Below are 72,089 nucleotides of genomic sequence, written 5' to 3' on the forward strand. Positions count from 1 at the left end.
CTTCTGTCAAATCGGTCCTGGGGATCAACGAATCCACCCTCAAGTCTTGGGGCTAACATTGATGGGGTACACACCCCCATTCAACCTTCCGATTCCCATGCTGCACCTACCAATCACTTCTCAAGCCCTTCACTGCAGTTTAAAGGAAATGAAGCTAGCAGCAGTTTGCACGAGATGCCTGATTTGGGTTTGGGTCAAATTTCACAGGCTGCTGACAATCAGTACCGTGGTGAGCTACGGATGGGTCATCAGAGTGGACGACAAAACATGGAATTGGACCACTCTAACGGTTATCATCCTTCTGTTCAGAATGTGCACTGGACGCTTTGAGTGTCCTCTCATTCGTTTATGATCACGGTTGTAAGAGAACATGTTGATGAAGTAGTTTGATGTTTGTGAGGCTGTCTGTTGACGAATGATCACTAATATTATGCAACTTATGGGGATTCTTGTTGGGCTAGTCCCAAGATGACCTATGTTTTGTTCTTGAACTGTTTGATAACTTGCTTTGCTATCATTCGCTTTGGCGTATCTTTTCAACCTGCTTATTCTGTTTTCTTCGTTTTATCACTCTTGGTATATGGTATTCAGGTGAAAAATCAATCTTCCCAGCTCAAAATCACAGGACAGGACAATATTCAACCTGTTAAGCGCATAGACAGTGCCCTTGTAATGATGTTAATGCGCGGGTAGATGAAGTATAAACCTGTAACAACAAAGATGCTTCATTATGATTTCATTTTTCTCTTTTGCTGTTTTTACCTTTCTGCACTCGTTTTAAATTTTCTGTTGGGCTCTAAATACATAAATCTCTAGCTTCTTCATCCAGCGCTCTTCTCGTACGTGCTATAAAGCCTCTATCTCCAAGAAATGCTATTTGGGGTTATAGGGAGATGCACCAATAATTCATCCTTGAAAACTTCATAGTCTATGGAGCCACATTATGATGAAAAGAATTCGTTTAAATTTGTTTGTTGCTAACGTGCATGATTGAAATGCCAATTCGTTCTTGGGACCTATTCTCTGCCACCTCTCTCCATCCAAAACTCCCTTACTTTAGATTGTATGGTCAACGAAAGTGGTCGGTAAAATGTCTCGTGATTCTGTCGAAGCTGCATGACAACTCCATATTCCCACCACCGACACTCTACCTTGTTTTCGCTTGGTTAATTACTCCCAATTTTAGGTTGCCTACTTGGAAATTTGCGAATTGGATATAACCCCACGAGTCACTTCTCTTGGTACATGTAGCTTCAATTAAGCATTAGAATTTGACATAAATTTTAACATGTGGATCAATGGAGACATAAAGGACTTGGAGTGTTATATATCCATCTAGAATGGAATCAGCTCTCAGCGACAAAATCACCTTATGTAGTTTAAGATACTCAAAATTGGGAACACCTGTCGGTACATAACTCGCAAAGTACACTATCTGTTTTCCATCTCCGTCGATGTAGCACCAACAGTAGAAACTCGACGATGATGCTTTAAAAATGAAACTCGAAATTTCTCCATCCAAATCATTCAGTTTCCATCAATATTCAAGTTTTTCAATTTAAACAAATATGAATTAGTGCACGTGAGTAGATTTGGAATTTATTCTCTCCTTTTCTTTCTTTTATAAATCGAGTAAGAAAAGAATAATGTATGGTATGTGAAGTTACTGAATCTAGTTCAGCTCCAAACTCCTTCCATGGAGGAATTGAGCTTCGACAGTAATGGCAGTAGAAGAGAACGAACAAGGATGGTTGTGTAGTGAGAGAATGTTCGAGAAGATGAAAATAATTTCTTTAATTATGTAAAGTGCTTACAATGTATATATTTCCTTTCCAAAGAGATGCTGCAATCTCTTACCATCATTCATTGGTCCCTTCTCCACAGTTCATGATAGAGGGAGGTTGCAGAATCATGAAGAAGTGGACTATGAAGTGTATGACTCCTAATCACCAAGCACTCCAATACTCCCCCTTAAACTGGAGGGTGTAAAATGTTAATAACTCCCAACTTGCTAAGTAAAAACAATGTTGCACCTTTCCCAATCCTTTTGTAAGCATATTAGCTTGTTGATCTTTGGTCCCAATGTGGTGTGTAACTATCTTTCTTTCTTTGATCTTGTCTCTTACAAAGTGACAATCAATCTCTATATGTTTAGTCCTCTCGTAGAATATGGGATTTGCTGCAATCTGTAATGCAGCCTTGCTATAACAAAACAAATCCATAGGTTGCTTGACTGATACTTTCAACTCTGAAAACAGTCCTAACATCCAAGTTACTTTTGTTGTGGCTGCTGGCAAACTTCTATATTCTGCTTCAGCAGAACTTCTTGAAATTGTTTGTTGTTTGTTTGACTTCCAGGATATTAGAAACTCTCCAGACTTTACTAGAAATCCAGTGGTCTTCTTGTGTTTGGGCATGTTGCCCAATCAGCATCACAATAACAGGTCAGGCTGTCAGACTGCAAACTGCTCATGAGTATTCCCATTCCTTTTTGATATATTTTACTACTCTAACTACTGCATCCCAATGAAATCTTTTGGGTGCTTGCATGAATTGGCTTAGGGTCTGCACCACATAGCTGATGTCTGGTCTAGTTATTGTTAAGTAGAGTAACCTACCAATGAGTCTCTAGTAAGCTGATGCATCAGCTAAAGCCTCATCCTATGTTGTACCAGTGTGCTTATCATACTCTTGTGAAGTAGATCTTTGATTCAAATCAACAGGTGTTGCCGCTGGTTTTGTTTCTCCTAATCCTAAATCTGACACCAATTGCAATGCATATTTTCTTTGAATCAATAGGATTCCCTTACTTGATCTCATAATTTTAATTCCTAAAAAGTACCTCAATTCTCCAAGATCTTTCACTTTGAACTTATGATGTAGCACATCCTTTTTCTCCTGTATAAGCTTGTCATCATCCCTTATGATCAACAAATCATCCACATATATCAAAACTACCACAAAGCTATCTTCCTTTCTTTTGGTGAACATAGAGTAATCATATAAGCTCTGCTTGTAGCCTGATTCTATCAATGCCTCAGTGAGTTTTATATTCCATTACTTTAAGGCTTGTTTAAACCCATACAATGATTTCTTTAGTTTGCAGACCTTTAACTCCCTTTGTCTTCTGAATCCCAGAGGAAGGTCCATATGCACCTCTTCATACAAATCTCTTTGCAAAAATGCATTATATACTTTCATTTGATACATATTCCAACCTCTTGATACTGCTAATGCAATCAGTATTCTAACCGTCACCATTTTGGCAAGTGGTGAAAATTTCTCATGGTAATCCAATCCTTCATTTTGGTTATACCCTTTTGCAACCAATCTAACCTTGTACCTTTCCACGTCTCTGTTTGGCTTGTACTTTATTTTATAAACCCATTTAAATTCAATTGCATTCTCGCCTTTTTGGTAGGTCTACCACCTCCTAAGTATTGTTATCCTCTAGTGCTTTGATCTTCATTTTCATTGCATCAATCCATTTCTCATCATGGGATGCTTCCTTGAAGATTTGAGGTTCTGTGAGAACTGATTGCTTAGCCAAATAGCTCTTATACTTCTCTGACACATTGTCATAAGAGATACAATTTGCTAAAGTATGCAGTGTTGCCCCATTTGCCTTCTTGTTAGCTACATAGTCTTGAAGCCACAATGATGCTTTAGCAGTTCCTGATTTTCTCAAGGCTGGTTCTGTATGATCAGAAACAACATCATCTGAATCTTCTTGACTTGCATTTGATTCAGGAATGCCTTCAGGTATAGAAGTATAATAAGAAGGGCTTCCTTCTACTATAGAAGTAGAATGCTTACATGCAACAATGTCAGCACCCTCAAATTCTGCATGAGTATCATCAGTGACAATATCAACATCCTCTGATCCTACTTGAGTGCCATCATAGTATTTTTTCTCATACACTTCATAGTCCACTTCTTCATGATTCTGCAACCTCCCTCTATCATGAACTGTGGAGAAGGGACCAATGAATGATGGTAAGAGATTGCAGCATCTCTTTGGAAAGGAAATATATACATTGTAAGCACTTTACATAATTAAAGAAATTATTTTCATCTTCTCGAACATTCTCTCACTACACAACCATCCTTGTTCGTTCTCTTCTACTGCCGTTACTGCCCAAGCTTAATTCCTCCATGGAATAAGTTTGGAGCTGAACTAGATTCAGTAAATTCACATGGTATCAGAGCGTATGAGACTGGACATTTATGCGAAATTGTAGAATCCTACAACTACTTTTTCTCCTTTCGAAGATCAGTTCAAATTCAACAATGACGATTGAAAAAATTGATCATACTCATCCCTTATTTGTGCATCCTTCTGATACTCCTAGCTCAATTCTAACTCTAGTCAAGCTAAATGGATCTGAGAACTATGGATTATGACGTCGATCGATGTGAATTGTGTTGCAAGCTAAGTGAAAATTAGGGTTCGTCACTAGCACTTGTAAAAAAGAGTCATTCAAAACTGAACTCCATTAGGATTGGAATACATGCAATGCCACTGTGCTCTCCTGGCTAATGAACACAGTGTCACCATATCTCCTTAGCGGCATCGTCTATGCATCAAATGCGCATCTAGTTTGGAAGGATTTGCGTGAAAGGTTTGACAAGGTGAACAGAGTAAGGATAAATCAATTACATCGGGAAATTGCAACTATTTCTCAAGGAACAGACTCTGTCTCAACTTACTTTACAAAATTGAAGGAACTATGGACTGAATATGACGCCATGGTGCCTTCACCAGGATGTGATTGTCCAAAATTGAAGGATTACATAGAGCATCTCCATAGACAGAGGTAACTTCAATTCTTAAGTAGTCTCGGTGAGTCCTATGAGCAATCGAGATGGCAATGAAGACTGTAGAGCCTACCTTGAACCAAGCTTATGCAATGATAATTGAAGATGAAAGTCAGAGGTCGGGTTTCACTTTGATAGGAAAGGTTGATCCAATGGTAATGCAGGTTGGAAGAGGGCAACCGTACAAAGGAAGAAAAAAAACTTACATGCACTATAATATTGCAATATGAAAGGGAACTTGAAAGAGAATTGCTACAAATTAGTTGGTTACCCACATGACTTTAAAGGAAGAAAGAAGTTTGTGGCCAACAATGTGATTGGGAATTCAGATTTGAATAAGAAGGCTTCACCAGTGGATAATAAATCCAGCTGTGGCAACACAAGTGACAGACCCTTCTTCACTAAGGAGCAATATGATCAAATATTCAATATGTTGAACAAAGGAAATACAGAGCCACAAGTGAACATGGCAGGTATAACCACTTCCTTTATGGAAAACCTAGATTGGAAAGAATCGATAATTGATTCAGGAGCTTCACATCAAATTACTGCTAGCTTAGATACATTGCAAAGTAAAACTGAGTTGAAATCATAAAGTAAAGAACAAGTTAACTTGCCTAATGGAGAGAAGTCCACTACAACACATAAAAGAATTGTATCGTTCCCGGAGAATATGAGAGTGCACAATGTACTTTATGTCCCACATTTGAAACTGACAAAGGACCTTTCTTGCTCTGTCACTTTTTTCTGACTTATGTATATTTCAGGACCTTTACAGTGGTAGGGTGAGGGGGATTGATAGAGAAAGAGGAGGACTGTACAGTGTTAAGAATTTTTTTAATAAGAGAATGAACTTGTCAGTGATGAATGTAGCTATACCACAACATCAGGAAGATAACATCTTATGGTATAAGAGGCTAGGACATGCTTCAATAAGCACTATGAGGAATGTGAAGTCTTTATATAATAAATTGAGTAATATCAATGTAAATAGTGATTGTTCTATATTTCCTCATGCCAAGCAAAGCAGAATATCTTTTCCTAATAGTCAATCTAGAAGTCAGTCTATCTGAGAGCTTATTCATATGGATGTTTGGGATCCTTAAAAGATTCCTACACATAAGAAGAAGCAATTTTTCCAGACTATTGTTGATGATATGTCTAGGTTCACTTGGATATACTTGCTGCAGTTCAAAAGTGATGTATTTATTGTTTTGAAAATCTTTCTTGCTATGATAAAAACTCAGTTTAGTGCAGTTATAAAAATTATTCGAACAGATAATGGTACTGAATTTTTTAATCATTAGTGCAATACCTTACTAGAATCATATGAAATTATACATCAAAGTAGTTGTATATACACAACTAACTTAGCTAACTACTCTAACTTCAATATGGCATCTATCTGTCTATGTACAGTGTAATTAACTAACTTTAACAACCAACTAACCACTACAGTTAACTCCCTTAACTACAATTGACTGCGAATCACTAAGCACTCCAACATGGTACAACAACATACAGACTAAAAATAAATTTCATATAATGAATTATACATTATATAACTTATTTACATCTTATCTACAACTTTTATACATCATTCTTACCAGTTAAATACAACAACAATATTATACAAATTAAATATAATTTTTATATAAATTTTATACAATATATCTTTTGTATATATTTTATATATGAGTTGTATATATTTTGTATGTGGTGTGTTCTTCTTCCTTTCTGAATTTTCAATCAAAACTTCCCCTCTCAATACAATTTTGATACATATCAACAACTTTATGTAAATAAAAATAGCATTTAAAATGTAAATATAAAATTTCATACAACGATTCATATATTATACAACTAATTTTCAACTTTCATACAACCTTCAAATAAAATAATAATATTACTATAATAGAATACAACTTAAATATAATTTACATATAACTATAATACAATTTAACTCTACACTTTTGATTATTAATCTCATTTATTATGAATAATTAAATATTTTTTATATTGTAGGTGTATAAAAATTAAACTCATTGTTGTTAATATTCTTAGGTGTGGGGAATATCCAAGTAGAGAAATTTAGCCACTGGCTGCCGGAGACAAAATTCAAAGAGTGGTCTAAAGAAGGTCATATGGTTATAGTGAAGAAGGGCAGAGGAATGGATCCATTATCACCGAGTTTCGAACCTTGTGCCACTAGCCCTCGGGAATTATTTGGTTATTAAAAAGGGTCATACAATGCAAATAATCCAGACGGGTTGGACAATAACAATGGGCCTATGAAGCCCATTAAAAGCTTTGTTATTGGGCCGGAGTCTGAAACATTGATCTGTTGGACCATTATATTACCACATTGCACAAGCATCTTCTTCGCTCCCTTCTCTCTCACATCGCTAATCAGATCAGTGCCATTTTCAGCTTGGTAAGTTCTCTGAGCTCACTCTTTCTATCGATAAATCTTATGCTGATTTTGTCATGGATAAGTGCACATTAATTATTTGTATTCAATTCTATATTTTCCTCGCTTTTTATTAGAGAAATGCAGAAATGTAATCCGATTCTAGGGTTTATAGAAGTGGTAGACTTTTTTCAGTTTAATGGAATATGAGCTTCATTTTGTTATGTGACTTTTGTATAGGTCCGTATAATTGATCGCTGTTTTCCAGTTCATTTGAATTGCAATTGTTTTCCTTTTACTTTCGGCCTTGTTTGAGGAGCTGAATTTTTATGGGTATAAAATCTAGCATGTGGGTGATACTAACTTGTTAAGTTTAAGGTTTAGCTGTTGCTATATAAGGTCCGTTGTTTCCACCTAGAGGTCTCGGTTTCGAGCCTGGGAATGAAAATTCTTGTTTAGGAGCGCTTTCTCCTTAAATGGGCCCAACGCAATGTGATTCTGGATTAGTCGGACTAGTGGGCTCCATATATCGGATGATTATACCCAAAAAAAAGTCCGTTGTTTGCCAATAGCCCTTTTATTCTGGTCAGAAACTTGTATATCAATGTAGGCATAACTCATAACTGTGAGGTTTACAGAACCTTTAGCTTTAGAGTACCCCTAATTTGCCTTGAAAGACATTTATTAGTATTGGAATAAATTGAACCCAAATAAAGCGTAATGGACACATAGGATTGCCCCGGGGCTTAGTTCAAGTGGAAAAGGTTGAGGGACTTGTGACCTAGGACACGGATTGCCCCCGGGGCTTAGTTCAAGTGGAAAAGTTTGAGGGACTTGTTCGTCTTTATAGTTTCCGATGTAACGGACAGCCTATCCTTTAGTTGAGACGATGTATTTTAGAAAAAATAATGTGTTAATTTCATTTTCGCTGTTTAGATAAATGTTTTTAGAATGGAATCTGAACTAGCTAGGTGCTTCTACAGATAAGTCTCTGTCATATCTGAAATGTGTTACAATTTGAGAATAAAAGAGGCATTGCTTTTGCTTGAGCATGTACTTATAAGGCGTATTCATTTTCTTTTGTTTATCTCTAACCTTCATACGCTCTACATCACGCTTGGTTAGAGCATATTTCTTAACTTGGTGACCAATTGAAAGCATGTCTTTCGAAAATCAAATATGCAGTTGAGTTTCAAGCGCAAGGTGTGAAAATATGAGGGAGAGTCAATTGTTCTAGCGTTACTTAAACCTTTGATGTTTTTCTGAATGTGATGTTCACACTACTGTTGACAAACTTCTAATGCTTCTTTCATCACATTTTTGTTGAACCTACTTGATTTGCTTAGAAATTATTAACTTTGAATTGTGTATTACATCAGAGTTTTCTTGAGATATAAAAATAGTTGAAATGAATGCAAGCAGGTTGGTTATTACAAAGATGTTTGATCAGTTATTTAAAAAATAAAACTATGTAAGATCAGTTCCAACTACTATTAAGTAGTAGTATCTTGTATCCATTTTGAATATTCAGAGGAAGAACTTTGTAGTTCACGTAATAGGTTAGAAAATTGAGGCAGAATAAAAACGGCAGAGGAAGTGTTATAGACCTATGTCAGCAGACTCAATCTTATGAAATTCTATGTGATGGCTTATGACTTTTCAGCTCCTAATCACTCTATTAAGGCTAGATGTCTCTTGTATCTACTTAGCTGGCATAACATGTCCCCTGTTGACTCTTCCGGCAGTTTTTTGCTCTTTATTAGCTCCCTGGTCCTAGATTAGCCAATCATATGTTGGAGCTAATTTATGTTTTTTGTAACCTATTTTGTACTTTCTTGCATCTTCTTGATGGCATTGGAAATTTTTTACTTCATTAAAAAAAGAAAAATAATTTGTATGTATGTGCATGCACATAGGGTCTTGACAGAACTAAATATATGTAAGCATTTAGGTTTCTCATCATTTGCTTCTTGTAGGCTAAGATGTTTTGTTGCTTCACACATTCTGTTCGCGATGCATTATTTCTCACTGTCTCTTACCTTTGGTATCTGGTTATTAGTTCAAGCTTAACTTGCTTTAATCATGTTTTTAATTTTTTAACATTTTTTACTGGTGTTTTGGTAAAGGATTGAGTACAATCATGGATGATGCTGCAGAGCTAAGGTATTATGAAGATGAGGATACACCAGGGATGAAAACATTTAAAGGTGCAACCACAGGTCTAGTTGCTGGTACTCTTTGGGGTGCCATTATTGCCACTTGGCATGATGTACCCCGTGTTGAGAGAAGTGTTGCTCTTCCTGGTTTGATTCGGACATTGAAAATGATGGGAAACCACGGGGCTACCTTTGCTGCTATTGGTGGAGTCTATATAGGGGTAGAACAGCTGGTTCAGAACTTTAGGATGAAAAGAGATTTTGTTAATGGAGCAGTTGGTGGATTCGTTGCTGGTGCTTCTGTGCTGGGTTACAAAGGTAATCACCTTCCCCTCCACCCAACAACACCTTTTCAACTGAGATTTGTGTTTGTAGAGTGATTTCTTAATAAAAGAAAAGTGTTTGTGGAATGATTGATACAAATCTGTTGTTGCACTTGCTTTACATTTAATTATATGTAAGGGAAAAATTAGAATTGGCGAAGGAAGGAGAGGAAAGCTATTATTACATGTTGCAGATTGGTTTGTTCTTAGTGCACATCCAGTGCTAGTGCTAATTTTCAGTGTTGACCATTCAATGGGCATTGTGACTGGTGCAGCCAGACAATTCTTATCATTTCCACGCCCTGGCGTTCTTGGTTTGTAGTGAAGGCTTTTGCTTAATTCCTTTATCCTCTCTATTTAGACGCCTATTTAGATTTTTAATTCCAAGAACATAGAAATTTCTCCATAGATCTGATTGGCAGAGAATTTGTATGTGCTGTCTGCACAAAGATGTCTTAAACATGACCACGACCATTTCGTGATAGCATGTCATTTAGTTTCTAAAAGAAACAGGGGTTGAGTCTTTTCTAAGAGCGGTCACAGAATAATTAAGTTGCTCTTGCTAACCGAGAGCAGTAACCCCTCGACTCAGCCATTGCTATGCACATTTTAGAACAGATCAATAGAAATCCCTATGCAGAATGAACTTTTCATGAACTAAAAGCTTAGAATTTAGTGAGTGCATAATCTCATGAGTTGCAAAAGGCAATTCAGCGGATTACGTACATTATTCATCGATGGTGTTCTATACCCTTGCCTCTGGTAACATACTGGGATACCAAGGGAAATATTTTGGCTGATTTGATTGTTACCCTTGTAGGAAGGAGTATTTCAACTGCTCTTTCTGCTGGAGCAGCACTTGCAGTCACTTCTGGTGTAATTGATGGATTAGGTGCAACGACGAGAACTGACAATGGCAAGGAGTACTATCCTTACACTACGAAGAAAAGGGCTGCTGTTGAATGACTGTAGTTGGACAGAATTAGCGCGACTCAGCGGAAGTTCACTATGAATGATGTGATCGCACCCTCTTGTTTTGTGCTATTCTACTTTTTTCCCCTTTAACCTGAAAGGATGATGCAAATAAGAATGCTATGTACTATACTTCTATCATTGCAGGTGATTTTTCATTGAGTTTGATACCTGACTGGATATTTTAATGGGTTATATCTGTCATTCCAAATTATGACACTCTTTCGCTTCTCTATTTCTGATTATGAATTGTGATGATTTGCTATAAACAATTGTTGTTTGCAAAGATGAAGCCTGTCCTTCACTGTATAAAACCAGTGTTAGTTTTGTGTTGCTGTATACTAGGCAAATAGTAGCTTGAACCAATGCTTGGATTTGCCTGCAAGTAAACCTTGTGGCTGAAGTAACCCTTTATGGCATCGATTGAATGCTTTTTTAGTAGCTGTAAACCATTGTTGGAGTAACTTTTGAGTTATGGGTTCAAGAAATCAATGTGGATTTTTTTCGTAGAAAGAGACATTTGACATCTTCGCGACCGGGCCAGGAAAAGCTTTTGGGCTTCACCTGTTCGCAGACATCCGCTAGTCCCAATGGAGGATCAAACTATGGGTTTGTAGGTTGATAAAGTTCAGTGTTTGGAAGTCAAACTTTAGGTGTGTGTGCAGAAAAACAAGTATAGATGAAGTTAATGTACATTTGAAAATTCACTTTGTCAAACGCAGAATTCACATCGTTTTAATTCTGAATCTGTTGTTGACCCTATCTTTTTGCTATGTTGCTAAACAATGAACCTAACTACTTAGACACTCAGTGGAACATCATACTTTGATCTCCGAATTACACTGACCATAATCATCATTCATTTAGTCCTTTACATTTATGCATTGTCCAAGACAACATTCGATGTAGGGACAAAGGTTGAAACTTTACTTTCTTTTTCTTTTTCTTCCTGGTAATGTCCTTGCTTTCACAAACTCATCAGCTCCTTAGTTCCTCTTCATCTTATTATTTATTTGTTGTCCTTACAAAATCATCAATTTACCTGTGTTAGAAAATACGCAGTTCCGGAAAAAATGTCTTATGTTTGTTAATGTGTCCTCCAAACTCCCAAGGAATAAAAATATCTATATCTCAGTAAGACATGATTGGGCACAAACTCTCAAATTCAGTAGAGAATCAAAAGTAGCCTTGCAGCGTTCTAGTGTTGAACGCAATGGAACGTTTACGTTAGTACATTTTCAGTACATTATGTTTTTCTTTTAAAAAATATAAGGATGAAAGGAGATACTAATTTTATAAATTATTCAAATGAGTGAAAAACAGGAGACAACACAACAATTAGCTTCTTATACAAATTTTGTGATACATATTAAAAGTGTAGCTATTTCATTAGAATCTATAACATCTCCTATAGATTAGCTTGGCACGTGTGAAGTCCCGACATACTCCTCGCACGCGCGACCCGGTTCCTCTGGTCAAGCAACACAAGACAAATAGTACCTTAATAAAGTGAACATAACGCAAAAGTAAAAAAGCAAAAAGCCACAAACAGAAACACAAATATTCACTTAACACACACAGAGAGAGAAAGTCTGTGCTTTCGGTGTAATCTCAGCAGATTCAACCCACCCCACCCCACTACACCCCACCCACCTTAAGAATCAAACAAAGAACACAGAGCATTACCGCCCTACTTTGTTTTTTTTTTTTTTATTTCTCTTTCAAAATATAAACTGTTTTGTTCTTTCTTTCTTCACTTTTTAGCTAGCTAGACCTCACTGTACTGTTCTACTTCGCTTTGTTACAAGAAAGCTCTAAAACCCTTTTTCTTTTTTCCCCCTTAAGGCACCAGTACTGTTCCCAAACTTATCAGTAAAATTCCCTGTCTTTCTTCTTCAGTTCCCATGAACCCACAAGGTACATTCACTTCTGTGTTTTTGTGTTGTTTTTAGATGTGCATTTTGTAAGAAAAATTGCTTTCTTTTTGCTACATTTTGGGTTCTGTTGAATCTTGGCTGGTGTTTTCTTGAAACTTGATGTTTGTATATCTGTAATGTGGTTAGAGTTTTTTGCATTCTGCTTTTTTTGTTTTATTTTTTTCTAATTTTTAATTTTTGCCTTTTGCTTTTGTTTGCTTTCCCTTTTTTGTAGTTGAGAGAGGAGAGGAGTGTTTCCTTTTTGTAGAGTTTAATTCTAGCATTGATTAACGATTTGACTTTTTTGTTGCTCCAGCATTTTTAGCTCAGTTTTGTATGGTAAAAGAACTGACTTTTTCTTTAATTTTATGTTGTGAAGGTTTGAAGCATTCCGATCTGAGGCTTTGAATGGTTTTGGCATTCTAGAGGTTCATGTTCATTTTTTTGGCTACATTTGCTTAACACTCTGTTTGTATTGAATATGTTGGAGCATTAAAGTTATTCTGAGTTGTCTCTTTGTTATTAACTGCTTTTCTCTGCTAAGGAGGAGATTTGATTTGTTTGTAGATTATTGGCTCACATTCTGGTGGAGGATATAGGGGATTTGTTTTAGTGTAAATTGTGGGAAGAAGTTATATAAAAAATGCAGAGACCCCCACAAGAAGATTTCTCACTCAAGGAGACCAAACCCCACCTCGGTGGAGGGAAGGTCAGTGGTGATAAGCTCACTAGCACATATGACCTTGTTGAGCAAATGCAGTATCTTTATGTCCGAGTAGTGAAAGCTAGGGATTTACCTGGTAAGGATGTTACGGGTAGTCTTGATCCTTATGTTGAGGTTAGGCTCGGCAACTATAAGGGTACGACTCGTCATTTTGAGAAGAAGTCGAATCCGGAGTGGAGTCAGGTGTTTGCTTTCTCAAAGGATAGGATTCAGGCTTCTGTACTTGAAGTGACTGTGAAAGATAAGGATGTTGTTAAGGATGACTTTGTGGGTCGTGTTCTCTTTGATTTGAATGAGATCCCTAAAAGGGTTCCCCCGGATAGTCCTCTCGCTCCGCAGTGGTATAGGTTGGAGGAGAGGAATGGTAGTAAAGTCAAAGGAGAGTTAATGTTGGCGGTTTGGATGGGAAATCAAGCTGATGAAGCCTTTCCTGAAGCTTGGCATTCAGATGCTGCAGCTGTTAGTGGTGCTGATGGTCTTGCAAATATAAGGTCTAAGGTGTACCTCTCACCAAAATTGTGGTACCTTAGAGTTAATGTGATTGAGGCTCAAGACTTGATTCCGAGTGACAAAAGCAGGTTTCCAGAAGTTTTTGTCAAGGCCATCCTTGGGAATCAAGCGTTGAGGACCAGAGTTTCCATGAGCAAGACCATTAATCCCATGTGGAACGAGGATCTGATGTTTGTAGCAGCTGAACCGTTTGAGGAGCCATTGATTTTGAGTGTGGAAGATAGGGTTGCACCAAACAAAGGATGAGGTCATCGGAAGATGTGCTATTCCTTTGCAGTATGTGGATAGGAGGTTGGACCATAAACCTGTGAACACTAGGTGGTTTAATCTTGAGAAGCATATTATTGTTGAGGGAGAAAAGAAGGAAATCAAGTTTGCTAGCCGGATTCACTTGAGAGTATGTTTGGAAGGAGGCTACCATGTTCTGGATGAGTCAACCCATTACAGTAGTGATCTTAGGCCAACTGCAAAACAGCTGTGGAAGTCTAGCATCGGTGTCCTTGAAGTAGGTGTTCTGAGCGCTCAGGGCCTATCACCAATGAAAACAAAGGATGGCCGGGCAACGACAGATGCCTATTGTGTAGCCAAATATGGGCAGAAGTGGGTGCGGACAAGGACTATTATAGATAGCTTTGCTCCCAAGTGGAACGAGCAATACACCTGGGAAGTATTTGATCCTTGCACTGTTATAACAATTGGTGTATTTGATAATTGCCATCTGCAAGGAGGAGATAAATCTGGAGGGGCAAGGGACTCAAGGATTGGAAAGGTCAGGATCCGTCTTTCAACTCTTGAAACTGATCGTGTCTACACACATTCATATCCACTGCTGGTCTTGCATCCTACTGGGGTGAAGAAGATGGGCGAGATTCACTTGGCTGTGAGATTCACTTGCTCATCATTGGTGAATATGATGCATATGTACTCTCAGCCATTGTTACCCAAAATGCACTATCTTCATCCATTAACTGTTAGTCAGCTGGACAACTTGAGGCACCAAGCCACTCAGATTGTCTCATTGAGGCTGAGTCGTGCTGAGCCACCTTTGAGGAAAGAGATAGTAGAGTATATGTTGGATGTTGGTTCTCATATGTGGAGCATGAGGAGAAGTAAGGCTAACTTTTTCAGGATTATGGGTGTTTTAGGTGTGGTAATTTCTGTTGGAAAATGGTTTGATCAGATATGCAATTGGAAAAACCCCATTACGACTGTCCTGATCCATATCTTGTTCTTGATACTGATACTATATCCGGAGCTTATTCTACCTACCATTTTCCTCTATCTCTTCCTAATTGGCATTTGGTACTACAGATGGAGGCCAAGGCATCCTCCTCACATGGACACTCGCCTTTCTTGTGCTGATGCTGCTCATCCCGATGAGTTGGATGAGGAATTTGATACTTTCCCTACTTCACGTCCTCCTGATATTATTAGGATGAGGTATGACCGCATAAGAAGTATTGCAGGAAGGATTCAGACCGTCGTTGGCGACTTGGCTACTCAAGGGGAGAGGCTGCAATCTTTGCTGAGCTGGAGGGACCCTAGAGCGACAGCGCTGTTTGTGATTTTCTGCTTGGTTGCTGCCATTGTGCTCTATGTTACGCCATTCCAAGCTGTGGCACTCTTGACCGGATTTTATGTATTAAGACATCCTAGGTTCCGCTACAAACTTCCATCTGTGCCGCTTAATTTCTTCAGAAGGTTACCTGCTAGAACAGACTGCATGCTGTGAGGTGTGCCTTTGGCAGCTATCATCTCTATCCTACCTTATATGTTTTCCCTCTTGAATCGACGAAAATGATATAGAAATTTGTGGGGCTGTCCTTTTCCTTTTCCCCTTCACCTAGTGGTGAATATTATGTCCTAGTTTTTGGACAAGATGTTCATGAGAAACTTTTGAGTTTGCTTTCCATTTGTTCTAAGTTTGTCAAAAGTTGGCTGTCTGATGCAAATTTATATCTGTAATCATGTAGCCTGTAAGTTCTTTTATTCAAATGGAATTTATTTTTGTTCTTTCATTGACATGGTCATGTTTGTATATTGCTATTCAAATGTGAATTTTTGTGTCTCATAAATCCAAAATTTTGTTTTTTTTATGTTGAAGTGTGATAAGGCGTATAAATGAAAAATGTTGCCTGATGTAAAAGAAACTGACAAGCATTCTAAGTTATTTTGAAGGATTAAGCTTTCTTGTGGAGATACTAAACTATATATTCTTTTTTTTCTTCTTAAATACTAGATCTCTTGTGAATGTTATGAGTATGAAGGTTTAGAAATATTATATTATTCTGCAATTAACCGCATTTACAGCCACTAGCTAGCTTCTTCCTATCGAGAATGGAAAAGGATATATTTGATTTTTAGATTTTTTTTGGTGATTTTCTAAATTAGGAAATTAGTGCAATAAACAAGAAATTGGTAAAATAAATCAATACGGTAATCTACATAGCGGTTATAGATTCCTTGCAGAAAAGTGAGAAGGAGAAGTTTGAGAAAGAAGAGGCAGCTAAGAAAAAGAAGAGTATGGGTCGGGTGGGTTTAATAAAAACGGGGCGGTTTTTTTATCCAATAAGGATCAGTCATGTGTCTTTTTTATGATGCGACCAAGCTATTTAAAAGTATATCAGTAAAGGGTAATTTTACTAAAAAAATGAAATAGAAAATAAATATAACTTATTTTGTTTTTATAGTAAATGGGCAAATATGGTCTTTTCTGTATTGAGAATTGTTCAAGTGTACTATAGTATAATGCAACTTGAATTTTTTTTGTCGGTGGCTTTTGTCAACTTATGAAGCACAATATGTTCTTTTTACATGATTCAACTGGATCAGAAAACAATTGCATCTGGAAAACCACATTGTTTGAATATTATACTATGACAATTTGGTTTCCGTTTCCTAGATTACCTGTAAACTTAGGGATCGTTTGGTAGAGTGTATAAGAATAGTGTTGAATATAATGTATGTCGAATGTCCAAATATACTTCTGTATTTTCGAAAATAGTAAAAGAATACTTCTGGTTATACTATTGGGTTATCTATACCTCTGCAGTCATACTTTGAGTTCAAATATACCTCTCATTTAAACAGAGGGACATGTGTCATCGTCCTGTTAGCCAATTCTAAATATCTCCTAATTAATTAAAAAGACTTAACAATTTTCTAAAGCAATTTTTTTTTGTTGTAAAAACTGATTTTATTTTTACTAAAAACTGAAAAAAACGAAAATATTTTTTTTTTTTCCAGTTTTTATAAAAAATATTGCTTTAAAAAACCTGGAAAATATTTTCTAAAACAATATTTTTGTAAAATTGAAAAGTAATTTTCTAAAGCAATGTTTTTGTAAAAACTGGAAAAAACTAAATATTTTTTTTACTAAAAACTGAAAAAATCGAAAATATTTTTTTTCAGCATTTAGAAAAATATCGCTTTTAAAAAAACTGAAACATAATTTCTAAAGCAATTTGTTTTTGTAAAAACTAAAAAAAAAAAACTGAAAAGCAATTTTCTAAAGCATTATTTTTGTAAAAACTGAAAACAAATATTTCCTCTTTTTTTTTGCAGTTTTTAGTTAAAAAAAATTCAGTTTTTTCTAGTTTTTAATTTCTTTAGAAAATTATTTTTCAGTTTTTACAAAAATATAGTTTTAGAAAATACTTTTCAGTTTTTTTTAAAGCAGTGTTTTTGTAAAAACTGGGAAAAAAAATATATTTTTTTTTTCCAGTTTTTAGTAAAAAATAATTCAGTTTTTCTAGTTTTTACAAAACAACATTGCTTTAGAAAATTACTTTTCGGGTATGGGTAATGAGTCTTTTTAATTAATTAGGAGATATGGTCAACAAGACGATGACACGTGTCCCTCCGTTTAAACGAGGGGTATATTTGAACCTAAAGTATGACTGAAGGGGTATATATAACCCAATAGTATAACGAGGGGTATTGTTAGGCCCTTTGCCGTATAATGTATTAGTAATGCTGGCCATGCTAGCATTAGTTCTGAATACATTATTTGTGCTAGTATTTCTTATCGACTGTTTGGTTCGATTATTAAAATTACATGCATTGCATAATTTCTTTAAAAGATTATTTGTTTACAAAAATAATCTCCAATTTTTTAGGAATAATTATACTAATTTGGTCTATACAATTTGTGCAATTGCTAATCCAAGACGATGAGCAATTAGCCTCACAGGAGAAGAAGAGGAAGAATCCCACGATTATAGAGAAAAAGTACTTTAATTTTTATAAAAGGAATTGCAAGTTTTTAGTATTTTGTTTTGTTAAATATGATATTTTAATAGAAGGGATGATTAGTCGAAACATTTAATATTAGAAAAAGGGGTGAAAAAAACTAGAAAAGGAAAGTTTGTCAACCTGTATCTTATTTACATTAATAAAAAACATGTAAATAAATTTTTTAATCAGGCATAAAATTTAAAGGGGCAATTTTGTCTTTAACTAAATTTTTGTATGTATTAATAACCTTGGTATTGCTAATATCGTGGATTGCTATGTATTAGTTATACATAGGATAATACCAAATCAGGTGTGTAACTAATACTTGTATTGGTTATACATAGGTTGAAAAAGTATAGCATATAAGGTATTACTAATACGCAAAGCTAATGCATGCATTATTTTTTCTAACGCAATCTACCAAACAACCTCTTAGTTAGGGGTGTACATAGGTCGGGTTGGTTCGGGTTTGCAATTACCAAACCAAACTAATTGTGTCGGGTTATTAAATCTAAAGACCAAACCAAACCAATAAAACTCGGATTTTTCAATTTTGGATTATCTCGGGTTTTCGGGTTATTCGGGGTTTTTCCGGTAAAATTTTCGTAGCACAAAATATATCACTTGTGCTCCAAATATTTCTTTAATACTAGTAAGATACAACTATATAAGGTATTTTCCAAGAAAATAATACAAAATATGAGATGTGTCATGGCATTATCCTAAAATATTCAATAATAAAGACAATAAAATCACGTAATATAAATATTGCTAATTAAAAAATCATAATAAGAATAAATGTAATCTAAAAGTACTAAGTCATGCTAAAATAAATAGACTAATAAGAGAATATTAATTATATGACTAAATGCTAAATAAAAAATAAAAATAGGTTATGCATTTTTATCTAAATTATTGCAAAACAAAAAATAGATATTTAATACATTATCATTCCTAGTATTGAATTGAATGTCTTTTGTTAGCTATGTATTGATCTAATTTTGGTTTGGGCTTTTGTTAGCATTATTTGAGTTACTAATATTAATGGCTATAAAATTTATTGGAACATTCAAAAGTTCTAAGTCCACCCTTAAAATAATACTTTAAAAGATAAAATTATGAAAAAGTTTAAGAAATATTTATAAATTACATCATAACAAGTATATTTGTGTATTAAATATATCTAAATTTTCTATATATGTAATATTCGGTTGGTTTGGTTTCGATTTGACTTTTTGTAGTTAAAACCAAACCAAATTAATTACGGTCGATTTTTTTCCCCAACACCAAACCAAATCAAACCGAATCATGGTCGGGTTATTTTTCTCGGTTTGACTCGGATTATCGGTTTGATTTGATTTGTCGGTTTCCTTTGTACACTCCTACTCTTAGTGATACAACACTCTTTTAGTCTCGGACAAGTTAAAGTCGACTTTATGAATCCTAACTAGGCATGCTTCTCTATTTTAAGTTTAGTAAAAATTTAGTGATGATCATGGTAAACTAAGCAACAAATAATCACGTAGTTGAAATAGCGAGTTTTCAATTTATTTGTTTAAATGTTAACACAAGAACAGAATACCTAGAAAAGCTAAAATAGTTACTAAGTTAATACAGTACATGCATCTCTCCAAAAGAACTAACTTGTACTACAACAAGATTATTGTAGAAAGGTATATTAGATTATAAAAACAAAAAAAAACGTTAAGAAAAAGCAATTATTAAGTTAGAGGAAACCTTTTGCATGAACGTGAGAAATCACTATTCGACGGTCTTAATATGAACATGAGTAAATTATTTGTAAATTATTTTTTATAGCCATTATCAGAAAGCTTAGAAACTTTGAATTCAAAAATTAAAATTTATAAATTATTTTTGATTTGAATTGGGTATTGTTGCAAATGATTATGAATATCCTTTGAAATTTATATCTCAATTTTAAGAGAATTTGGTGAAGATTCAAGGTGGTAGGTAAATTATAGATTTTGACCGGATTTGTATATATTTTATAAAAATCTTTAGTTACTCTCTGTAAATATGAAAACTTTGACAAACTGGGTAAATAAGTTTAAAATCTCGTATATATATATATATATATATATATATATATATATGAAAAGTTCCCCCCTTTTAGGTCGTTGTTTAGATTTCCCCCCTATTTTTAAAGTTCTACAAATATTTGTGCATAATGCTTTTTAGTTTTCTCAAAAAATATTAGACTGGGGTTTAATATTTTCAATAACTTTCTAATTTTAGATCGTGCTCTAACGTTTTCTCATAAGATTTTCAATTTCTTTAGACAATGGTCCAAGGCCCATAAGTTGAAAGAGAAATAAAAAGAAGAATTAACTCAAATAGCCGTTCACTTAATCTTTTAAATTAAAAATAGCCGGCGAAGGTATTATATGTATATAATATATGTATTATATATGTATAATTGTGTATAATCAGTATATAATTTATGTATACCGGCTAGAAAAAGTAAACATTAAATCTGACCGGCTATTTATGTAACAATCTCTAAGAATTAGAGGACCATTTACTACATAGCTGATACAAAGATTTCACCTTATTACTTGCAGATTTCCTCTCTAGGCTCAGGTGTAAATGAATTGGGCCTTTTAGCTGATACATTCGCTATATCATTTGGCCCAATCGGATTAGTACTTTGATGATGTTACACTATGTTTGGTAAGAATGGAAAGATAAGTTGCTGCAGGGAAGGGGTTCAAGGGACCTTTAGAAAGAGGGAAAAAAAGGGAGAAATCTACGCGGTATGCCTATTGGAAATATTAGTTAACACCATATGCAAATAAAATATTTGTTTTATCCTGTATACCTACTTTAAAAATTTGTTTTATTATGTATACCTGCTTTATGAATTTATTTTATCATGTATACTTGTTATATTTCAAAATAGAATACTGCACATTCTAAATTAGAATATTGTAGTATGTTTGGTTTGGATATTGTATTCCAAATTAGAATATTATAATATATTTGATTTGAATATTGTATTTCAAACTAGAAAATTATGGTATATTTGATTTGGATACTGTGTTCCAAATTAGAATACTGTAGTATGTTTATTTGAATAATGTGTTCCAAATCAGAATATTGTTTACCTGTAAAATGGTACAGTTAAATTTGTTACGTGGTGTATAGACAAGCGAACTGATTTGATCCAAAAATGATAAATAAACAAGATAAAAAATAAGACACAACGGTTAAAATTGAAGGAAATGACAAGCTTGACACCGAGAGCAATACCTTAGAGGACAGAAATGAGAACAATGTAAAAGAGCAAATAAAGTTATTTAATTGAGCTTGAGAATGGAATATAGCATAAGTTTTGACGAGAATTTTCGTGTCTTACAATGGTGTTAGGCCTTCTATTTATAGATATACCTAGGGAAAAAAGATCCTTGGATCAAGCCCCACTTAAACGATAATAAAGGAGCCATTGATGAACATGTAACGACAGGCCATGAATGCAAATATTCTCTACAACGGCTGCCCATTTAATGTCAGGTAATATTCTTCATTGGATGCTATCCGGTGAAAAATATTCGATCTGCTCACGTCAACCATGCTCCCTCCGGGGTCTATCCGACGTCAATTGCAGCTATTGTTCCCTGTACTGGTTGTTACTTGGTTCACTTTTTATCTTTCTTCTGTTCCACGTGTTACGTTATCATTCGATCATTCATTATAAACTAATTCTACCCTATACAGATAGTCCCCTTGCTTTCCGGTGGCATATCTTTGTGTCACCGAGAAGTTGGTAAAGATCCCTTTCTTCGCGGGAAATCTTCTGAAAATCTTCTGAAAATCTTCTGAACAGTCTCTGAGGCTTGAAAGGATGCACGTCTTCTCGCATTTAATAACCTAAATATGTGTTGCCCCACGATTCAACAATATTTTTGACGGTTCTCAAGACAATCATGAACACGATTTTTGTCGTCTATATCTTTACTTATACTCATCATTTTACCTCTTTCACTTCTAAAAGTTTCATAAGTTCATCATCTTCTTTGCACTTAACCTCCTCCTGCTTAGAAAACTTTTATCTTTTCTGACTTTCTCTAAAAAACTTTACTATCTTTTTACTACCATGGCTTCTTCTATTAAATCTTTTAGAAACTCTGGTCTTCTCTTCGGTAGAGTCCCAAAGAGAAAAAAAAACAAAGAGGTTGACGTTGACGTTGATCTTCCCACGGTAAGCACCATCATACCCAAACACTTGAGCATCGCTAATGACTTCCAAAAGAAGTTTCCATCCGCGTCCCCATGGACTTGGGCCGTTAGCAGGTACCCTTCCTCTATTCGCCCTTCTAGTATTCCTGCAGCGAAGAAGGACTGCAACTGTCCAAACTTTAACATACTTGATCCGGATATGATAGAGCGGGTTACCTTTACCAAGGAAGGTCTTACCTATGTCTATACGTATCCCTTCACCTTGGGTCCGTTTTTCTTGAGCGTAAGGCTCGACCCTGTGATTTTGGAGATCTGCCACCGGTACCTGGTCTGCTTGGCACAAGTAGGCCCATCAATATGGCGAATAGTGCCTTGCCTACGCCAGTTGTGCATGGAGACTGGGAAAACCCTAATCTTGACACATATAATGAATCTCTGTTCCCCCAAACTCTTCCGTGGGGGAGTAATAAATTTCAGCAAACGTGGCCATCACGCCCTTCTCACTAACATGGATGATGACAGTGATCGTGAATAGATGGAGCGGGTCATCATCATCGCTACCGGTGATATCATACCGGCCACAACTCCATCTTTTCCTGAATCATGGAATCGTTCTCGTAAGTTTGTAATTTATTCATCTCTTTCCTTCGTAAAAAGACCATTTTCCGTCATTGTTGACCTCTTTGTTTCCGTTGTTTTAGCTAAGAGTGGACACCACCACGGGTTCAAGGCCTAGACCAGTGGGTTCAGAAGATTTTGGATATTACAGTACCAGAAACTAGTCGATGGAAGGAAATGGCCCCGGAGTAAGGGTGGAAAGCCAAGAACTATGGTAAACCGAGTCCTCTTTTCCTTTTGTCTTTGTATGAACATAAATAATTTCGCTAACTCCATTTTTTGCTTGATTCGGGACTTCACATAATTCTATCACTTTCCTTGAGGTCGACATTTTAACTGACCTCGAGGAGGCCGCGAGGGTGCTACAAAGTGCCCTTGCTCGATAATGCACACAAACCTGCTTTCGGTGTGGGTGCTTCATCTCGGAGTCCCCAGCCAGAGAACAAGCAACCAAAAAGGAGGCGTTCTTCCTCGGCTGGGACTCAAAATAAGAAAATAAAAAAGGCCACGACCGAGCCGGCTATGGTCATAGTCATCAAAGATGAAGGGGAAGCTAGTGATGAAGATGTTTCCCTTCAAAGGAGAAAACGATCTTCATCAGCTCAACTAGGTGCTTAACCGGAAGAGCTTCAAACCCCGATCGAAGGTGAGATCCAAGCCCTTTGGGGTGACATGGATATAGTAGAGGATGCCGATTCTTGCTTCCTAACCCATGTTACTATTTTTGGTACCAAGAGTTCAGACCCCGGGCCTCTTCTGCCTTTAGCCACTGAGAAACCAATAAACAACGCTGCTCCTGTTGCAGATGCTTCTCAACCTTCAACGCCAACAACTCCACTCCCCTCTACACCAGCTTCACCTTCACCGCTAGCACCCAGTGTATCTCCTCCAATGGCAACAGATGCTCGAGAGAAGAATGCCTCTCCTCCCTGGTTTCCCGACCATGGGAATGTGGGGCACAATTACTCACCCCTTTCCCTAGATCCCCGAGGGAGGATGAGTGCTACTCTTTCAGTTTCGAAGGAGTACCATCTGCTGTCCAAGCCAGTAGAGCTTGCCAACTACCTGAAGCTGCAAGCGAGAAAGATAAGAAGAAAATTTGCTCCCTTTCGGGGGTGTGTTTGTTGAATAATGCAATGCATAATGCTGCAGCGATACTGTACTTGCTTTCTTATCATTTGTTTTCTATCTTTCTGCTGTAATGAGAATTCTAACCTTGATATTCTTTGCATATGCCAAATTCCTTACTTCTGAGGGCCCACATAATTAATCCTTGATAATCAAGGACTTGCCTTCGAGCTGGATCAACTGTTGGCCGAAAGGGACCAACTTGCTGCGCGTCTCCCGGTATTGGAGGCAAAGGCTGCTGAGGCAGGCGAGCTTGAGGCCCGGTTGCAGCAAAGTGATCAAGAGGTGATGGCCCATATCCAAGAAGCCACTCAATTATATGTACAACTTCAGGATGCTAAGGCTAAGTGGGCTTAGCTTCAAGATACTGTGCTTGCTGCTACCGAGCGCGAGTCTGCCTCCGAGGAACAAGTAAATAACTTGAAGGCAGCCTTGAGCTCCAAAATCAAGAAGGCCAATGCCGAGGAGAAGAGGGCTAGTATGGAAAAGAGATTTAAGACGATCATGGAGCAAAATCGGATCCATCTATCTACAACTCGTGATCTCGATACTAGCTTTGGTGCCATGAGATCCGAGAGGGACGACCTTCAGGCCGAGGTTCACAAAATTAAGACAAAGCTTCAGTACTAAGATGATTCCATCGTATTTGAAAAGACGTATGCTATGTACCATATGAGGAGAAAAATCTTGGAAGAGGATAAAATGGGCATCATCAATATTGATGATTGCATCGCCAAGGCCCGAGAACTGGAGCTAACTGCCCGAGAACGTCTACCTACTCAACATGCTGTAACTGACTCTTCAAGCACTGGTTCCGAGTACTCGGGAACCGGGGATGCAATTGAACAAGATGATGATGAAGGTCCAGGCTCCGAACCGGCAACTGATCCGCCCTCTTCCACCTGGGGGGAGGGGACGCAGACCTTTCTCCTGGTGAGCTTAGATTCTTTCTTCATTTCTTTCGTTGTTTTCTTTTTATACCTTGTAATCATGCCAAATGTTTTACCGGGTTTGGCATTATGATAAATGTGGAAGATTTTTGCTTAAGTATTGTGCAAAATGTATTCTTTTTGCGTCGAATTAGATAAGGCTTCGGGTAATAGCTTCCTGTTCCGGGCATAAACTCTTCCCGAATCAACCCTTTACTATGAGAGTTTCATAAGAGAGGGCCCTCTTATTACAATGCTCTTGAAGAGGACATCTCCAGTTCATTTTGTCACAAACATTTGATGTTTTTGTTAACTTACAAATGATAAAATCAACTCATTGTTTGGACAAAAAATAAGATAAAAATAAAAGGACTTTATTTTATTCCTTCTATCTTTAAAAGTACATAAGCATTTATTTGCTAAAAGGAAAAAAAGAAACTGCCAATAAATGTGGCTAGCTTATACAACTTATTTCTACGTGGCTGGCCATGCACTCCTCGGTCCCGATGAGACATTATTGTTCCTGATTCTCGAAGTCCCCGATTTTCGTGGAAATCTTATTACCGTATCTTATACTATCCCCCACAGTGTTTGAATGCAAAATATGCGAATTAAAAAATTGAAAGTCCTACTTCGTTGGTTGAAACATTCGTGAACGGTTAAGTAGTCTTTGGTTATATGGCAAATTTTGCTTTCCATTAGGAATTTTTCATTAAGCCAAAGATTATTTAACCACCCCATAGTGGTTTATCGCCTTAATGCCTTGTCATTTAAAGGGTTTGTCCTTGCCGATGACCTTCTTTTGGAGTATGCTTTCCCTTGTTGCCTCGTTAAAAACCTTGCCAGAAAAACACGATTGGAACAAAAACTGGTCGAAGGGAAAAAGAGTGCAGCACATACTTTCAGTATTGGTAGGATCCATCATCATTAGTACCTTGTGAGGTTAGTTACATTCCAATTGCTAGGCAGTTTTACTCCATCTTGATTTTCTAATTCGTATGATCCCTTACCAGTGACAACTGAAACCCGGTAGGGACCCCATGTTGGACCTAGCTTTCCAGCATTGATTTCCCGAGTGCTCCGAGTCACCTTTCTCAAAACCAAATCTCCTACTTTTAAGTAGCGGAGATTGGCCCTACGATTATAGTATATTTCCATTCTTAGCTTTTGATCCACCATCCTTACGTGTGCTAAGTTCCTGCATTCATCAAGAAGATCTAGTCAAACCAGCAACGCGTCATTGTTTGCTTTCTCGTTTGCTCAGGAAAATGTAAGGTTGGTTCCTCTACTATTACCGATATCAGATCTTCCGCGACATATACGGGAGAGAAATGTGTCTCCTGTGCTTGATGGCATCTATCTCACTACTAGGCAAGCCGAAAATCTCAATAAACCACCATATCTTTTAAATTTAAAAACATAATAATTATATTCAGCGGAAGAAACTCACAATTTCAAATGTAACACTCCCAAAACCCGGTGTCACTGAGTACATAAGCATCTAAATTGAATACAAAGTCTAACTGATAAAATAACTATCTGAAAATATAGAACAATACAATAATTAAACAGGAAGGGAATCAACTAAAGCAGCTACCTTGATAGTCCCAAACAGAATTAACTTCGAAATCTAGCAGCCACCATATCCGGGAGCACCTGGATATGCACACGAGGTACAGAGTGTAGTATGAGTACAACTAAATTAATAAGTAACAAGACTAACCTCTGGGCTGAAAGAAATGATGAGCTCGGTACAGAAAGTATAAATAATGGTACAAAAATATAGGCATGCTTTCAAGTTTAACAATTAAACTCAGTACAAGTGAAATAGATCAATACTGCATGATATGAGGTATATGACGTCTCAGTAGAAAGACCTCATGTAAATACTGGTCATAAATTATTCGGTCACTCGGTACTTTTTATGGCCAATCCAGCCCAGGGGTGTTCCAACCCGTATATAAATACACATCGACTGACAGTCAGTCACTCAGTACCGTATAAGGCCAATCCAACCCTGGGGTAATTTATCCCCAAATGTAAATGATACGGACAAGATCCATGTCCAGGTAAATTCATTACAATATAAATAAGTAAGGCAAGTCCATGCCCTGGGAAATCCATCCCGAATATGTATAATCATCTATGCTCACTGGGTGTGTATACAGACTCCGGAGGGGATCCTTCAGCCCAAGCATAATATAAAACCGATATGGCCTACTGCAGGCGGGCAGTCCCGATCTGTATAGTAAATAAGCCTATAAGGCATGTTGCAGGCGGGAAGCCCCGATCCATATAATAATAAAGCCAACAATGCCTGCTGCAGGCGGGCATCCACGATCCATATAATAATAAAGCCAACAAGGCCTGCTGCAGGCGGGCAACCCCGATCCATATAATAATAAAGCCAACAAGGCCTGCTGCAGGCGGGCAGCCCCGATCCATATAATAATAAAGCCAACAAGGCATGCTGCAGGCGGGCAACCCTGATCCATATAATAAATATCCTCACAATGGATGAGCACGACTGAGTATGAAATGTATATTTTAAAATAATTAATTTAACAGCAACACGACCCTATGGGTCCCAAAATATCGGTACGTAGCCTAAACATGATCTTCAATAAGAGCCCCAGCTCAATTTCTCTAACACGTGGGAAATGTTCAGATAATAACATGATTCTTTAATTTATACAACTTCACAGAATTTATTCAAGTCACAATTTCAATGGTGCACGTCCACACGCTCGTCAACTATCGTGTGCGTCACCTCCAAACAATTTATATAACATCAATTCGAGGATTCATACCCTCAGAACTAAGTTTAGAAGTGTTACTTACCTCAACAAGACGAACCCAACGTCGAGCAAGCTAATCAATACTCAAGAAATTCCATTCCGTACGTATCCACCTCTGAATGCCTTCTTGTCTCCTCAATTCAATACCAACGATCCGAAACTGAAATTCACCCCTTAATGATACTACAACGATCTACTATACTAAGCAACTTCAATCTATAATATCAACATCCAATGGGACTAAAATTAGTAACCAATTCCATAGTTTAGGCCATTTAGACAATTTACCAAACACCTAGTGGGCATACATTTATACATTTCTTAACCATAGAATTAGTTCTTCCAACTACCATTATTTATCAACAATTCATCCCACCATCATTCTTTAACAACTTATAATCCTAACATCACATGTGTGACCAACCATTCTCACCCAACCAACAAAAATCCATCAAATAATCACTTTTCAATTTCTACAATGGGTATTCATTTAAATTGAGAATTTATGGCTTCCAATCACTATACCATGAGTTCCAATACTTGATTCACACTCATATTTGCATAACAAAACCATACATAATACTCTCACACCCAAGAATCATACTTCTTATGACCTACTTTTAATCCAAATCCCGAAATTAAAAACTAGGGTATAGAACCTTACCTCTTTGATGAAGATCTTGTGATTAGCTTCCTTGATTCTTGAATATTGGTGCAAGATTGGATTATTAGAATGTTAGGTTTACTCCTTCTCTCTCTAAAATGTTCTTACATCTCTCTAAAATATTAGATTTTAGCTCAAAAATGATTTAACCCCTCTTCCTACCTGGCCTTGGGGGTATTAAATGAGCTCCTACATGCGCATCCACACACCTGGGCAAGTGGCCGCGCATCCGGCCTGCGCACCTGAGGCAGAAAGTCTCAAATATACGCGGCCGCGCATCTGGGCGCGCATATGACATAGGTATGGTAAAATGGCTATAACGTTTTATATACATATCCAAATAATGAACGGTTTGATACGTTGGAAACTATACTCAAAGGGCTTTAATGTGATAGGTTATACACCATATAACCCTTTATATCTTGAGAGTTATTCTTATTTGAAGTTAGATCTTGTACAAACTCACTAGAAACTTTATCCAATCTTATAATTTTCAACCTGACTTAGCCTTAGGGCTCTTCTTAGACCCTAAACCATTATTAATGTACCCCATACATATATTATCATGATCAATTGATATCATTCAAATTACTAGTCTTGTTCATACCCGAATTGATATAATTAGCACCCGCCAACCTTCTTAATGGTCGTAAAATACGTAGAAATTTTACGGGGTGTTACAACAGCACACCAAGTAACTTTTCGGGCCATTTGCCTTTAGTAGCTTCTAACCTCTTTTTGAGGTTTTGGATAATCGTCTTATTGGTTGACTCCACCTGTCCATTAGCGCTCGGATGATATGGTGAGGATGTAATTCTCTTGATCTTCAGATCTTCCAAAAATTTCGTGATTTTTTAGCCTATGAACTGTGGCCCGTTATCGTAGGCGATCTCCTTCGGTATCCCGAATTGGCAGATTATATGTTCCCATAGGAAACCGACTACCTTGCGCTCACCTATCTTTTGGTATGGACATGCTTCAACCTATTTAGTGAAGTAATGGATTAAATTTTAAAGGAATATTACCTTTTTGGGACCCGGTGGCAGCGGACTAACTATATCCATCCCCCATTTAATGAATGGCCACGAGGACAATACCGAATAAAGAGTTCCGCCAGTTAGTGTACCAACTGTGCATAGTGCTGGCATTTGTCGCATTTCTGAATGAATGTCCTTGCGTATTGTTCCATCCGAGGCCAATAGCATCCTGCCCTAACCAACTTTAGTACCAACGAATTTGCACCGGAATGGTTCCCACAAATTCCTTCATGGACCTCTCTCATCAGGTAGTCCACCTCCGAGGCTCCTAAACATCGGGCCAATGGGCCTTGGTACGGTCTCCTATATAATTTCCCGTCTATAACGCAGTTACGAGCCGCTTTGGTGCGTAATGCCCGGGACACCTTTAGGTCTTCAGGCAATTTGCCATGCCGAAGATATTTGACGAACTCATTCCTCTAGTCCCAAACTAGGCTGGTTAAATTGACTTCACAATAGCCATCCACATCCAATACTGAATGTAAAAGTTAAACGATAGTACCTGCGTTAGATCGTTTCATCTCCGTAGAAAACCCTAAATTAGCCAATGCATCTACTTCCACGTTCTCTTCTCTCGGAATGTGTGTGATCGACCACTCCCTGAATCATGTAAGCAATACCTGAACTTTACTCACATACTGTTGCATGCATTCCTTATTTGTGTCTAAAATCCTGTAAATTTGGTTTACTACCAGCTGCAAATCATATTTGATCTCTATGACCTCGGAGCCAAGTCCCTCAGCCAGCTCGAGTTCTGTAACCAAAGCCTCATACTCGGCTTCATTGTTAGTTAATGGAACAGTCTTAATGACCTGCCTCAGGGTTTCCTCCGAGGGCATGCTTAGAACCACCCCGAGTCCGGACTCTTTTACATTGGAAGCTCCATCCGTAAACAAGGTCCAAACTTCTAATGTCATTTCCTACACCAGCACTCCCTCTTTAGCAGCTAGGGGCATTAACTCGGGATTGAAATCAGCCATAATATTGGCCAAAACCTATGACTTGATTGCAGTCCTGTGTTTGTACACAATGTCGAATTCACTAATTTCGACGGCCAATTTTGCCAACCGGCCCGAGAACTCAAGCTTGTGAAGAACATTCCGCAAGGGGAAGGTTTTCACAACGGCTATCGAGTGGCACTGAAAATAAGGCCTAGGCTTTCAAGAGGCGACTATGAGCGATAAGACCAGCTTTTCGAGGTACGGATAGCGAGTCTCTGCTCCTGGCAATAATTTACTAACACAAAAGACAGGAAATTGCGTACCTTCGTCCTCTCAGACTAAGACGACAATTACTGCTACTTCCAAGACCGCGAGATATATCAGCAATTGCTCACCTTCCCCCGATTTTGATAGTAGTAGGGGGCTTGATAGGTAGCGTTTCAAGTCTTTTAAGGCATGCTGACATTCCAGAGTCATTCAAAATCGTTCTTCTTCTTCTTCAGCAGTGAGAAGAAGTGATGACATTTTTCTGAATATCGACAGATGAACCTGTTTAAAGCGTCTAATATTTCGGTTAACCTATATACTTTTTTTACACTAGGTAGCTTGTCCTGGATGTCTTCAATGGCATTGATTTTATCAGAATTTACCTCGATCCCTCTCTATGAGACCAAGAACCCCAAGAACTTACCGGAGCCAACCTCGAATGCATATTTTTTTGGGTTAAGCTTCATGTTATGCTTCCTCAAGTTGTGGGTCTGATCACCTGCATTTAAAGACTTGACTAACATGTCATCGATGTATACTTCCATTGGTTTGCCTATTTGCTTCTCGAACATCTTGTTCATGAGCCTCTGATAAGTGGCTTTGGAGTTTTTAAGCCTAAATGCTGTCACATTATAACAATATGTGCCAAAGTTCGTTATGAACAAATTTTTTTCCTGATCATTTGGGTTCATCTTGATTTGATTGTACCAAGAGTAGGCATCTAGAAAACTCATTAACTTGTCCCCGGTCGTAGCGCCAATCATTTGATCAATGTTTGGCAATTGAAATGAGTCTTTAGGGTGCGCCATATTTAAGTTCTTATAATCTATGCACATTCTAAACTTGTTATTCTTCTTAGGAACTATAACTACATTAGCTAACCATTCTAGATACATTAACCCCCAGATTTAGCTTGTGCACGACCACCTCTAGTGTGATACCTGTCATATCCGAGTATGACCACGCAAAACAATCAACGTTAGCTTTAAGGAAGTCAATAAATTCTTACCTGAGTTTTGGATTGAGCCCTGTCCCCAAGTGAAACTTTCTTTCCAAAAATTCTTCGAACAAAGCCACTTGCTCAAGTTCTTCTGTGGTAGACTTAGTTGCATCTGTCTCCTTCGGTACTTGAAAGTATCTTGGTAGCTGGTGGGATTCCAACGACTCCTCGCCTTTATCATCTTTATTGGTCAAGGGGGAAGGGGTCGATTTCGGTAATTGCTATTTGCTGGGTTCCTTCCTTTTGCTGCTGTAAATCAACATTGCGTTTATCTCTCTTATTGCCGACTGATCTCTTCTTTTCTGCTTGATTCCTTCCGGGGTCATGAATTTCAACAGTTGATGATATGTTGAGGGCACAACCTTCATCTCATGTATCCACGGCCTTCCGAGGATTATGTTGTAACCCATGTCGCCGTCTACCACTTCAAATAAGGTTGTCTTGGTTATCCCTTCAGCATTCGTAGGTAGCAGGATCTCTCCTCGGGTTGTCACACTTGCCAAGTGTAACCCAACGAGGAGTTTTGTTGCCTGAATAATGCTTCTGGTTAACTTTGCTTGTTCTAGCACTCTCACATGATGATATTGGACGAGCTTCCTGGGTCAACCAAAACACGCTTAATCTTTAAATCTAAGACATTGGGAGAAATTACCAGGGCGCCATTATGTGGCAGAAGAAGTCCGTCGGCGTCTTCCTCCGTGAAGGTGATATCGTCTTCTGAGACTTCCTGGAGTCTCTTGTTGTGGGTCACTAATATTTTTGTTTTCTTGGCCACCGAGAAAGTTACGCCATTAATTTCATTCCCTCCGAATATCATGTTGATAGTCAACCGAGAAAGGTCTTCGGTTATCTTCGAAGGCTCCGCATTGTCCCGACTACGACCGTAATTATTCTTGGCTCGATCTCTCAAGAACTCCCTGGATGACCGTTCTTCAACAACATCTCCACCTTTTCATGTAGGTGCCAACAATCCCTAGTTCTATGGCCGTAAGTCTCATGATATTCACACCATAAGTTAGGATCTCTCTGGCTGGGATCGGATTTAATTGGCTTCACAAATCGTGCTTCTTTAATATTCTTCATTGCTGATACCAACTCCACTACGCTAATGTTGAAATTGTAATCCGACAACCTGAAATATGTGGAATCCCAGCCCCCCGGTACTTCCTTTTCTTGTAACAAACTATTGTTCCGGCCGTAACCGGTTCTTATATCGGAGGCGAACCTATCCAAGGACCGGAACCCTTTGCTACCACGTCTCTCGGCTCTTTCGTAAGGCATAAAACGACCTTTAGAAGATCGCCAATCCGCATCGAAATAACTTTTGAACTTATACTGGTTCTCGTCTCGGTCCCGTCCCTTGGTTGTTATCGGGAACCCGAGCTTATCGTCTTCTATCCTTATTTTTGACTCATAGCGGTTATGATCATAGTCGCTTGAAATTCGAGCAGGCTTTCCTTCAGCTTTTGGGAGGAGTCAGAGCTCCTCGGGTTCAAACCCCTTGTGAACACCTCCATTGCCCACTCTTCTGGTATGGCCGGTAGCAACATCCTCTCTTTCTAGAATCTGATCACAAATTCTCGCAACAATTCAGACTCACCTTGTGCGATCCTGAATATGTTTGCCTTTTTGGCTTGGACCCTTTTGGCTCCACCATGGGCCTTAATGAATGAATCTGCAAGCATTTCAAAAGATTCAATTGAATGCTCGGGTAAAAGTAAATACCATGTCAGGGCCCACTTTGTGAGGTTTTCTCCAAACTTCTTCAGTAGAATCAATTCGATCTCATGTTGAGCCAAGTCGTTCCCCTTCACAATCGTGGAATAAGTCATGATGTGCTCATATGGGTCTGAAGTCCCATCGTATTTTGGAATGTCCGACATCTTGAACCTTTTCGGAATTAACTCCGGGGCTGCGCTCGATTTAAACAACAACTGAGTGTATTTTTTTGAATCTGGGCCCTTCAAAACAGGCGGCACACCTGGAATCAGATCCATTCGGGCGTGAAACTCCTTCGCGTTTTGATCCATCCGTTCGTTCATTTCCCTTGTGAATCTCATGAGCTTGATTTTGAAAGGATCATTGCCGTTATTGTTACCAGTTCCGCTACCGGTCCCCCCGACACCATCAAAATTGACCTCACCCCTCGGGGTATTGTTATCAACTCTTTGAGCCGTTCGATTTCCAAGAATACCGAGAGGAACCAGACCGCTTCCGTTTACGTTGTTGGAAGCGCCTGCCAACGCTTGCTTTAACTCTATCATCACCCGATCCTTCCTTGAGAGGTGGGACATGATGGCTTTCTGTTGCTCCCTTTGGATTCTTACTAATTCTGCAAAGTGTTCGTCTTTCGCGTCATCGAGAGTTGGATTCCCGTACATACCGAGGGTACTGCCCTTCGCGAACCGGGGTTGCCTCGCCTCCTTCGTTACGGGTGTCACTGATTGAATTCTCGTGTTGAGGTAGATTCTCGTGTCCCTCAATGTTATGAGCGAGTTCACATTATTAGCTTCCATTTTCAATTTCTTGCTAAGGAAAAAATCAAACAAGTTAGTAACAAATGTAAGGATCAAAGCAATTACGCAACTGTCTAAGCTCCACAGTGGGCGCCAAAATATTTACCCGTAATATGGTACAATTGAATTTGTTATATGGTTTATAGATAATCGAACTGATTTGATCCAAAAATAATAAATAAACAAGATTAAAAATAAGACTTAGCGATTAAAATTGATGGAAATGACAAGCTTGACTCCGAGAGCAATGCCTCCGAGGACATAAATGAGAACAATGTAAAAGAGAAAATAAAGTTATTCAATTGAGCTTGAGAATGGAATATAGCATAAGTTTTGCCAAGAATTTTTGTCACGACCCAGCCTAGGTTCGCGACGGATAACCGACACTAAGTGCCGATCATCACTAAGATTGTTGATAATCCACTAATAATGAATATAAAAGGATAAACTGAACTAGAATATGCATGGCTGATAAGAACTGTACAATCGGGAAAGCCGACAAGGCTAACACAAGCTGACATATAAATACATACTAACTGCACGGGTGATATCTACAGGCCTCTAGGAGTGATGCACTAAAAAAGTACTGGATGGAACATGGCCCCGTCATACCCAAGCTAGATGACTGTACACATACCAAAAGATAAGTAACTCCGGAAGTAAGCGGAGTGACTCCAACAGCTGGTGGATGGCCTACTGATGTGGCTCAAACGCCGATCTATTTGTACTCGCGTGACATGAAATGCAGCGCCCCGAAAGGAACGTGAGTACGATATGTAAAAAGTATGTAGGGTGGAAAACATATGTAAAGCATACTAAAGTATGATTGTAATTTACATATTAAAGTATGATTGTAAGATGGAAATATGAATATAAGCTGAAAGCTAAACAAGAGTCTAAACTAGCAACTGATCTGGAACTGAACCGAAGTTTAAGCTGAAACTGTACTGAAACTGAACAACTATCTGAACTGGTACCTGTATGGGATATATCCCCCCAATCAGGTAACTGTAGAACTGAACTAGCCTCATGCATAGTCATGTAATGCAAACTGTAGCTATATGCACATATATAATATGCATGACTGGTGTTATGGGTTATATCCCCCCCAACAGGTAAATATATAATCAACAGGTTCGGCTAGTGTTATAGGCTATCTCCCCCAACATATAATCAATAGGCCTCGCTGGCGTTATGGGCTATATCCCCCATCATAATCAATAGGCCTCGCTGGCGTTATGGGCTATATCCCCCCAGTATAATAAATGTAAGCATGTTTGAGGCATAACACATGTGGAAACATCATATGGACTCAAGAGATCATGAAGAAAACCATAAACGGAATCACAAATGTTATATGATGCTCATCGTCCATAAGTTGGATAGAGGATCCTATCAACATTTTAGGAAGCAACTGAGTACGTACATAAGATACTAAGGTTACTTAACTCATTAGGATCCCTCTATAATCAATTTATAACCATGGAACTTAAGATTTATCTAACTCTTTGAATTTTCAAATATTTCGGCAGAGTTTTCCCTAAAGCTGGATGATCCCCAAAAACAATAGCAAGCACGACAATATACACGTGAATGGATACCCGACCAATATGATAACATCAAACTAAAGGATATCTATTTATCCATAACAATGTCAAACAATCGACAAAACAGAATTATAAACGTAATGTCAGCTCATAGTGGCCAACCTGTGACATGAAAGTCTAAATATGATTTAGGAATAATCTAAGAATAAACACATGATAATTAAGCTGATATAATCTTAAATGAATCTATTAGTATCATATGGGGGTTATGTATACATAAAAACATCAAAGGAACGGAACAAACGGAAGTCCGCGTGGCATAGGCCAAATATGCGATTTGCCCTTTTTGTTTTTGTTGTGTTTTGAAGTTTCACCCTAAATTAGTTTCTTCCATACCTCACCTATGGAATTGAATACTATACAATGATACAATGCATTCTGAAATTTTCCTTGAACAACTCTTAAAATATCAAGAAGAAAGGCTAGAACATAGCAAAACTAAATCATACAAAAAATAAAACAAAAACCCTACATATCTCTTGTGTTCTTGCTTCTGTACCTTGTTACCTTTGATACACACCCTTAATTATGCTTGTATAGATAAAATACATAGGTTACAATCTTCCGTATCCACGAATCTCTTTCCAAAACTCGAGTTGTATGGTGAAAGGAGGACGATAAAGTCTTACCTATGTCGTAAGGATCGCGTTGTTCACATCTTAATTTTGAGTTGCGGATGATGGAATTGCTTCAAAACCCTAAGGATGTATTTAGGATGTATACATAGACTCTTTAGGTCTGATTTGGGTATAAATGAATCTTAGAGCCGAAGGCTACAACTTTATATATCAAGATAATCCTCAACCGACCTTGTGGGTCATAAAGGGAGTTACTTGCGCAGTCTCGCGAAAATGCGAATATCTTTCTATTCCGAGATCGTATCGACAAATGGTTTAATGAGTTGGAAACTAGACTCATATATATTAAATTTTGTGGGTGGATCACCCCCATAATTTAAATTATATTGAGAGAAAATCTCAGTAACATTAGACCTAAAATTTATGTAAAATTATGAACGCAACTTGTGACAGCTTGTCAACTTTTGTTTCATAAATCGCTTGACTTCAAAACTTAACACACGAATATAATACAAATAAAATACCTCATAATATTACCTCCTTATCATGTTAAGCACCCTAGTATCAATCCAAAAGTATATGTTATAACATTCCCAACTTGCCGACTTTCGATGAAACGTATTTTCTTCGATTTGTTTAGCTTCTAAACCTTCCAACCCTCTTGGTACTTGCAGTTCAGGATCTTAAATATTTATTACGCCCAAGGTAACATGATTAAATTAGTTTATGTACTTTCAAAGATGATCTAATTTTCGAGCACACATCATTTGACGTACGACGTACTTTTACGTATGAAAACATGGGATGTAATAATTTTCCTGTCTTATAATGGTTGTTAAGCCTGCTATTTATAGGTATACCTAGAGAAACAAGATCCGAGGATTAAGACCCACTTAAATAATAATAATTGAGCTATTGATAAACATGTAACGGCAGACCATGAATGCAAATATACTCTGCAATGACTACCTATTTAATGCCAGGGAATATTCTTCATTGAATGCTATCCGATGAAAAATATTTGATCTACTCAAATCGATCATACTCCCTTTGGGATCTATCCGACGTCAATTGCAGTTGTTGTTCCCGGTACTGGTTGTTACTTGGTTCGCTTTTTATCTGTCTTCAATTTTACGTGTTACGCTATCATTCGATCATTCATTATAAACCAATTCTACCCTATACAAATACTATAATATGTTTAATTTGAATACTATATTTCAAATTAGGATATTGTAGTATGTTTGCTTTGAATATTGTATTCTAAATTAGAATAGTATGGTATGTTTAATTTGAATACTATAATACATTTGGCTTTTTTAGCAACTATACTACTAGGTTATGCACCTAGTAATTATTATATATAATAAAGCTCAAGTTGGACCAAAAATTACAAAATGTCCAAATAAAGGAAGAAAAGGAAATGAAATAGTTCAAGCTAATTATTACATAATTAGTTCCTACATCATTGTTGTGACAGTAGACTCGAATGCATTTCAAATTCATGGTTGTGCATTGTGTCAGATAGTCGGCCAAACAGTTGCGTCCATATTAATCTTCATAAGCCTTATCCTTTGACAATACATGTATGTGTATTGCACACTGGTCTAACATCTCAAAGCATAGATTTGTTTGTTGGTTAGAAATACATAGAAGGATGCTTACCAAGGATAGACTAGACTGCATTATTTTGACAAATGAACAATAGCTTCCTACATGTTGTCATTCCAAACCCAGAATAAGCATTGTACAATGCCAATACCACTGAAAAATGATACAACACCACATAGTACATCAACTGCCCAACAGAATTATCCAAAGTGGTTTCTAACCATCCAACATCCAACATTTCGAGTGTAGAAGTTGTTGTAGTCACTCCCAGAATTCTGATGAAGGAAATGTCATTGCCAAGCTTTAATAACATCTGTATGTTTAGTGATAATAGATCAAAACTGACTCGAATGATTTTCATCTAGTTGAACTTACATGTGATGTGTAATATACTCTGTACTACTTCGAAGAATTTGAATTATCGAGTAGTCAAAAAAGAGGCCAGATTTGAAAAGCAGTATGTAAACACTACAATTCATGATTCAGTTGTTCTTTTTCTTGCGACCCTAACCCTTAGATTAGGAATTTGAGTCTTGTCTTGGTTGATTATTGTCTTACCAACTGTAGGGAATTCATTGAATGATGCGAATTCTAATGTACCTATAAAAGAAGACACGAGGTTAGCTAGAAAATCTATCAGTGCATTGCCTTTCCTTAGGACATGCTGAAAGATCACATTGAATTCCCCCTTAATTTCCTTAATCTTCTCCACTTCCTTGGTAATGCTCCAAGGAACCTCCCATTCTCCTTCGATAATCTTCTTCATAGACATTGAGTCAGTTTCAATGATAAGGGGATGCAGCTGCATTTTTAAACAATATGACAGCCCTTCCATTATTGCCTTTGCCTCTGCCACCATATTTGTTGAAATCCCTATCTCCTCTGACTTACCATAAACCACATCTGCAGCACCATCCCTAACACAAAAAGCATATGAGCTAGGTCCTGAATTTCCTCTAGAAGCACTATCAGTGTTGCACTTAAACCATTTCTCATGGGGTAGCTGCCATGTAACTCTTTTGGTAATAATATAAGGTTTATAGGCTTCAAAAAAATTAATTATATCCAGCCAAAGAAGAGGTATATTTGGTAGCCAATTAAACCTTAATTTAGCTAGATAGTGTAGTGTATTGTTAATTTCATGCACCACCATGTTAAAAGAGACAGTTGTTCCTCCATGCTTCATAGTGTTCCTTCTCATCCAAAGTTCCCAGGAAATAATGACCGGAACAACCTGAAAAATTGGCTTTAGTTTAGCACAACACTCAGCTTTCCACCAGGCTTTAATAACTTGAAGTATATGTGTCAAGTTGATCACAATCCCAACAACATATAAGAAGACCTTCCATACTCGTGAGGCAGTATAACTTGTAAGGAAAATATGTTGCAGTGTTTCTTCTTGAGGAGAAATGCAACACCAACATTTTGAAATAGTTTGATATCCATTTCTCCTCCATAAGTCATCCGTAGGAACCTTTCCTCTCCATAATGTCCATAGGAAAAAAGATATTTTGAGGGATAAGCCTTTAGTCCAAAGTTATTTGTGTTCCGGATTTGTTGGTTCTCTATGACTCAAGATGTGCCATGCACTACTAACTGTAAATTTACCTGAAGTTGTTGGCATTCATTTAGGTGTATCCCAGGTGTCATCAGTATTGTCCAAGTAAATTTCTTGCCTTATGTGGTCAGCTATGTCATCTGGGAATGTTTGATCCAGTAGCTGATCATCTCATCCATTCTCTGTTATCAATTCTGCCACCTCCTGCACGTCTTCATTGATGTTGAACTCTGGGGGGACAACATGATATAGAGCTCCAATACCAATCCAATTTTTATGCGAAACACTTGTTGAACCCCTATTTATTTGTCACAGAATTTTATGCTCAACCTCTTCTCTGGCTTTTAACATTTTCCTCCAAACATGGGATCCTTGTCTAAATTATACCAAGTAGGAATTTCTTTCTTGCAATATTTATTCCATATGAAGTTCGACCACAATGACTTAGAGGTTCTGAATTTTCACCATAACTTTGCAAACAGTGATTTGGATATATCAAATAGGGACCTGAACCCTAGTCCTCCTTCCTCCTTAGGGAGACACAACTTCAACCACTTGGTCTAGTGTCTACTTCTTCCTTCTTCATTAGTACTCCAGAAGAATCTTGCAAACATCTTATGTAGGTATTCCAGAACATTGTTTGGAGGATCGAGGACTGACATGATGTGGGTAGGTAAACTTTGAAGTACACTAGTAATAAGGGTATCTTTGCCTCCAAAAGACAGTAATTTCCCTTTATAGGAGTGTAATTTTTCCTTGTCCTTCTTAGTGATATCATGATAGTAATCCTTCCTTCTCCTTGTATAAAATATTGGACACCCTAAGTAGGTGAATGGGAAGTTTTCTTTTTTGAAGCCAGTTATTGAACCAACACAATCAGCTAAGTTCCATGCCACCTTTGTATGCATATAGTAAGAGCTCTTTGACTTGTTTATTAGCTGGCTAGAAGTATGTTCATATTGTTTTATCACTTCAACGATCTTCTGTAAAGAGTAAGGGTCAGGAGATGAGAAGATAATTGTATCATATGTATAAGCTAAGTGGTTTAATGGATCTGTCCACTTTGGCATTCCAAATCCTATGAAATTCTTGTTTGTGAACAATTTGTTTAGTGATCTTGATAGTACCTCTGCAGACAGAATGAACAATGCTGGAGATAGAGGATCTCCTTGTTTCACCCCTCTACTGGACTTGAAGAAGCCTGAAGCTTGTCCATTAATTAGCACTGAGTACCAATTATTGTCCAATAATTTCCCTATCATGTTGATAAATTACTCAGCAAACCCTATTTTCCTCAATACCTGCAGAAGATATTTCCAAGAAACCCTATCATAAGCCTTTGCCATAGCAAGCTTGATTACCACATTGGTTGGTTTCCCTCTCAATCGTATATCAGAGATAATTTCTTGTGTGAGCAAAATATTTTCAAAAATACTCCTTCCTTTCACAAAGCCTGATTGGTTTGGAGAAATCAAGGATGGTATTATCTTCTCCATTCTGTCATGTAACACTCTCGAGAATACCTTGCTGATGATATTACTTATACTTATAGGTCTTAAGTATGAGAAATTTTGTACTGGTATTTTCTTAGGGAGGAGTACAAGATTAGTATGTGTTATGGATTTTGGCAATGTTGCCCCTACATAGAACTCTTGGAGAAGCATGAAAATGTCTTCTCCTATGATTTCCCAGCAGGATGGGTAGAAAAATCCAGTGAACCCATCTGGTCCACTTGCACTATCAAGAGACAATGCAAATACTGCATCCTTGACTTCCTCCATGGAAGGAAATTTGCACAATTCCAAGTTTTGTTCCATATTGACCAGCTTAGGTACATTATTTAGTAATTCGAAGGTTGTTGTATCCCCTTCTTGTGTGAATTGTTTGTGAAAGAACTCCACTGCAGCATTAGTTATAGTATTTTGGCTTTCAAGTTCAGTTTCTACCTCCTCCCATTTACGTGATTGTGAAAGAATCTTGTGTTTCTATCACCCTCAGCAAACCAGTTCATTCCTGCCTTTTGTTTCCAGTACTGTTCTTCAATGCTAAGGTACTTTTTCAGTTCAGCATGTGCTTGCTGAAGCACAATCTTATTTTCAACTGTAGGTTCCTATTCAAATAGCATCTCCTTAACCCTGACAATATCCTCCCTAATAGCTAGCTGCTTGAATATATCTCCAAAAGTGAGTTTACTCCAATGTGATAGGGATGTGTTCACTCTCTTCAACTTCTGTTTGAACATCAGGAATGGATCACCTACAAAATCTGCCACCCTGTTCTGCTTGACCATTTATTCGAAAGTGGCATGTTTAGTTCAAAAGTTGAAGAACCTAAATAGTTTTACAAACTGCATAGCCTCTTGTCCACAACTCATTAACAATGGGGCATGATCAGAGACAATCCTTATTAGGTGTTCTACTTCTATATTTGGGAAGAGTGTTTGGAAAGAAAAATTGACAAAGATCCTGTCCAGCCTCTTGAAGATGCATTGTGCATTTGGTCTACCATTCCACCAAGTAAATGAACTTCCTTTGTATCCAAGATCAAATAAACCATAAGAGTTCACATATAAGGCAAAATCTTCATATTCAGGTGGATACACTGGCAAACCTCCTACCTTTTCGTCTTCATGTAAAATAACATTTAAATCACCTCCAACAACCAAAGGCAGATCCATATCAATGGCTAAGTAGTACAAATAGTCCCACAATTCCAGTCGTTCAAGTGATGAATATTTAGCATACACAAAAGTCATGATGATATGCTGACCTATGTCTTGATGATATACCTTAATAGTAACCTTCTGGTTAGTGTCCATTACTAATTCCCATTCAACAACTGCATCAAAGAATAGCCAAAATTTTCCATTAATGTTTGACATAAGAGCTTTCATACCCAGTCTCCTCCTATAATTATGAATGTGTCTACAATGTTGAAAAGGTTCCATCAATTCAACAATTAAAAAACATGCTCTCTTTGCATATTGATAACTCTCTGAAAGGCCTCTTGTGTATTAACATACCTTATGTTCCAAATTATAGTCTTGATCATCATTTGGTTTGTGAAGCTGCCCTTCTAGGCAAAATTCTTTTTGGTGGATGCATCTCTTTGTGTTGGCTTTGTTTTCTTCCCTTTTTACCACTCTTATCTCCAGCCCTAGGAGATAAATCAACCTCCCTTGCTATTGCCTTGAAGTTTCCTGCAGTGGATTCATCATCACCTTCTTCCCCAACTTGCATATGATCCTTCATTGCCTGCTCAATAGCAATTGGTTCAACATTATGGGTTACAAGATCATGTAAGACTTGTATAGGTGTCTTCAAGGGAATGTTGAGTTGAATATGAAATGGCTTCCCAGTAGCAGAAGCACATGTCATAGGAAAAACTTCAGATGTAGCTTCTTGATGATTTATCATAGCTTACTGAAAGTCTTTTCCATTTGTCTCTTTCATCACCTGTACACAAGTTCTTGTTTCTCCATTGCTCATTTCTTTTCTATATTGCCGACGAGCTTTTTTTTGGTGATTTATACATTTTTTGATTTTTCGATCAGAGCTAGCACTCTTGCTCTGCGCGTGTTCTCCTCCCCTCTCGTTCTCTGTGTGTGTGGTTGGTGTGTTTGTGACCAGGTTCTACGCTTAGATTTCTGGCGCAAACTACAAGCGTCAGCTGTGGAATTCAGTTCAGGTAGTTATCCATTTAGGTGGTCGTCGTTCCAGTCGGAGGTCAGATTTCTGGTTTGTATCTTGGCTCAAGGTGACATTCAACCGGGGTCTAGTCGATTTGGTAGTCCGTCTACAATCTAGGTGTCGTCGCCCTTGTTTACTTTAATCGGGAGTTGGTACCTCCTAATCTTCAATCAGTATTTCTATTTTTCTTGTTAACCAATTAGTTTGGGATAGATTAAGCCTCATTCTTGATTGTCTACTTGTACTCTTAATTAGTGCATTTGCCTGTCTACTTTCTTGATAGTAACTATTTTGGGATTTTAGTCTGTAGATTATTAGTTCTTTTAATTACTTGTACTCTGAATTAGTGCATTCGCCTATTTTTCTAATTGTAGGTTATAGTTCATTTGGTTCCTTTATTTTATTTCATCATATGTTTTTCTATCCTTTAGTTGTAGATTATTGTTCCTTTAGTTCCTTTGTTTTATTTTTTCACCTGTTTTTCTGATCTTTAGTGGTAGATTATAGTTCCCGTTAGTTCCTTTATTTTATTTCTTTACCTGTTTTATGACCTTTAGTGGTAGATTATATTTTGGTAATTCATTGTATCTTTGGTCGCTTGTTTTCGGGATAGTGCTTGCGTAGTAACTCCTAGATTATAGTGGCTATGGTGAACGATGGTAGGGTAAGGTATTGTCCTCGGGGGTGTCAGCGAGAGGGAGGGGGTGCGAGGGGGTAATAGGTCTAAGAGAGCTACTACGCTGAGAGTGGGGTCTTGGAACATGGGAACTTTGACTGGAAAATCACTAGAGCTAGCAAAGATTTTCGAGAAAAGGAAGGTTAATATAGCTTGTGTACAAGAGACCAGGTGGGTAGGAGATAAGGCGCGTGATGTGGGAAGTTTCAAACTTTGGTATTCTGGGAGGGTGGGGGCAGGAATAGGGTAGGTATCTTGGTTGATAACGACCTCCGTGCAATAGTGGTGGAGGTTAGGAGGGTGAATGACAGGCTGCTGACTATTAAGCTAGTTGTTGGAGGTTTTACCTTGAACATAATCAGTGTGTACGCACCCCAAGCAGAATTGGATGAGGAAGTCAAGATGAGTTTCTGGGCGGATTTAGATGAGATGGTGTGGGGTACCCCGTATACCGAGAAGGTTTTAATTGGAGGAGATTTCAACGGCCATATTGTAGCGACGTCTGGGAGGTATGATGTTGTGCGTGTTGGCTTTGGTTTTGGAGAAACGGAGGAGGAACGTCTCTGTTGGACTTTGCTAGAGCATTTGATTTGGTGATAGCAAACTCGAGTTTCCCGAAGAAGAGGGAGCACTTGGTCACCTTCCGGAGTTCGGTGGCTGAGACTCAGATTGATTATGTACTCTGCAGGAAGTACAATAGGGGTCTTTGCACGAATTGCAAGGTCATCCCGAGTGAGAACCTCTCGACACTTCATAGGCTCCTGGTCATGGAATTTGAGATCACGAGGAAGAGGGCGATATATAGCCAACATAGGATAAAGTGGGGAGCCTTGATGGAAGCTAAAGCGCAGGAGTTGGGGGTCAAGTTGGTGACTATGGGGGCTTAGAGGAGTAGTGGGGATGCAAGCGCTATGTGGACCACGACTGCGCAGTGCATTCGGGAAGCCACGAGAGAAGTATTAAGGGTCACAAATGGTTACTCTAGGGGTCAAAAGGGAGATTGGTGGTGGAATGGAGAGGTGCAAGGAAAATTGGATACCAAGAAAGCAGCGTATCTGAAACTAGTGGAAAGTGTAGACGAGGAAGAGAAGAGGGTGAATAGGGAGCATTATAAGTTGGCTAAGAAAGAGGCTAAGCTAGATTTTAGTCGTTTGTATAAGGAACTCGAGGGCCGAGGTGGGTATAAGAGGTTATTCAGGTTAGACAAGGCGGGAGAAAGGAAGGCGTGAGACTTGGACAAAGTGAAGTGTATCAAGGACGAAGAAGGTAGAGTTTTGTTGGACGAGGGGCTTATCCGTCGGAGATGGCAGACCTACTTCCATAGTCTCTTGAATGAGGAAGGGACAAGAGCATTGTACTAGGTGATTTGGAACTCTCCGGGAGTCGTTGTGACTTTGGGTATTGTAGGCAGATTAGAGTTGATGAAGTTGAGAGGGCTATACGTAAGATGAGTAGGGGCAAAGCGACCGGTTCGGACGAAATCCCGGTGGAGTTTTGGAAGAGTGTGGGCAAGACAGACTTGGAGTGGCTCACTAGGTTATTTAATGTCATTTTTAAAATGAAGAAGATGCTCGAAGAGTGGAGGTGGAGCACGATTGTTCCTGTATACAAGAACAAGGGTGATATCCAAAATTACAATAATTATCGGGGTATCAAGCTGCCTAGCCATACTATAAAAGTCTGGGAGAGAGTGGTAGAGCTAAGGGTGAGAATGAGTGTGACTATTTCTGAGAACCAATTTGGGTTTATGCAGGGGCGTTCGACCACAGAAGCCATCCACCTTGTTAGGCGATTGATGGAGCAGTATAGGGAGAGAAAGAAGGACTTGCATGTGGTGTTCATCTACTTTGAAAAGGTGTACGATAAAGTTCCGAGGGAGGTTTTGTGGAGATGTTTGGAGGCTAGGGGTGTACCTGTTGCCTACGTTAGGTTGATTAAGAACATGTATGATGGAGTAAAGACCCAAGTGAGGACGATGGGTGAGGACTCAGACCATTTTACGGTTATGATAGGGTTGCATCAGGGGTCGACACTTAGCCCATTTTTGTTTGCTCTGGTGATGGACGTACTGATGCGCCACATCCAAGGGGAGGTGCCATGGTACATGCTATTTGCAGATGATATTGTATTGATTGACGAGACCCAAGATGGTGTGAACGTGCAATTAGAGGTGTGGAGGCAGACTCTGGAATCTAAAGGTTTCAAGTTGAGCAGGACCAAGACAGAATACTTGGAGTGTAAGTTCAATGGCGAGACTCAAGGAGGGGAGGGGGGGTGAGGCTGGAATCGCAGGTCATCCCTAGGAGAGGGAGTTTTAAATACCTCGGGTCTATTATTCAGGGGGATGGGGATATTGATATAGATGTCGCACATCGTATTGGGGCAGGATGGATGAAATGGAGACTCACTTCCGGTGTTTTGTGTGACAAGAAGGTGCCACTGAAACTTAAGGGTAAGTTCTACAAAGTGATGGTCAGACCAACGATGTTGTATGAGGCTGAGTGTTGGCCAGTCAAGATTGCTCATGTCCAGAAGATGAAGGTAGCAGAGATAAGAATGTTGAGATGGATGTACGGGCACACTAGGTTAGATAGGATCAGAAATGAGGTTATTCACGATATAGGTGTATTTTTATTTACTTTTACTTAAACCTGTCAAACGGGTCGGGTTGGCCCGGTTCCGGCCCGACCCGACCCGGTAGTAAGGGGCCGGGCAGGGTGATGTTTGGCATATTTCGATATGTGTTGATGTTACTTTACCCATGTTTTAACCACTTCTTGATGTTATTTAATCTTTAAAACTCCCAACATGGTGTAATTATTGGTTTGATGACTAATTAAGTTATGTGTGACGATTTAAGGTGTTCGGAGTGCAAAATATGAAGAAAAGGTGGTTTAGCCAGAGGAAGAAGGGTTGGATGCGTCGCATCCAACCTAGGAAAACATCATCCTGCGTGCAACCTTAGCAGTGAAGTTGGGCCATAGCGTTCGCCATCGCGTGCGAAACTGGGAAGTAGAAGAGAAGGCTGGATGCGACGCATCCACCCCAGCATCAATCCCTGTAGCCAAGTCGGATTAGGAATAGGAGAACTTTGGCCCACGACTTTTGTACGCAATATATAAGCTAAAAACGCCTCTTTTAGGGCATCTAACATATTGGGAAGAGGAAAAAAGCCACGACAAAGCTGTGGAGGCCGGAATTCATCAAGTTCCATCTTTCTCCCACCAAACTTAGTAATTTTTATGTTTCTTTGTATGATTTGTTGTTTGGCTACCATGTCTATATGGAGCTAAACTTCACGTTCTAGGGTTGTGGTTCTTTCATGACTATTGTTATTCGGATATTGATTTTGACTTCTTGATTTATCATATTAGTTTATTTATTCAATCTTGCACTTAATTATTTAATTGCTTGATCACCAATTGAATATTATCTACGAATCTAGAATTGAACTCGAAAGTGGGAATTCTATATTGCATATAGGATTGAGTAGGGCAAGTTCTTGAACTCGGGCATCGGGGAACGGATTCGTAGTTAGGATAGACATATACCTAATTGCCTTGCTTGGTTGATTTACAGGAATTATAAATGCGTTCTTGTTGATTCTAACTCCATAGACATATAGGCGTTAGGTTAGCTTGAATAGGCGAGTAAGAACTCGACAGATTCTTATGAGCATTAACCCTGTCAACCAATAAGCTAGATAAATTAGTCGGTCAATTCAATTGAAGAATACAATAGGATTGTTAGATAGCCCATAACCCTAGATCGTTTTCATTACATTGATATCATTAAAATCTGCTCTTTCTCTGTTCAAAGTTTATTATTTATATTTTTCTTATTTAATTAGTTTAGAATAAAATATTTTTAGATTTAATTCTTGTTTAGATAATGGGGATAGTCTAATTTAGTTAATAGTTAATCATAAGTCCTCGTGGGTTCGACATCCGACTTTTAGTCACTTTATTACTTTACGACCGCGTATACTTGCGTGAGTGTGTTTGGTCGCAACAAGTTTTTGGCGCCGTTGCCGGGGACTTAGAAATTTGCTATTTTTCTAGATTAGACATTTTTTTTATCTATTCATGTTTTTTTTATTATTTTATTTTAGTTAGTATTTTTTATTTATTTTAGCATGGCATCTTGGAATAAAAATTGTTCGAATGATGGTTATTCTTATTTTGATGATCCTTTTATGACTAACCGTTGTTTTCTTTCATTGTTGATCAACTTAGGGTGGGTTTGGTATAATGGAAAATGTTTTTCGTGAAAAATGTTTTCTAAGAAAATATTTTCTTGGAAAATAAGTAGTAATGTTATTCATTTTTCGGTGTTTGGTATACAAATTAAGGAAAATTAATTTTCAAGAGTATTCATAAATAATTTAGATACAATAAACATGAAGTCATAAGCTGTCACGATCCGAAATTTCTCACCGACGGGACCGTAATGGCGCCTAACATTTCACTTGCTAGGCAAGCCAACATTAGAAAATCGTTAAACCAATTCCTTATTTCCATTCAGTAAATAACAATAATTAACTAAGATAAAATATAATAAGTACGGAATATTATAAAATTGTATTAATTACTACCACCCGGATCTGGAATCACAATTCACAAGCATTCTAGAATTTACTACAAGTAGTAGTCTGAAAGAAATACAACTGTCTGAATAAAAGGAAAAAGTAGGGCATTAAAGATAGACGGGGACTTCAAGGTCTATGAACGCCGACAGATCTACCTTGAGTCTCCGGACAACGGACCAATAATAAAATCTCGATCAACCTGAGCAGGTATCAAAATCTGCACAGAAAGTGCAGAGTGCAGTATCAGTACAACCGACCCCATATACTGGTAAGTGTCGAGCCTAAGCTCGGTGAAGTAGTGATGAGGCTAGGACAAGACACCCACATATAACCTGAAAAGTATAATCATGCTAGTGGCAACAACAGTAAATAAAGAAATAACATAGAGATAATGGTAATGGGACATACAGTGGGGGAATACAACATAAAGAATGAGAATAATGAAAAGACAGAATTAAACCGAAAATCCTTAAACGAATTGAGCCATTAAATCGACAAGGAAAACTGCACGGCATCACTCTTTGTGCTTTTACTCTCAACCTCACCAAATAAATAAATAGAACGACACGACATCACCCTACGTGCTTTAAACCTCTCATAATATACACGGCATCACCCTTCGTGCTTTACACTCTTCCTCACAATATAAATAATACATGCACGGCATCACCCTTTGTGCTTTACACTCCTCCTCACAAATCACAGAATCAATAACAACAGATAGATAAGAGTATCACAAAGAAACCAGTATTTTACCCATAATCAATATCACAATGTAATCTCAACCTTGAATCAATATTCGAAAGTTACCAAATCTTAGTGAAACCAGCTATGAGTCACCTAACATTTCAAATAACCCACTAAGCATAGTAGTAGAATTTAAGGCTACAAAATAGACAAGAATAGAATTTCACTCGCATGAAATGACTCGACAACGACGCATAGATGCTCGTCATCTCACCTATACATCGTATTTAACAATCAAACACGTAGCGAATGAACACATAATACCTATTCCCTCAAGCCAAAGTTAGACATGACACTTACCTTGCTCCGAAGGCCACTTAATTCTCAATCATAACTTTTCCTTTGGAATTCACCTCCAAACCACTCGTATCTATTCAAAAATGACTCAATAATATCAAATATTGGTAAAGGAATCAATTATATTTCATAAATTAAATTTCTCAAATTTTCCTTCAAAAAGTCAAAAAATTGACCCCAGGACCGCTTGTTCAAAACACGAGGTTCAGACCAAAATCCATTTACCCATTCACCCCTGAGCCCGAATATGTAATTAGTCTTGGAATCCGACCTCAAATTGGGGTCTAAATCCTCAAATTTCCGAAATTTCTAGCTTCTACCCTAACCCCTAATTCTACCATGAAAACTTTAGATTTTTGGTTGATAATTCAAGAAATGTAATGGGTAATTGAAAGAAAATGGTTTAGAATCACTTACCAACAATTTGGGGAAGAAATGGCTCTTGAAAAATCGCCTCTCACCGTTTGGTTTTTGAGAAAAATGAATTTTTGGCTAAAATCCCGTTTTTGGATTCTGTTAAGTGCTGGGCGTCAGTGTTCATCACGTTCGCGAGAGCACTGTCACGTTCGCGTAACGTATAGGCTTCCAAGCCTTTGCGTTCGCGAGACAGTGTTCGCGTTCGCGTAGGCTACCCCCCATGGCCTTCGCGTTTGCGAGACAGTGTTCGCGTTCGCGTAGGCTACCCCCCCATGGCCTTCCCATGGCCTTCGCGTTCGCGTGACATTGCTCGCGTTCGCGATGAAGGAACGATCGACTCTCCCCCATGTGTGCCTAACACTACGCATTCGCGAGGAGCTGGCCGCGTTCGCGAAGGGTAACGCCCCCATCGCTTCGTGTTCGCGACCAAGCCTTCGCGTTCACGAAGAAGAACACTTCATCTGCCCAGTTTACTCTTCGCGTTCGCGAGAGTACCTTCGCGAACACGAAGAAGGACATGCCAGAACACCTGCTACAGCAAAATACCAGATTTTCAAAGTCCAAAACATCCCGTGGCCTATCCGAAACTCACCCGAGCCCTCGAGGCTCCAAACCAAACATGTACACAAGTCTATAATCATCATACGGACTTGATCGCGCAATCAAATTGCCAAAATAACACCTAAAACTACGAATTTAACACCAAATAAAATAAAATTCTCAAGAACACTTTAAAATTTCTATTTTCTCAACTGGACGTCCGAATCAGGTCAGATCAACTCCGTTTATCACCAAATTTCACAGACATGTATTAAATATCATAGTGAACCTGTACCGGGCTCCGGAATCAAAATACAGACCCGATACTAACAATGCCAAATATCAATCAATTCTTAAAAATAAATAATTTTCAGACTTTTAATTTTTATCAAAAATTCATAACTCAAGCTTGGGATCTCCAAATTCGATTCCGGGCATACGCTCAGATCCCATAATTCGATACGGACCTACCGGGACTGTCAAAGTATGGATCCGGGCCCGTTTACCAAAAATGTTTACCGAAATTAACTAAAATCAACTTTTAAGGAAAAAATTCTTATTTTCATTAGTTTTCAACATAAAAGCTTTCCGTAAACCTGTGGTGCACTTTTAGTCATAACATTTAGAAAAAGCCCAAAAACATATATTATCTTTGGCTTTAGACTCAAAGTCATACATATTCTTTCACATGGAGCACTAATAGTCCATTTACTTTAACGAAGTGGTGCACTTTTAGTCATAACATTTAGAAAAAACCCAAAAACATATATTATCTTTGACTTTAGACTCAGAGTCATACATATTCTTCCACATGGAGTACTAATAGTCTATTTACTTTAACAAAGTGGTGCACTTTTTGTCATAACACTAAACACATTTTAATTTTTAACAGAAATCTAAGATCTGACAAAATATCTGTTCCATTTATTTTCTTGTTTACCGAAAGAAATAAATATGACATATTTATCTAGATAGCAAATAGTAAATATACATAGAATTTATTTACTATTTATCTATTTATTATTTATTTACTATACGTAAAATATACATTTACTAAGAAATATTAAACACCGTTAATTTTTATTTGCAATGATTGTTATCTAGATAACCTCAATTGCTATCTAGATTTTTTATTATATACATAAAATTTATTTTTATTTTATGTATATTTACTATACGTTGACTCCCTTAAAATAAAAAATCTAATAAATATATATTTATTTTATGTCAACGTATAGTAAATATTATGTATATAATAAAAAATCTAGATAACATTTGAGGTTATCTAGATAAAAATTATTGCAAATAAAAATTAACGGTGTTTAACATTTCTTAGTAAAATATATATTTTAAGTATATTTATTTTATGTCAACGTATAGTAAATATTATGTATATAATAAAAAATTTAGATAACCTTTGAGGTTATCTCGATAAAAATCATTGCAAATAAAAATTAACGGTGTTTAATATTTCTTAGTAAAATATATATTTTACGTATAGTAAATAGATAAATAGTAAATAAATTTTATGTATATTTACTATTTGCTATCTAGATAAATCTGTCATCTTTATTTCTTTCGGTAAACAAGAAAATAAATGGAATAAATATTTTGTCAGATCTTAGATTTCTGTTAAAAAATAAAATGTGTTTAGTGTTATGACTAAAAGTGTACCACTTTGTTAAAGTAAATGGACTATTAGTGCTCCATGTGGAAGAATATGTATGACTTTGAGTCTAAAGCCAAAGATAATGTATATTTTTGGACTTTTTTTCAGTGTTATAACTAAAAGTGTACCACTTTGTTAAAGTAAATGTACTATTAGTGCTCCATGTAAAAGAATATGTATGACTTTGATTCTAAAGCGAAATATGATGTATTGTTTTGGTCTTTTCCTCGCAAGGAAGGGGTTCAAGGGACCTTTAGAGAGAGGGGAACAGAAAGAGCTCTTAGCTTTACCTTTCGGCTATTGCATTATCGTTGGATAAATTGCATTGTCGATAATGATCCCAACAAAAAAGATATAGGTATAGCCAGCGTTTTAAAAGGCGTGAGCGTTAGACGGGACATTTTACATATGTTTTAGCGAGGCGTAAACAACCAAGATGAAATATAATAAGATAGAACGCTCTCGTTAAAAGTCGAACTCAAGATATCCGCTTACTAAGGGTTGGTCTAACCAACTGAGCTATGGGAGGTTGTTCAGTACTTTCAGGTGGATTTGCTATAAAATTCAAATATAGCTACGAATGGTAATTTTAAAAAAAGTCTTGCTAGAATGGTAAATACAATGTATACATTTGCTGTGTCGCGTAATTTTTCCATAAAAAATATGTGTATAGCATGCCTTGAACAACATACCATCTACTATGAAAAAAAGAATAGGTTCGATTGACAGTCATCGAGTCTCCTAAACCGATCTAAATTCATCAAGTTGTTCCAAAGGATCAAAACAAGGTGTTATTTATGGATGACATAAGTATTATTATTAGTACAAGTATTTATAAATAATACTAATAATAATTATTATTATTATTATTATTATTATTATTACTATTTTGGTTTGAGAGAGAAAGTAAAAATGAAATGACCGCTAACCTGTCCATTTAGCAATTGCATTACTTAGCTAGGTAATACCTCTCAAGGAAGTTGTTAGTAGGAAATAGAAAGTTGTTAGTAGGAAATAGAATAAGGTTATTTTGACATTGATTGCTCTTAAATGGTTATAATTTAGCCTAATTATAGTTCGAAAACTTAAGCTGTCAAATAAGTAGGCAAGAAACTGTTTGATCTCCAACTAAGCACAACGAAAAGTAATCTCTTTTTCCTTTTTTATTTTTGTTTAATTTTTATTTTTATAGAAAACCAAAACGATACGATGGAATTACATGATTGTTGTGACATAAACAAAAAAGAATTAAATGAAAAAGAGCAAGAGAAAGAGGGGAGAGATAATTGGAGCAGAAGGTTCAGTGAGAAATATGGGACTTAGCAGTAAAGTTCTAGAATATGTCATTTGTCTTGAAGCAGCTTTAAACAAATGTGTGTATGTTCCAAATTGTACAAACACCAACACTACGATTTGATTCATAGTCTAGACTCAAGCTGCAGTCCAGGACTCAGCTAGAATATAGGTCATGGTTCGGTTAAATCTATTAACTTTGGTTCAAAATCCAAATTTTATGTTTGTCTCAAGAAATTTATTAAATATATACTTAATACTTAATATTCCTTCCGTTTCAATTTAGATGTGTTAGTTTGACTCGGTACGGAGTTTAAGAGTTTAAAAGAAGACTTTTGGTCTTAAAAGCTTAAGGAGTAAAAGTTTTGTGGGCTCATGACATTTGTATCGTTATAAAAACTTCTCATTAAAGGTAAATTGGGTAAAATAAAGAGTTTAAAATTGAATTATTTTCAATTGTAGAAATGTGTCATTCTTTTTGAAACAGACTAATAAAAAAAATGTGTCGTTTAAATTGAAACGGAGGGAGTAACATAAATGAACTAGAATCTCGAACCCACAAGCTTTAGATCCTATTTCCCCTTATGAGTCCAAAGCCAAGCACTCCCGAAATTTAAATGGCTGCTAATTAATTAATTTTTACACCATCAAATTTGCTCTAACTGACGTAACGATATCTCGTTGAAGTCCATTTGGGCATGAGCAATACTAGTAATTCAGAATTAATTTGGAAACACGCTAGGTAAGCTCAATAAAAAGGTTAAGCGCTCGCTATTTAATTAGAACTTTTTTTAAGGGCTCGAACCCGAAAACTCGTAAAACGGTCTGGATAGGTAGGTAGGAAGGTGGATCTGAATTGAATGAAAACAAAGGAGGACAGTAAGTGTGAATACTTAGTGAAAGGCAAGCAGAAATTATTTCCTTCTAGAGTGCAGCCGAAATAGACACAAAGAAAACCAACTTCAGAACTTGATCAACACTTTCTATTTTTGGAAATCAGAAAAAGAGAGTCCAGGTTCATAGACCCCACATGAAGATTTGGACTAAGGTTAATGTTGTTAGAGTGGGAGGTAGTTTGGAGGAAAAATAAAAAAGGCCCATGTTGGTCCACCCCCCAAAAACGGGGCTTTTGCATTTATATTCGATTTTGGGATCACAATTGAACTTATCCATTTTACAAAAAAATTTACAAGCCTACATACTTTACGATCAACTTCAGACTTATCGAGTCTGAAATTAAAATTTTTTTAGTCTGAAGTGAAAAAATTCAGATGCACTTAAGGTCAAATAGATCTGAAGTGCAACCAATGATTTCATGCACTTAAAAGACCAATAAGTCTGAAGTGAAAAATTACACTTCAGATGCACTTAAGGCCAAAAGGTCTGAAGTGGAACAAATGTTTTCCTTCAATTAAGGCCAATAAGTCTGAAATGAAAAATTGCACATCATATGCACTTTAAGGCCAACTAGGTTTGAAGTGTAACTAATGGTTTCATGCACTTAAGGCAAATAAGTCTAAAGTGAAAAATTGCACTTCAGATGCACTTAAGGCTAAAAGGTCTGAAGTTGTACAAACGTTTTCCTACACTTAAGACTAAATAAGTCTGAAGTGAAAAATTGCACTAAAGATGCACTTAAGGCCAAAAGGTCTAAAGTGCAACCAACGTTTTCATGCACTTAAGGCCAAATAGACCTGAAGTGCAAATTGCACAGAAACAGAAATTTGTTCCTCGAATTATAACAATCTAATATATTATTTAATACCTAAATCTACTTTAAATGAGCTCAAATTTGAAACATAACCTCCAAATATCAGCAAGAACAAACCCAATCATCAATTTGTCAAAACAACAATAAATCTAACGAACCCATTTTGCAATTAAGAAAAAGAAGAAGAAGAAGAAGAAACCCTAAGCAATAGTAAAAAAACAAAATGCCATAACAGCTCACCACTGTAAAACATCATAAACGACCTTAAAATATGTTCACAAATACCATATAAAATCACTATCACCCGAAGAAGAAAGAAGAGAAAAATGCCTGAAATTGTTTAAAACTTTTAAAAATTAGGTATAGGTTAAATGGGTGCAACCAAAAAGGGCGTCCGTGTAATTTTTACCCCAAAAACTCGGGGGGGCCATATCCCATAAAAGTTAAAGTTAGGGACTACTCTTTTCTAAATTTAGACTTGAAGCTTTTCTCCTCCCACCCTTAAATGTATTACCTTTTTTCCAACTATTTGTCGTTTTGATAAACTCAGTTTGACGTTTTAGTAATTAACAAAAAAAGAAGTGTTAATTACGGAACATTGTTTTTTCTTTTGAAGGCACCCTTATTGATTTTGTTAGTAGAATACTCCATTAAGTGTGAGACGTTTAAGAGAGAAATAAAACTTGATAGTTTCGACAAATTGTCTTATAATCAAAGATATTAAACATCTTTCTTACTGATTGTATAAAGATCTTATAGGACATATATTATGAAACGGAAGCAATAGTTAAAAAGAAAAACGCCATAAATATTCATTTACAAGAACTTCTGTTCTTTTTTAGATTCCTCAGTCTCACAAAACCGTGTTGTCTTCTTGCATTTGCTCCGTACAATTTCTCCTAATATATAGATTGGTTTTTCTTATTTTATTTGTCTTTTATATTTATTAAATTTGTTTTTTGAAGGTTTCGAAATACAAGCTTTCCCTGCCTTCAAGCAAGGTAAAGTCTAATCCCAGACCCTTATAACAATCCCAAATTTCCAACGCCCTTCTTTAAAGTCTCAAGTCGTTTAGCATAACAGACTTTTTGACTTTTTATGGAAAAATAATGGCTAGCCTTAGCCTAACATGGGAACTTGGATATATTCTATTAATGGAATTTTCTAGATCTCCATTCCGTGCTAAATTCTTTCTTCTTCATCATTACGACTTTAAATGATCATGAGAACAATTATTGAAAAGGCAAAAGGGTTATACTCCTTATTTGCCTTTCTACTTTCATATTTTCAAATATGAAGAATTAATCCAAATAACCGTTCACCTAATCTCTTAAATTATAAATAATCGAATATGTATATATAATTAATTATATATAATTAATGAATAATTTATATATATCGGCTAAAAAAAAGTAAACATTGAATCTAGTCGGCTATTTGTGTAATCCGTTGTACTATTCGACTATTGTAAGCCTAAGGATCAAATCCAACCCTATTCTTTTACAAACCCAACCCCTCAAAGCAAACAGTTAAAGCTCCTTTAAGACTGTAAATAAGCTGTTTATTGTTTCATTCTTAGTTATGGTCTTTTCCTCCTTCAATAAAATATAAATATTTGGTGCATCTATTCAAATATTTGGTCTGTCGTCTTAAATACTGTAATTAATTTCAGTCTCTTATAAAAAAGTACGTACTCAAAAGAGCTTGTAAAATTACGCTAAGTTCTAAGTATTCAATCTGTTGGCTGATTTAGAGATATGCATGATTTGCCGTCTTTACATACAGATTTAGAGATACAATTCCGCACGATACTTACTAAATTATAAATGATAAAGAGCAATAATATTATTCATTATAACAAAATATACGAATTTAAGCTGCATATGTTATACTAACATATGTTGCTGATGAATTCCTAGCTTGACAACAAGGGGCATTCAACTATTTCATGATTTGAAAGGTGAAAATTAGCCCTTCAGAAAATATGTAATTGATGCCATGGTATGTGAACTCTGAAAATATTGTAATTAATTATACTAGATATAATATGATATTGAAAAACATTTTCTGCGGGTCAGCTAGGTTGATAAAACATTTTGAAAAGTGCTTTTATTCAAAAGTGCACAATAGCAATTAGTGTTTGGCCAATTCGTTTGAGTAATGTTTATTTTTGCAAGCTCATTGTATGGCCAATCTATTAAAAAAAACACTTTTAAGTATCAAATTGTGAAAAAGAACAGTAAAAGTTCAATTTGCGATTAGTATTATTTAGAAAAGAAAAATAAATTTAAATATTTATTATAAAAGAATTCAATTAATATATAAAACGTAAAGTAAAAATATAAATTAAAAATTCTAATTAATATAAAATATAGTTATTCCAAAGCACTAATATTGAGTGTTTGGTATACTTATTATTTACATGATAATTTAAATATGTCAAAATACATCATTCAATATACATTTAAAATCTACTCTTAGGAATACGAGACAGAGAATAAAAATATGATTAAAATAAAAAAGAAAAAGGAAAAGGAAAAATTAAATTAATGAGGGATAATTTGAAAAATATAAATTTATTGTAAGGTTATTTTTGTCTTGAATAAATTAATTTTTCGCTTCTGCTTTTTGGAAGCAGCTAGAATTTGTAACTTCTTCCCAGAAGCAGAAAAACTGCTTTTGTTGCTGTTCAAAAGTATTTTTTTTATTTTTCGTTTTGGCCAAACATCTTAAATTTTTCAAAAAGACTTTTGGCCTCCCATAAGTAAGAATCGTATGAAAAAAGAGCAAAGGAAAATAAATTTATAAAAAAAAAAAATGAAGAGAATGAACTCTTTTTTATTTTTTCTTAATAATATGCAATCATATAATCCAGCATCTCCAAGAAAGTTTCCAACATTCTAATAGTCATATTTATAACTCCTACGAGTCTGCTTTTCTTCTGTTGACTTTCATTAACAAGAAAGACTCAAAAAGTCTAACATAAAGAAAATGAATTAAATAACTTTATTGTTTAATTATGTTATGAGAGAAGCTCAATGATCGATTGTCAAACAAAAAGAATAATGACAAGTAGCTTCCAATAGAAGATTAATGCAAACTAATGAGAAGAAAACAGTTTAAGGCAAATAATTGATCAGTGATACATTGTATCTGACGATTATGTTCTTATAGTTTCTCGTTCGCACAAAAGAATAATTTTAATACAAAAGGCGTGATTATGTCGATTACACTACTGAAAATTTAAAAAAGAAGAAGATCCAGGACTACTTTCTAATTAATTGACAAGAGGTCCGTTTCAGTAAGATTGTGTCTCGGGAGTTACATGTATAGATTTGATCACTCTATCCTTAAATAAAAGTCTCGGATTCAAGTCATCTAAATTGAGAAATTTCTATAGATAGTATTTGTGAATACTTTTTACGTGAGGCCAATTCAGATTAATCGGGCTAATGAGTATCAAGTATCTTTTAAACTAGGAATGATAGGTAAGGAAAAAATAGGTCTTGTTTCAAACCATGGCTGTCATTTGCGCTATAACAGTGAATTGATTAGTCTGCGTAATTAGTCCATGCCAAAGAGTGGAATAGTTTGGATTCTTTTGCCCTTAATAGCATGTCTCGGATTCGAGTCCTAAAACTAGAAAGTCTTTCAGTAAAGAGTATTTTACCCCTTAGAGGGCTTATTATATTGTGAAATCAATTTAATGATTAATTGAATTTCGAATCCCGCATGGTTATATAAATTTATCTCCAACGTAAGACTCATTGTCTTTGGTTTTAATTGTCAGAAATGATCGACGGATGTGCTCACCTAATTCGATTAATTAAGAGCTCTGTGCAAAAGTTTAATCCTCTTGTAATTTTTAAATTTCTCTGTGGTCAACGGTTGCATCTGTTGCCTTCAGAAACAAGAGATCATTTCTTTTTATTTGTAAAAAAAATGATTGTACGTCTCTTTGATAATATATTACATTCTAAAATGGCCTTTATTTTAAAGGGAATGAAAGAAAGATTGGTTGACCAAAATTTCCGATAACAACATGCGCGAAAAATTAATTCAAGAAAACAACTGATGTAAATATATGAATTGCGAAGAGAGAACTTCCTACTTCCTAGCTATTTTGATAGCACGCTTTGTACATATTGATTTTAATATTCCAATTATTATTATTCACATGGAAAAGAGGAAACAAAGACGAGATAGAAATTCTAGAAGTTTTTTTTCTTTCTTTATTCTTTTGGTTGCAATGGTTGATCATTATATATATATATATATATATATATATATATATATATATATATATATATATATATATATATATATATATATATATATATATATATATGTCAAACTTCTTTGACAATGATCGTTCAAATAGAAAATTAGAGTGGACTACGAATTTTTCAGTGACGCATATCTTTCTATTTATATGTACGTATATATTGTGAGTATAGGTTCTTGTCTTTTTTCTTATTTGATTGCTGCTTATACTATTGATACTAATTACTATCCCATTTATACATACTCATTTACGGCTAATTTGAACTCACTCATACTTAATTCATGTAATACTTCAAAATTAACAAGTGGTTCAACCTCAGTATAAATGTATAATAGCTGCGCATGACAACTCCATGTTTGTGGAATACATATATAATGGTAACAGCTAAACATTTATAATTATTTGCTTTAAAATTACATATATTTGAATCTAAGGAAGTTAATTAATTTCTACCGAAATAAAAGGCAGGATATTGAATACAAGGGTCAACAAAATGGTAAATGTAAACATCTATTTTTCAAGTTGTTAAAAAAATATAGTATTTAAAAGTTTTAAAAAAAATAATTGTAAATATTTTAAGAATTTACTGCAAATATTTTTTTTAGACTTCCTAGATGTAACGACTCGACTTGTCGTTTTGTGAATTGGCGTCTCGTTCAACGGTTCCAGACACCGACCAACTTCGTAATATGTATTATAACGTATGTATGCGGTCGAGTTTGGTTTTCGGAAGATTTAGAATTAAAATGAAAGAACAATTCTTACTTTTGAAGCTTAAATGAAAATAGTTGATTGGAGTTTTGACTTTTGAACAAACGACTCTGGAATGAAATTTTGATGATTCAAATAGTTTCATATAATGATTTCGGACTTAGGCGTATGTCCGTAATTGGATTTGAAAATCCGTAGGTAAATTCGACGCATTTTGGTGATAGTTGAAAAATGAAAGATTTTTAGAAAGTTTGACCGAGAGTTGACTTTATTGATATCGGGGTCGAAATTCGATTCCGGAAATTGAAACATATGCATTATGACATTTATGACTCGTGTGCAAAATTTGAAGTCATTCCGGATTGATTTGATAGGTTTCAGCATCGAAACCTAGAATTTGGAGTTCGGAAGTTCATAAGTTTCTTAGGCTTGAATCGATGCGTGATTTGTGATTTTGAGGTTCGGTACCTCGGGAAAATTCTTGAATAAATCTTGTGTGAAAGTGGTAGTTGCCGAAATAACCTTGACCCGGGCAAAATAGAAAATATTTTTCGTCACCAGCACCAGGGTAATGTGGGGCGCTAGCCCTGGCACTGGGATTTTTGAGGTTCTGGAAAGAGGGCCACAGGTAGCGCCCCACGCCACCTGTGGCGCTCGAAATATTATATACTCACTTTGAGGGTCATTTTTCCCCATTCCTCTTCGCTGAATTTTGGGGGTTTCCTCCACTCTCTCAAGACCTCCAACTCCCCCCATCTCCAAGGTCAGTAATCCCTACTAATTTGATATTTCATTCTATCATTTCCACTCTAAAACTAACTCAATCCACCATGTAATCCTTAGATCTTCAAGAAATTTCTTCAAGAACTCAAAAGAGGGTTTTGGCAAGATTTCTTTCAAAAGGTAATCCTACACCCTTAGACATATATGAATGGACTTATTATGAGTATGTGGGCAAGAAATAAGTATTAGTACTTATTGGATGGTGTTTGGAAGTCATAAATACTTAAACTAGATTATTGGGTGTTATAGAAATTTTGTAATGAATTAATTAGTAACAATTAGGTGGATGTGAGTTCATTGATGATTTTAGTGGTGCTAAAGAAGGTTGTTTGTAGACAAATAATAGTTTAGTATCTCTTGTTGGTGGGAAGGAGGGATTGTTGGATGAAGAAACATCATTACTAGAGGTAATAAAATGCTATATACTCTAGATGTTTAATAAAATGCCTAAATGACCAAAAATCTAGAAATTTATTTACTAGTATTGGTCCAATTGAATTATGTTGATGTAGATTAAAGTTGTAAGAGAAGTGGGAGATTTTAGTATCACTAAAGAGCTAAATTAAGAAAACTCGATTTGTTGCGATCTTATTTTCGAGGGATTTTCAAGAAAATCATCAGGATTTGAGCCATCCTGGGGTGGCTTCACTTGCGAAGATCATTTAAAGTATTGGTTTAGTTTCGTTGAGGTAAGTATCTTACCTAACCTTGAGTGGGGGAATTACCCCTTAGGCATTGAGTCTTATGTGGAAATTGTGTAATTGAAAGCCACGTACGCGAGGTGACGAGTACGTACTTGGTTTATATGTGCAAAGTATACCGGTTAAAATTTGTAGACACCCTTATGTATTAAATTGGAAAATTGTTGGAACTTATTAAATCTTTTATTTGTCATTCCTCATCCCTTGCTTGCTTAAGTTGTTTTTATATGATAATTTGGTGTGATTGCCACTTTGCTTTTTATGTGAAATGTCGTGGTTGGTTGGGTTGACATTTCTTGGAAATAATTTCATTATGGATTCCTTATCTGCAAATAATTAATTAAATAAGTTTAAAATGAGGCATTAATACACATATATTTATCAAAATTTTGGATTAAAGAATTAATTAAATAAGCTTAAAAAGAGGCATTAATATATTTATCAAAAATTTGGATTAAAGAAGGTGTTGTCCTATGCTGAGTTACTTTTCCATCTCTGTTGTTATTTTTGAGGTTTTATATACGTTGTGTGGAGCCTTGGGCTATTTGCTTTGAAATTGATTGATTTTTGTTATATCTTTGGAGTTGGTTGTGGCATTGGGCAATTTGTGATATGAATTGATTGTGTTGTGTTGTTGTGATAATATTCCATGTAAATTATTGGGTGATTTGAGTTATTGTTATGAGGAGAGATAAGGGTGGCTATAAAAACGATAAAGGTGGCTATTGATATTGTCAGGGTGGAGGGAAAAGGGTGACTATTATTATGGAGTGATACGGGTGGCTATAGGAGAGATAAGGGTGACTATTGTCAAGGATGATACGTTATGATGTGGGATTATTATGTTGGTAATTTTTATGTGATGTTGTGATTTTCCTTGTGTTTATTTTTATCTCTTGTGCAACTTGTCTTGTTGTTTTGGTAAACTTGATAATAGTCTGATTCATGTTGAAATTGTGAGCCTGTGGCTATTGCCAGGAGGTTTATATTATTGGTAGGTGATTTGTCCGTGTAGATGTGGTATGAAATATGTGCACGAGATGCCGGAGAAATATGATGATTTTATTATTGGCACGTGAGTTTTCCGTGCGGTTATGAAAGAAATATGGGCACGAGGTGCCTGAAAAATATGATGGTTTTATTATTGGTACGTGAGTTGTCCGTGCGGTTGTGATAGAAACATGGGCACAAGGTGCCGTGGAAATATAAAAGTGGACTGAGACATGTAATTTTTATGATTATGAAATGAGGTGTCACATGGTGACTTTTACTTGGAAGAATTATATTCGAAAGATATTTATTTGAAAGAATTATATTCGTAAGATATTTATTTGAAGGAAGTATATTCGAGATATATTTAATTGAAAGGATTACATTCTAAAGATTTTTATTTGAAAAACTTATAGATAAAAGATGTATATTTTGAAGGACTTGATCAATTGGTTGTACTTGTGTTCATTATTCGTTTGAGCAACATTTATGGTGTTCTTGCTGCTTTACTGTTTATATCACTAGTTGATTATTGTTGCTATCACTGCTATTTATTTTTTATTATTGTTGTATACTATATTGCACAGATTATTAGACTAGTGAGTGTCTTGACTGTACCTCGTCACTACTCCACCAAGGTTAGTCTTGATATTTACTGGGTACCGACTGTGGTGTACTCATACTACACTTTTGCACATTTTTGTGCAGACCCAGGTACTGGAGATATTAGACTCGAGCAGAGTTAGGGTGTTGATCGCAAGGATTCAAGGTAGATCTTCTTGGTTGTCCAGTCCCTTGGAGTCTTCCCATTTTATTGTACTATTAATTATTATTCGAACAGTACTGTATATTCGATCCTTGAGATCATTTCATGTATTCAGTTAGAATTCGTGACTCAGTATTACCAGTCTTGGGAGGTTGTTATAATTATTTCCGCTGTTGATTTCGACATTTGTATTAAATTATATGTTTAAAAAAATGGCTTGAATTATTATTAAAATCGACTTATCTAATCTTAGAGACTAAGTGTCATCCCGATACCCGTGGTAGGATTTTGGGTCGTGAGTCGTGACAGTAGATAATAAAATTACAATTTTTTTTACGACGACTTGTCTTGTAATGGACAAGCATGCACGCCGGTCTCTGTCCCTCTTATTGTGCTTTAACAGGGGAATTTAAGAAAAAACATATGGATAATATAACTTGATGGTATTGAACAAAATGCACTTCCTACTCCTACTAGATAAGTGCGTTAGCTCTACCGAAGTTCCTTTTTATGGACGAATAAATTAATCCTTTTTCATTTCTTAATATGGAAATAATGACGTTATCATTAATGCATTTTAGAGTAAAGAATACTCATTCAAATGTGTGGTAGTAATATACTTGAATTGTGTTTTATTGATAATGTCAAATCTCATCTTTTATCATTTATTGTGTGATAAAAATATGCCATCAAGACTTCATTAAAGGTAAGTTCTATCGAGCAGATGTTAGGCCTACTATGTTGTATGTCACACAGTGTTAACAAGTGAAGAATTCACATGTCCAGAAGTTCAAAGTAGCGGAAATAAGGATACTGAGGTGAATGTGTGGACATACTAAGAGAGATAAGATTATGAATGAAGATATTTAGGACAAAGTAGGAGTGGCTTCCGTGGTGGACAAGATGCAGGAAGCAAGACTGAGATTATTCAGTCATGTGAAGAGGAGGTGCCCAGATTCCCCAATGAGCAGGTGTGAGAGGTTGGCCATAGGGTGTCCTAAGGAGAGGTAGAGGTAGTCCAAAAGAAGTATTGGGGAGAGGTGATTAGGCACGACATAAAACATTTGAAACTTACCGAGGATATGACCCTTGATAGGAGGGTGTGGATGTCGAGAATTAGGGTAGAAGATTAGTTGGTCGTTGAGCATGTTCTCTTTCATATACGTAGATCTCTATTACTGTCGGTTATCTTTTTGCGTTGATGTCACGATCCAAAATCCAACTAGCCGTGATGGAACCTAACCAACTCGCTAGGTAAGCCAATTAATAATAAACCAATTCAAATAAGATTTATTGAGACAAATAAATGATAAAATAACTGAATCTTTAAACATTTTCCAAGGACTGGTAATACAAATCATGGGCTTCTACGATTTAGAATTTATAAAGTTGGTATGAAATAAAATACACCATCTGTTTGAAATGTACATAAATAAATTTTCATAAGTCTAAAGCTACCATGAGAAAGATGTAACTAAAACCGGAACGCAGGTATGTCTTCAATGCTAGCTCCCGCCATACACAGCGACATCAACATCCAAAATATGCACGCATGGTGCAGAAGTGTAGTATAAGTACAACCGACCCCATGTACTCAATAAGTAACAAACCAGCCCTTAGGTTGAAAGCAGTGACGAGCTTGGACAAACGGTCAGAGTCTAACACCAATAGCCAACATCACTCACAATAATATAATGAAAGTAGTACAAGAAACAACTCAAAGATGTGATGCTCCGCTCGTTCATAATTACGAAAAAATAGGCATGCTTTTCAAGTATAACAGTAAAATCCAAATCCTTCACCGAAATCACCAAAATATGAGTAAGTCAGAAAGCTTTGATTTTTCCCAAAAACTTTCAACAACAGATAAGATGATTCAATCTTAGATAGCATGAGGAAAATACATCTCTATGCCTATATGTCAATGTGCATGTGAAGTCATAAATGTCACAAAACCGTGAGAAAATGCACCTATATGCGTGTATGTTAAGTATGCATGTTAGATGCAATGCGTCACAGTGATGAACTCATGTACTCACACTCTCAGAGTACTCAATATCATAGTCTCACACTCCCACTCCTCACGCTCAATCACTCAGCACACTCAGTCACTCAACATTGTACAGTACCTGCTGCAGCGCGCAACCCGATCCCATCATGAATCAATAGTAATTGCGCTCACTGTGGGTGTGTAGCCTCCGGGGGGGCGGATCCTGCCCAAGCGCTAATATAACCTGTTGCGGCGTGCAACCCGATCCACATATATCCATAAGGCCCGTTGCGGCGTGCAACCCGATCCACATCAGCACTGTTCGGTGCCTGTTGCGATGTGCAGCTCGATCCACATATAGCCATATGGTTTGTTGCGGCATGCAACCCGATCCACATATAGCCATAAGGCTTGTTGCGGCGTGCAACCCGATCCACATATCTCACTCACAACACGACTCTCAGGCCCCAACTCAGTCATCAATCTCTCCAGTCTCTCGGGATCAACAATCTCATGCCAATCAGCCCAAATAATGATAATATATTGTGACAACAAATGATAACAAAGGCTGAAGTATGATATGAAAATGAATGAATATGACTGAGTATGTAACTACAATTTAAGCAAATATCTCAACAACTGAAATGACCTCAGTGGGCCATCAACATAATAAGCATATCGCCTAAATATGGTTTCTAACATGGATCACATCTCAATTACTCTATCACGTAGAAATTTCATGGATAAAGACAAGATTAAGTAACTACACAGTACCACAGAATTAACCGAGTCATATTTCACACGGTGCACGCCCACATGCCCGTCACCTAGCATGTGCGTCACTTCACACAAAATACATAACACGTATATTCAGGGATTCATACCCTCAACACAAATCCAATACCAAGCAAGCCAAACGATGCTCCAAAAATGACATCTCGCGCGCACCGACCTCTGAACGGCTCGAAACTAGCCAAAAGCAACTCAAATACATCAAATGAAGCCCAAATAAACAATTCCAAATGATAAAGGTCGAATATTTAATCAAAAGCCCAAAGTCAACCAAAACATCAAACCTAGGCCCGCAACTTGGAACCTGAAAATACTCACAAAATCCGACAACCCATTCTATGAGCCCAACCATACTATTTCACACAAATCTGACTCCGAATCGATGTTTAAAACTCATGAATTCGCTCTATGAAACTTTGGTAAAAAAAAACCCTACTTTCTCTTTGGAAATGATCAACCAAATGCTAAAAATGAAGATAGATTCATCAAATATAAATAAAATCGAGTATAGAATACTTACCCCAATCCATATGGTGAAAATTGCCTAAAACATTACTTCAATCCGAGTTCCATAGCTCTAAATATGCAAAATGGAAGAAACCTACGAAATAGAGTACTTTATAATCACTAGGCAAAATAATGAACTGCGATCGCGGAACAACCTTCGTGATCACGATGAATAACCTACACTGCCTCCATAAATATGCTACGCGATCGCGAACCTAATCATTCGAACGTGAAGCACACAGGCGCCCACACTCTGCGACCGTGTTCCCTCATACGCGAACGCGATGAAGAAGCTCCCAACTCCAATTCTCAGCTCAGGCCTATGCGAACACAATGGCTCTTATGCGAACGTGATGCTCAATCTCTAGAAACCAACGCGAACGCGGATATCTACTCGTGAACGCAAAGAAGGAACTACTCAACTCCAGATTTTCATCTACGCGATAGCACCTCTAACTTCACTATCGCGAAGAAGACTTGGTGCACCAGATACTAGCAGGAACTAGCAAGGCCAAAATGAAGGAAAATGATCTGAAACACGTCCGCAACTCACCCGAACCCCTCGAGACCCCGTCCGAATATACCAACAAGTCCCATGACCTAACACAAACCTACTCGAGGCATCAAATGATGCATAACAACATCGAAGCGATTAATCACACTTCAAATCAAACCTAAGTGAACTTCGAACTTTCAATTTTCAAAATTCGCGCCGAAACATATCAAATCAACTCGGAATGAACTCAAATTTTGCACACAAGTCCCAAATTATATGACGAAGCTATTCCAATTCCTAGAACCATAATTCGAATCCGATATCCTCAAAGTCAACTCTCGGTCCAACTTATAAACTTTCTAAACTTTCAAATTTCCAACTTTCGCCAATTAGCGTCGAAACCTTCTAGAATTATCCAAATGCAAATCCGGGAATACGTACGAGTCCAAAATCTCCATCCAAACCTAACAGAATCATCAAAACTCCGTTACGGGGTCAAATATACAAAAGTCAAACTTGATCAGCTCTTCCAACTTAAAGCTTCAAACATGAAATTCATTCTTCTAAATCACTTCCGAGTAACCTGAAAACCAAAACCAACGATTCACACAAGTCATAATACATCATACAAATATACTCATGCCCTCAAACTACAGAGCTAAGTGCAAATTCTCAAAATGACTAGTCGGGTCGTTACATTCTCCCCCACTTAAACATACGTTCGTCCTCGAACATGCCAAGAGTTGTTCCAAGGCCGTCAATCACTCAGTAACCTTACCATGGACATACCCAGGGGTGATCCCACGTCACCCTATTCCATATAGGCCCGACAACACAATATAACTGAAGATCATTACTTTGACCTTAGCCCATAAACCATAGAATCCAATTTTTAACATCCGGAATTTCCTAAAAGACCTGAACCTCGCGTCCACACACTGTATAAGTCTGAACAAGCTATATCAAGCCATAACCATAACCCAAGATGTAATCACATGACATACCATATAACTCGCATACCCGTAGCAAAATTTTCGATCACAGTAGCTGCTCAAAATAATCCAATACCGGTAATAAACCTCATATCAATCAAAACCCCATCCTAAAACCTCTGTACACTACCGATGATGAAAGAAATACGTAGAAATTAATAACCATTCATCAGATCAACAAGTCATGGAGCTCCCTCTCGTTCGACAAGAGCTATAGATAATATCTAAACCGACTTCCGATATTATCTTTCCAAATATACTGTAATCAAATCCGATAGTACCCATTCTAGGTCTAACGACCCATCATATCAAATACAACCACCCTACTAACATGCCACTCTAATTCAACCTAGATTCACAACCGTGCAATCCGTGTACCAATAAGCTATAATTCAAATGTGTTCAATCATGGAAAATGACTCAAATGATAGAGCTGCCCTGCAAGTTCAACAGATACCACCACAGGCGCAATGCTATGAACCCATCACACATAGTAGAATTAAGATACACAAATCTAATACAAAGGATCATATCCCAACATAACCCAGTTGCAATACGTGACCCCATCCAAACACGGGTCCATATGAAATACCTCAAGCCACCATGCTCAAAATCAACAACTACATACAATTCAACATCAAATACATGAAGTGTATGGCCATAACCACGGAGAAGAAAATAACACAATATATCACAGCCCGGAGAGGACATAACCAAGGTCCAATCAAGCATTCGACACCCCAATAACCATCTCGTTCAAATCCCGCTACAAGATCCAAACAGAACCGCACCATGTGTGCTTATAACCAATCAAATCACAACCCCTCGTAGCATAGAGAAGTAGCACATATATCATATCAGAACTCTAATAAGCTCAACTCTTCTGAATGGCACACCCTTCAACAATAGAAGTACGGAGTCAACCAATCCGGCCTGGTATAGAATACATATCCTCATTGGGTCTACCAAATGGGCCCCAAATCAACTCTGGTCATCGATAAATAGATAAATAACCCTCCGAAGGTTCACAATGACCTAACCATAACACATACTATCATCTGGTTAGCTTTATCCACACATTCACAGTCCACAACCACGAAACAATCTGCTTCTGAGAATTCCCGGTCTCCAAATCCATAGAACACACGAATCACCATATCTGATCCCAATTTCATCGCTCGAATGTCTAACACATCTCTCATACATGATCTTCCCACGAGGAATACTTCTAAAATTTTTCCATGCCAGATAGCAAAAATCTGAATATCAGCAGCCAATCAATGAGGAGAGTACCGCAGTACCAATGAAGCATCCGTAAGTCAACACACAATGCGCCTTCTGAAATGCGCACCCTTCTCAGGAATTACCAAGTAGTGCCGACATCCGATATTGTTTGTGCTGCATAAACCCATGACCTTTCTTTTGGAACTGAATCGTATACTTGCACATACAAGTCTCAATCCCACTCAACACACCGCATGTATCATGCCACCATATGAAAAGTACGGGAATCGCATAATCAATCCCTGAGTTACAAATAGAATACATATCTGATCAGCCAGAAACCTTTCATTTGATTCCATCCAATAAAAAATCACAATACTCAACATGCTCCTCACGCCGGTAGGAAATATCCATCTCAAACCGTGGTAGAAACCATTGAGAACCCCTCCAAAACCCATTTGCGCGTCATCAAACCATCACAACTGGATCTCTCTAACTTAACCAAGTCACGCAGGTCGCCTAAACCCAAGAGCATTTCCACAAAACACCTGTAGAACCTCACCACATCACACATACCCAAAGAACCGACCATAACCATTATCGTGCTGATCCAACCTACTATCAAGCTGTCTAACTTCTCCGAGTTTCTTTTGAATTGCCTTCAAGTTGATACTTCTCCTTGCCAGAACACCACGATCCTTACCCAAAATTCACCACAAGAGGTTCTAACATAAAACCACACGCCTTAAAACCCATAAGTCGATGTATTCCCTCTTAAGCACCCCAGAAGTACCACAACTGAGACACCCACACTGAAGAGACCTTTTGTGAGTCTAAAGTCGTTTCCTTCACCTTTCTGATATTGAAGTGTATAATCCCTAGTGATATAGAAATACCGCGAGTCTCGACACCATCTAATGTAAATCTCAGATTCTAGCCATATACAAATCCGAAAAATTCTCAACTACTACATATAAATCTTGAACCTATTAGAACCTTCTCTAGAGTCATTTACTCTACTCAAATACCAATTTCACCACCCACGCGAGCCGAATGACCTGTGCCCCATTAGCACAATAACACCCAAAGAAGTAACTCCGCCTTAATGCAACCGAGTAAATTCCTACTCTATGCGCACTCCATCCGTTAGGAATAACAACTCAAATCATTCCACGATTTCCATATACAAATAAAGTATAATATAACCTGTATCCGGAAATTCCCTTACTCAAGTCATCCTCGATCTCAACCTCTGCAAGTCATAATTGATTCACAAGTATGCCTCAAACCAAAACCATTACAACATATAACCATGAAATAAAATTGTTGATAGCCGACTCCCCTACTTGGATCAAAGCCATAGATCAAACACTCGATAACTCGCAATACCCATACTCTATTACTACCATAATACCGCAGGGAGATTCAACTAAATCCTTCATAAGCTCACATAACAAACCATATAGTACCTCAAATCATCTACTAAACTCGCATGCATCCATGTGATGGTCATGTCAATTATTACAACAGATCCAAACTCAAATTGCACAAATATAACCCACTAGTAGAAAAGAAATCCTCCACACAACATCATAAGGATCACACATCCGTAAATTACCCCGCATGTGATAACCCACCCGTTTAGCTTCAAACCGACATCTCTCTATAACCTTTCACAGCCACAACTACTACGCCATCACTTAATCTTCCTGAGTTTGAACTCACAACAAGACTTAAAAATCTACTTCGTCCCACAATTAAACAACATGAAAAATCTTCCAACACACTCATAACTCGAGACTATATGTCATATCAAGACATAAATCAAGCACCCAATAGTCCTTTTCACATCCCAAGAAAAATCTTACCGTCACATTCAAACCATCCGAACACATCCCGCAGTCACATCATACTCATCATATGGTCATCCAACCACTCATCGAGCCACAAATTCCACTAATAGGGACACTGTCGGACTTATAAGTCCAAAAGCACGTGCTCACTCACCCGAAATCCCCATGCTCGAGCTACAGTCAAAACCCGGCCTTAAGTCCTTCAGACTGGCCCATCATCAGCAAACAAAAATCACATCTTGGACATCATCCATGGAATCACAAGATGCCGATGCACAGCTGATATCGAGCGCTCACATATGCATATGAATGCGTGGAAAGAATTCAAAGAGTTACGCTTCAAGCTGAATCAATGCCGCACAATAAGGAAAGAAAGATGGGAAGTTTATCCTAAATGCCCTCTAGCCTCTCGAAGATAGGTATGGATGTCATCATACCGATCCGCAAGACTCTACAATACACTTACTCATGACTGGTAGAACCAATAAGCCTAGAGCTCTGATACCAATTTGTCACGACCCAAAATCCAACTAGCCATGATGGCACCTAATCCAACCCGCTAGGTAAGCCAGTTAATAATAAATCAATTCAAATGAGATTTATTGAGACAAATAAATGATAAAATAACTGAATCTTTATACATTTTCCAAGGACTAATAGTACAAATCATGAGTTTCTAAGATTTAGAATTTACAAAACTGGTATGAAATAAAATATATCATCTATTTGAAATGTAATTAGCAGATTTTCATAGGTCTAAAGTTACTATGAGCAAGAGGTAGCTAAAACCGAAACACAAGTACGTATTCAATGCTAGCTCCCGCCATAAATAGCGACATCAACATCCAAAATCTGCAC

General features: G+C 37.0%; 4 protein-coding genes across 4 annotated transcripts in view; all 4 read left to right on the top strand.

Annotated features, from left to right (window-relative positions):
- The window catches only part of LOC107809759 (squamosa promoter-binding-like protein 9), a 4,051-nt gene extending 3,484 nt beyond the window's left edge, over positions 1-567 (top strand). Inside the window, exon 3 of the mRNA XM_016634436.2 lies at positions 1-567. This exon is cut by the window's left edge and continues 281 nt beyond it. Within this exon, the coding sequence (XP_016489922.1) occupies positions 1-330 (330 nt within the window). The 3' untranslated portion in view covers positions 331-567.
- A 6,570-nt stretch (positions 568-7,137) lies between these two features.
- On the top strand, positions 7,138-10,898 carry LOC107809748 (outer envelope pore protein 16-3, chloroplastic/mitochondrial). Its single transcript, XM_016634425.2, has 3 exons — positions 7,138-7,252; positions 9,355-9,702; positions 10,528-10,898. The coding sequence occupies exons 2-3, from the start codon at positions 9,369-9,371 to the stop codon at positions 10,671-10,673; spliced, it is 480 nt and encodes a 159-aa protein (XP_016489911.1). The 5' UTR covers positions 7,138-7,252; positions 9,355-9,368; the 3' UTR covers positions 10,674-10,898.
- A 1,383-nt stretch (positions 10,899-12,281) lies between these two features.
- Positions 12,282-15,847, top strand: LOC107809736 (FT-interacting protein 3-like). The gene is given in 3 exon segments (XM_016634410.2): positions 12,282-12,596; positions 12,975-14,066; positions 14,068-15,847. Coding segments are annotated over 2 exon segments (2,322 nt in total). The 5' UTR covers positions 12,282-12,596; positions 12,975-13,238; the 3' UTR covers positions 15,562-15,847.
- Positions 15,848-44,790: 28,943 nt separating this feature from the next.
- LOC142169706 (uncharacterized) lies at positions 44,791-45,108 on the top strand. The gene has a single exon (XM_075231608.1). The coding sequence runs from the start codon at positions 44,791-44,793 to the stop codon at positions 45,106-45,108; it is 318 nt and encodes a 105-aa protein (XP_075087709.1).
- Positions 45,109-72,089: the final 26,981 nt, after the last annotated feature.

Source organism: Nicotiana tabacum, chromosome 15, assembly GCF_000715075.1.
Source record: "Nicotiana tabacum cultivar K326 chromosome 15, ASM71507v2, whole genome shotgun sequence".
Lineage (NCBI taxonomy): Eukaryota > Viridiplantae > Streptophyta > Magnoliopsida > Solanales > Solanaceae > Nicotiana > Nicotiana tabacum.

Bases quoted from the DNA above. Each gene is read 5' to 3' on its own strand.
- LOC107809748 (XM_016634425.2), top strand. From the start codon at position 9,369: ATGGATGATGCTGCAGAGCTAAGGTATTATGAAGATGAGGATACACCA. The intron at 9,703-10,527 runs GTAATCACCTTC...TTACCCTTGTAG, and splicing joins TTCTGTGCTGGGTTACAAAG to GAAGGAGTATTTCAACTGCT.
- LOC142169706 (XM_075231608.1), top strand. From the start codon at position 44,791: ATGTGGACCACGACTGCGCAGTGCATTCGGGAAGCCACGAGAGAAGTA.